Source organism: Rhinoderma darwinii, chromosome 2 (assembly GCF_050947455.1).
Source record: "Rhinoderma darwinii isolate aRhiDar2 chromosome 2, aRhiDar2.hap1, whole genome shotgun sequence".
Lineage (NCBI taxonomy): Eukaryota > Metazoa > Chordata > Amphibia > Anura > Rhinodermatidae > Rhinoderma > Rhinoderma darwinii.
In genome coordinates this window covers 213748242-213820330 of record NC_134688.1, presented here as the reverse complement: position 1 = coordinate 213820330, position 72089 = coordinate 213748242, and the positions used below count along the sequence as shown (strand labels likewise).

The window sequence follows — 72089 nt, the reverse complement described above, 5'->3', positions numbered from 1 at the left end:
TCCTTTAAGTTGTGCCATAAGGTAAATAATTAAATATACAGATTTTAGGTATATTTCTTAATTTATTCGATACATATACATAAATATTGACATCAGATAAAGGGGTTAAATACAAGACATCTTTTTGTTGGAATGACTTCAAAGGTTTTTTTTGGCAAGCAGATGAGAGCAAGGTTCTTTTTTCCTTGGGTCAGGGAGTAGTCTGCACAAACTGCAGTGAAACTTTATGTCCTGTGTTTTGCTTGGACAGGGACATGTGGAAGCTCTGAGAGTTGTATTTGTTGCTTGTTTGTTACCAGGGAACTTGCTTTGCTGACAGCCCTACCTTTTAAGTTGTACCATGTGGCGCTATTGCTGTCGCTGAGCAGTCACATGTATATGGCAGCTGCAAATGTTTTCACACGTCAACCCTGACATTTGTGATGTCATAGTCTTTTTGTCCTCACTTTCCTCCTGTAGTGCTGTTCAAATGCTTTCCAATGCCCCTATGTTTCTAATTGATGAACATGATTTCCACTTCATAAAGCTGACAATTTATATTTAACTAGACGGCCATCTGTTACGCTTCCAGGTACTTAGTTGTACTCATTGCACATGGATTTTTATTTAGAGAGCAGCTTCGAATCGCATGTGCAGCTTATAGATTAAAAATCTGTTTAACCTGCCCTAGCTCATAGACCAGTATATCTAAACTACTTATTGTAAAATGTACAATATGATTTTAGATAATCTTAAAGTGTGGAGGTACACAAGGTAGGGGAGTGGAATAATATGCAATTCCGTAATATACTTTCATTACATGAACTGCTTTAGGCAGAAACAGCACCAGATAGTAAAGGGCAGTCAAGGGGAAAAAGATTTCCCATGGTTGTCCGTGGAGCCCATCAACAGGCTATAAACATATCATTTGTCTACGGATTGCACAAGTCTGTAGCTCATTGATGGGCTAAGGGAAAGCCATAGCGAATGTGATTTTCTTGCAAGTTCCTTGCTGTAGATGAAGATCACTCCTGCCTGTAGCAGGACCAATTCAGCTAATGAAAATAAATGTCTGTTTACACATAGCAATAATCATTACGATTCGTTAGTTTCCGAGCCTACCTGCCAACTCTAAATGTAATGTAAAATGGGATCAATTATTTCTCCTCTGGAATACCTGCTGGTACAATATAGGGGATTTTAGTATCTCGGAAACTGTGAAATCCCCTAGTATTTTCATACACAATCTCTAGTGTTTAGAGAGAATGATGCTCAAGATAAAAAAAAAATTGTTAAAAATTTGTGGTCTTCAGCTTCTGTGTCAGCTAAGGACAGGAAACCGAGGCCACAATGATACCAGACTGACCAAGACTGGACAGCTGAAGATTGGAAAAACATATCCTGGTCTGACAAACTCCAATTTTTGTCATTTGATTGCCGCATGCCACCTTCTGCCTGGACTTACTGTATCTACTCAAGTTTGATAAAGGGCTTTCAGCATATTTCCCAAAACTTTGCATGTTATAACTACACGTTTGGAGTAGTGGCATACTAAAAAGTCACTCTACGCCTGAGGTACGTACAGCCTATTTAGTGCTTTCAAGACTGAGATATTTATTGTTTTCTTTTAATTTTTTCATCATTACATAACTTTTCTTTTCCCGTCGACACAGCTGTATGTGGCTTGTGTTTTCTGCATGACAAGTTGGAATTTTTATTGCACTTTTGTAATTGATTAACTTTTGTAATTTTTTTTGGGCGCGAATGAAAAAAGAAACAGCAATTCTGACATTATGGTTTTGCGATATTTTTTTTACACTGTTATGTGCAGTATAAATAACATACTGTCGTTGCAATAGCGGCGATACTAAATAAGTATCTTTTTTACATTTTAGTACTTTTACACAATAAAAGAATGTTTTATGGAAAAAAAGCTATTTTATGTCATCGCATTTCGAGAATCATAACTTGTTTATTTTTATATCAACATAGCGATATAAGGGCTTGTTTATTGAGGATGAGTTGTGGTTTTTCTTTTTGGGATACATATTCATTGATTAACTTTTATAAAAATAATTGGCGGTTGAATGGGAATAAAACAGCAAATCCGCCATTGTTTTTTGGATTTGTTTTTTTTACACCATGCTCTGTGCGGTAATAACTTTGTTCTACCGGTTGCTATGATTGTGGCAAACCCCTGTATATATAGTTTTTATGGTTTATTATTTTTAAACAATAAGATATTTTTTTCTGAGTCTCTTTTTTTAATTAACTCTTTTTAAACTTAATTAAAATTTTTCTTTTCCCCCACTATGGGATTTAAAGGGATTTCTCTTGATCAGTTACAAAATGCTTTGGAATACTTAGTATTCTAAAGCATTATTGCCTTTCATTGTAACGGTGGCAGGTACTATATTAGGCCATGCCGGATGTAAATGGACTAACAGAGTGAACCCCCTCCCTTTGTCTAGCTCCTGAGATGCCGTAGTCACTATTGACCGCATTATATAAGAGGTTAAATGGACAGGATCACAGACTTCTTTGCTCCTGGCCATTATTGTAGTAGCCGGCTGTCAATCACTGTAGGGCTCTTGCGGTGATCGCTTGGGCACAGCTTTTGTGCCTGCACGATCATCAGGACGTACTAATGCAATTAGAACATAATAGTACGTCCTATCTTATATTTAGGCCACCTCATGTAGATTGTAGGGTACGAATTTGGACTAACCAAATTAATTTATGGCCCCATCTTACCTAATGCAATAATTAAAGGTGCTGGTGGCAATGTAATGGTGTGGGGTGCCACAACTGTGCAATGTTCCCATGTAAACATGGTCTAGGTAAGGAATGTTTCCATAATTTTTCTCATAATTCTCTTTACACTTGAAATCACAGTTATTGGTTTTAGTTCTGCTTCCAGAAATGGTGAAAAAACAAGGCTCTAGTGCACACAACAGGCACTACCTCACTTTTCCAACCCTATCTCACAACCAATGACATTTGCTGAGGATTTCCTCAATCGGTTAGTTCTCGTTGACCTTCAAACCAGCTCCTGGGGGGGGTTGGGACTGGTGGAGCATGTGCCCTGGTTGCTGAGTGGCAGGGGTGGCACCACAAGCCATTCTGCCTTGGCCCTAGATATAGGGCTAGGGCAGCAAACTGATTATATGCCCCAGGTGAAGGAAATCAGAGCTCCAGCTCGCTTGAGATAGAATTTAAAAACATCTATAAAAGCAATTCATAGACAAAAGTCACAGGCAGTAATGGGACCCAACTGTAGCGCTAACACAGAATATGGGAATGACCAGACAAGACATAAAAAATGAATGGTTAATTAATCAATCAATCAACCTCTGCAATTAACAAGATCATGAAGTGCTAATATATGGCATCCAATTCTCACAGGTCAAGTATAAAGTAACCAAAGATATAAAAAAAAAATTGAAAAATACTAAAGTAACTAAATAACTACCCACAAAATGCACATGGATTATGTGACATCCAAACAACCATTATAGTGTAAAACAGGACCATAAGTCTAACCCATTTGGGTTATAGAAACATTGTCAGCCATACGAGGTGTGGATAGTCAAGGGAGAATAAAGTGTGTCTGGTCAGAACATACGCTACTGCTGAACCCCCACACGAAGCTGAACTTTGTATCAGCAATACATGTGGGGCTTCAGCTGTAGCCTATATTCTTACCAGACACACTTTCTCCTGCTTCGACTCGCGGCACCTCATGAGTAACAGAAAAATCAAAACTTCTATATATATCACAATTACTTAAAATATTCCAATGCGCATCATATTCTTGAGGTAAAAATATTTCAAACCGAAGCTACTAGAAATAGGAAAACAATATTTTATATAACACATGACTTTGGTGGGTGACTATTCGGTCTTTTTTCTTCAAAATCCCTATTAGAAAGAAATAGTGGCCACATCTGCCCCCTCAAAAAGCTGGAAAAATAATATTCGATCAAACAGTTTTAAATTCTTTCAAACAGCAAGCTTATAGTAACATAGGATAGTCTCATAGATCAGTTTACATTAAAAAAAAAAGATGATAGATAGATAGATAGATAGATAGATAGATAGATAGATAGATAGATAGATAGATAGATAGATAGATAGATAGATAGATAGATAGATAGATAGATAGATAGATGCAATTGTAAAACCCTGTGGTAGCCTATAACTTTATATAAATCAAGAATAACATTGAGATTATAGCACCACTTACTGGCAGATTGTGGTTTAGATTGTAACTAAAAATTGGAAGACATTATATTTTTCCTGTGTATTGCATTGCTTATATTTTATTTAAAAAAAAATAAAATAAAATCTAACAGCCTATAGGCTGTAGCATGTTGAATGCCAAGATATCAAGTACAACAACCATGGAACGTCAATCATTTCTGAAATGTGTTGCGACAAATTACATTGTGAAAAAAATACTGTAAAATGTATCTATCTATTTCTTAACTATTATATGTTTTGCAGTTTTGATAGGTCATTAAAGTGTAGGATTATCCTTAAAATCATCTAGCAGAGAAAAAGTTGAGTTCGTTTGTAGACTTCTTGCATTGCTAATGTTGCTGTGCTCCTCAGTTACATCTTGTTGTTAGCCCGCAATCGTCCACAGATATATTCCCAATTCTACTGGCTTCTGAGCTGAGTCTATATACCATAGGCACTGTAGCCATCCCTTGACCCAGAATACATAGCTGCAGAGAGCACTGCATTATAAGTAGTTCAGTTAAGCTATTTGGGGGGTCAAAAAGCTGTCTGGGGATTCGTTAAGCAACCTGCAGAAATCTCACTGCATCCCTGAAATACTGGTTGTAAATAAAGATCAGTCAAAACAGGTAATGTAATATATTTACAGTTACTCATTTTCTTTTATTTTTGTATATAGACAATGTCTTTATATAAATTGTAATATGGTTACACATTTGACACTGTGTTTATCTCTTTAAGGACAAGCCAATTTTGCGCATTCAGGGCCGCGTGCTTGTCACATTAAAGGGGTTTTCCACGATCAGACAACTGATGACCTATCCACCGGATAGGTCATCAGTATATGATCAGTGGGGGTGCAACACCCGGACCCCGCATCAATCAGCTGCTCCAGCTGCCTCCGGGCACCAGACGATATTGCCGGAAGCAGATGGCTCTGGTCACGGAATAGTGGCCAAGCTGCAGTTATGCTGCTCTGCACCTATTCAGTCCTGCAGAATGCACGCTATGCAATGGTTGGAGCCATCTACTTCCAGCTCCAACTACTGCATACCGTTCAAAACATCCGGCGCCCAAAGGCAGATAGAGCAGCTGTCGGACCCGCACCGATGATATACTGATGATCTATCAAGTGGATAGGTCATCAGTTGTCCAATTGTGGAAAACCCATTTAAGAGGGTTTGTTTTTTCTAAACTTAATCACTTAAATAATGCTTTAGAATACTTAGTATTCCAATGCATTATATTCTGTCATCACATACCTATGGAAGACCTGGGAACCTTTGTTAGGCCTTAAGCTGCTATGGTAACCCATCGGCACCCCACAACTGCGTTGCAGGTTGCCGACGGGCTAACAGAGGGGGACCCTTCCCTCTGTCAAACTCCTCAGATGTCGCAGTCGCTATTTGCCACGGCATCTAAGGGGTTAAATGGCCTGGATCAGAGGTTTCCCTGAAGTATCAGAAAAGCCACAGCAAAGTGCAAATTGTGACCTTAGCCTAACAGCAATTTACTGTCAGAAAAATACCTATTGTTTAAATGAAGTTTTTATGTTAAACATTGTTTTTTTCAAATGGTGGTCTTTTGTTTACAATTTTTATTTTTAGCTAATATATTTAGATTTAAAACCCTCTGTGTGCCTTCATATGAAATCAGGAGCATACAGAGGTGTAAGGGATAGTGTTGTTAGTCTCATTTGTACAGTGCCCTTTTGTATATGTTTTCCCCCGATGTGTACGTTCCCTATGTACCTGTCAAGTGCTCCCCTTGTTATCTGTCTGCATTTGTATGTTCCCCCATGCTTGTTTGGTCCAGGCTCTCCTTCCCTCCCTCGTGTCTGTGCTACTTGTTATAATTGGCGGAAGTAACTGCTGCTAAAGCGTCCAATAGGATGTTGTACTGGTGAATAGGGGGGGGGGAGCAGGAGGGTGAATCTGAAGGGGACGCCGGAGACAGTTGACAGTTAGTGCAGCACCATCACAGAGGAGAGTTAGAGACTATGAGAGCCATTTTGGCCATTTAATGAAGGCTGAAAGTGGCTGTTCCCAGAGCCGGGCTGAATCAAGAGTAAGAGACCGTCTGGGATCATCATAATTTTGTTCAAAGGGAATATTGCTGAAGTATGAAATCTTGCACAATGGTCATGACAGCGAGAATTACTGGGAATTGGAAGCCATTGTTGCCCTTCTGCAGCTGCTATAATCTGCATACCTAAGAAAGAATCTTCTGAAGCACACCTTATGCATTTGGTCCTTATGCAAAGTCCTAGGCTATATACTTCTATCTGTTGCTTAACCCCTGCTTAAGTGTAGAATTTTTTGGTGAGCACGTCTTAAAGGGCCGGTGGTGTACAAACATAAGGCCTAAGTGGACTTCCAAAGAACCTATGTAAAGAACTGTTGTGCTCCAGGTACCGTGCCAAATTGTGAATGTAGCCCTTTTACATCGGCCAATTATCGGGCAATTATCCCGATATCGTTCCCGATATTTGCCCTGTGCAACGATCAGCCGATTGATGAGCAAACACTCGTTCATCGAGTATAATTGATTGTATAATTTAAATGCCGAAACTGTTATCGTTGTCGGCAGCACAGCTGTTAACAGGGAGATGTGTTGTCGACATAATAGAAATGTATGGGGACGACCGATCGGAGTAACAAGCGCTCGTCCCAATACTAGCTCCTTGTGAAAGGAGCAAACGAGCGCCAATCAGCGAGCTGTCTCATTGATCGGCGCTACTTTACACGGCCCACATCAGGCTGTACAATATCACCTTTAGTCGTTGTTCCTGAGCTTGCAATTTGCAAGAAGTAGGTAAAGTCTTCATTTACAAAAACCTACTGTGTCTGTTAAATTATAGCCCCATTATATTTTGGTGTTGTGTACAGGATGAGTATTTGTGAGGCAACCCCTGTATCAACCATGAGCACATCCGCTGTCCCCATGAGTTGACCAAAGATATTATAGACTTGTTGAGGGAAATTGCTACAGAGCTTGCCCAACTGAGAGGGGCTACGAAAAGCAGTAAAGGCTGTACTCATATATTCAGGGGTAAGACAACCGGGCCTCAGAGATGCAGGATGTGCGACCAGCTTGTTTCACTTAGCTTTAGTGTAAAATTTTTTGGCAAGCCTAGCACTCGCAAGATGCACACGGTACGCTTCGGAAGATTCTTTCTTAGGTCTGCAGATTATGGCAGCTGCAGGAGAGCAACACTAGCTTTCAATTCCCAGTAAAGCACCTTGTCATGACCCTTATGGAAGGCTTTATTCTCCAGATCTTTTCACTCTGAACAAGATTATCTAGAGCTTGTTTACACCCCAGTATGATGAAGCCAGACGGTCTCTTACTCTTGATTCAGCCCGGCTTTGGGCACAGCCACTTCCAGCTTTAATCCCATAGCAAAATAGCTCTAATAGTCTCTAACTTCTCTCTACTATAATGGCGCTTCACCAACTGTCAACTGTCCCTGCCCCCACCCCGTTCTCACCTTCCTGCTATCTTCTCCTTACCTACCAGTATGACATTCTATTGGGCGCTGTGGCAGCAGTTCCACCAATGATAACAAGTAGCAAGAGTGAGGGAAGGATAGCCTGAACCAAACAAACATGGGGGAACATACAGATGCAGAAAGACAAGGGGAGTATTGGACAGGTACATAGGGAACACAGACACTGGGGAAAACATATACAAAAAGGCACTGTACAAATTAAAGCAATAACACTATTTAAGGGGGCAGTTTTACCCCCTTACACTGGTACAGAAGGGCCCCATAGAAGTCTATGGGTGCCATATTATGGCTCCATATAACTCGGAGGTTGTATGGAGCCACAGTACGCTCAGGTGCATGTGCCTTAATAGGTATTGTTGGGTTTTACTTGACATGGAGGATAACACAGTTTTTACACAGTCATCATGGTTGCCAATCTCTCCATGCGACATACTTTGTGAAGGTGATTGCGGCATTCTTTAGTATGTTCTGTTACACAGCTACTGCAATGCGCCATATGTCTCAAATAAACTCTCTCAGTTTTGAATTACTTCACTAGAATTAAGCATAAGCTTCTTATGACGATTCCTAATAGAGTTGGATGATACTATCCATGTTTTCAGTTCTGACCTTGTAGATTTTTTACAGATTCCCAAAACAATTAGACATTATTAAAAAAAACAAAAACAAGTCATGTTCTCAGCAAAGAAAATAATGTATAATATTACAAGTGTATCATGGACACCCCATTGTTTTATTTTAATTGCTTAAAAAGCACTGGCAGACGATTGCATAAAATCTTGTTAATCTCTAGGTCGTTGTTTATCAGAGACGCACAGTGCAGCGTGTATAGATCTGCATGCATTAAGCGATTGGAAGATAGCCAAGAAGCTAGAGCGGCTTTCAAATGACTCAACAGAAAGGCAATGTTTTTATTTAGAAAGACCTTTCTCTGATGCCCTTCTGCCTTATAAAATAGGACGGTGATGCAGTGAGCAGCTTCTAACTGGTGAAGTGTTGACAGAATGAGACTGGGTGGTCGAAGACAAATTTGCATTTTCAGGTGACAGATGTACACAGTACTGTATGTGCGCCCACTGAATGAGCGGCACGCTGATTTTATATGTGGATTTGTCTGCTTCATCTCTCATTTTCGGCTCTCTTGTTTTTGCACTATTGTTCTCCAAATAAAATGTTATATTTCTTGTGAAAAGTGCACTTTTTTTTTTTTTTTTTTACAGCATTGTGTAGTATTATCCTATTGTCCTGCAATCATTTTCATCATGGATTCTAATTGCCCCACGTTTAAAGGAAAAAGTCAGGTAATATATCTTAGTATTGAAATCCAGTATATTTTTTGTATTTGTTTCCACTGCTTGAATATCATCAACATATTCCGCAGTACTGAACAGTGATACTGGTTTAACATTTCCAAACTAATAAACATAAAACCTTTGTCAAAAATTTAATAATCGGCTTCTGACTGAAGTGTGGCCAATAACTTCAACCCCAAAATTCTTAGTTGCTCTGAGTCCCCCACTATTTAGTAAAGACTTGGAAAAAAGCATAAGAACTTCCTATTCAGCGTCCATGCGACAAAGTATAGGTGCATGTTGTAAAGTTCTTTGGCAGCAGTGTGAGCCGCAAACACATGGGTGTGGGGAGACACAGTCAAAAACGAATGTTTTAGATATTTGGCTGGAGTCATTCTATTTTAATCTGGCCTTTATGATTTTGACCATAACAAAATGATTCTGTTTCATGTGACCACAGTTACACTTATTCCCTTTTTCATAAAGAGCACTGAGAGGTTGTCACAGCTCCCACTCTGTTAGTTAATCACTGAATGGTAGCCAGCGACTTATAGGGGATAGATAGTCCAACCCAAACATTCATATACTAGTCCTTCCCAATGAATTAGAATATCATCAAAAAGTTAATTTATTTCAGTAATTCAATTCAAAAAGTGAAACTCATATTATATAGATTCATTACACGCAGAGTGATCTATTTCCAGCATTTTTTTCTTTTAATGTTGATGATTATGGCTAACAGTTAATGAAAACCCAAGATTTTTTCTCTCAGAAAATTAGAATATTGAGTAAAAGTTGAAGATTGTAGACTCATGGTGTCACACTCTAATCAGCGAATCAACACAAAATACCTGCAAAGGTTTACTAAGCCTTTAAATGGACTGGTCTGTTGCTCAGTGGTCCACAGTCCTGTTTTCAGATGGAAGTAAATTTTGCTTGTGAAGTTTCCACAGTCAGTGATGGTTTGGGGAGCCATGTCATCTGCTTGTGTTGGTCCACTGTGTTATATCAAGTCCAGAGTCAACGCAGCCGTCTACCAGGAAATTTTAGAGCACTTCATGCTTCCCTCTGCTGACAAGCTTTATGGAGGTGCGGATTTTATTTTCCAGCAGGACTTGGCACCTGCCCACACTGCCAAAAGTACCAATACCTGGTTTAATAACCACAGTATCATTGTATTTGATTGGCCTGCAAACTTGCCTGACCTAAACCCCATAGAGAATCTATGGGGTATTGTCAAGAGGAAGATGAGACACCAAACTCAACAATGCAGACGAGCTGAAGGCCGCTATCAAAGCAACCTGGGCTTCCATAATACCACAGCAGTACCACAGGCTGATCTCCTCCATGCCACGCTGCATTGATGCAGTAATTCATGCAAAAGGAGCCCCGATCATGTATTGAGTGCATGTACTGGACATACTTTTCAGTAGGCCAACATTTCGGTATTAAAAAACATTTTTGAAATTGGGCTTATTTAATATTCTAATTTTCTTAGATACTAAATTTTTGGTTTTCATTAACTGTTTTCATACACTGTGTGTAATGAATCTCCACCCCCTTCTTGTATGTCAATACAATGACAAGTCTAGTGATGATTATCTTCACATCCTATTGTCAATATTTTATATTTTACAACTATAATATATGAGTTTCACTTTTTGAATTGAATTACTGAAATAAATTAAATTTTTGATGATATTCTAATTCATTGAGAAGGACTAGTATATTCAGAACCTTATCAATTTACACAGGATCCAGGAGATCGTGGGAACAGCAAGAATTATTGTATTACTTTCAAACTATCCCCCGCAAACCATGCTTTAGTGCCTATTTCCAAAGCCTATAAGAATATAATTTATTTGTACACTTTTGAAACAATCCATTCAACATAATACCGAAACATACAAAGTCGATATGGTGTAGATCAAATTATAATCTGGGCGCACAGTTGGAAAATATAAAGTATTGACAATAGGATGTGAAGATAATCATCACTAGACTTGTCATTGTATTGACATACAAGAAGGGGATGGAAATTGCTGGCTTATATAGTACAGAGGCGTGAAGTGAAAACCATCTAATGATGTCAGTCTCTCTTGAAATGTGAAATGTCCTTTGATCTACTGTTTGTTAGAGAGATGATCGCCAAGCTACAAGGTTCAGTAATGGAGCTTTACTCAGTCAGTTATTTCAGATTAGATGTTTGTCTATAGTAGTAGCATTATTTCTGGGAAGATTTCTATTATTTAATCTTTATATAGCAAACACAGGAGAAAACATATGTGCTTATAAGACTTGATGTTCCCTATACAACTAATCCTGGTTATGTAGGGTTATTACATAACGAAATTGTTCAGGAGGTTATGTGTTTGATAAAGACCAAAAACATGTTTGCATCAACTACTTTGATCAAAGCTATGATGGGATGTAAGGTGGCAGCCCGCAATGCTATCAGGATGTTTAAATTATAGGCAGGTTGGGATACATTCAGGGGCAGGACAGGGGGTAGGCTGAGTAGGCAGTCGCATAGGGTACCATTGAGTGTAGTGGGGTGCAATTTACGGTTTTATCAAGTTAGCGGACTTATTTCTGTGGGGATGCAATATAATACAAATTGATATTTTGTATGACATTAGCGTATCAGATTCATAGGTTTTAGTGCAGTATTGTTTGGGTTTCATTCGCATTGTTTTGGGTGCTGTACTATATAGGAGACCGCAAGCATTGATTTTTATACTTTTTGTTGACCCAAGTACAAATATACAGGTGTTTACACATTTGCTGCTGCCGATATAAAAGCTGATTTTGGATGTGATTAGCGCTAGTGTAATTTCTTATGTTTTGGTTAGATATTTGCATTATCTGCAGATGTGCCTGATCAAGTATCCACTGAGTATATGTTATGATGAGGACTAAGCAAAAACCAGACTGGTCCATTGGCTTGACTAGTTATGGACAGTTTACATCCCAAAATGGTCATACTGTAGTACCAAGTTGTTAGCGGGGTTAGGGAAAGATTTTTTTTTACTTGCCTCACTAAACTGGCTAAATTGAACTTTTGGATTTGTAGGGTTGTAGATATAAATGACAAAATACATTGCAGTAGACACAGGTCGTTATTGTGTTCTGTTATACTGCGTACTGTATCATTCCAATACAAAGAATTCTTAACTTCAGTTGAAATAAAAAGCAAAAAATCTAATTAAACAGAACAACAAAATGAAAACAAAAAATAATATAAAGTAATTTAATATAAATATAATATGCTGTATATTGCCATGGGAGGGCCTTACACGTAAAGGCCCTATAAGGGGGCGATACCTCTAGGGTGTTTTTAAACTACTCTTTCATAATACTTCTAGGGCTTCCAGATTTGGTTCAATTTCTGATTGGAATACAGTTCCCTATGTAACACCTCCAGAAAAATGTACATGTGGTCCACTTAATTCAGACGATTTATAACAGAAGGGGTCTCATGTAAATGTCATCTTATAAGCCTAGCAGCTTCTATTAGTATCAGAAATGTTGGCAGGGTTGATAGAGAGTGGGAGAAACTCTCTGTTGTATGGTACCTTCACCTAACAAGTCAGACATTGCTTGGACAGTGGAACTCCAAAAGGGTTTTTAAAAAAAAAAAAGGAGTTCCACCATAGATCGAAATCACTCAATTCTGTGTGGCAGCACGAGCTGGAAGTGTAAGCGCCAGGAACATAAATTTAATACACGTGGGTATTTTTTAGCCATATTTTTTAATGAAGTTGTTCACAAACAAACACTTTCACTTTTTAACCTAACAGTATGGATTGAAAACATTGCATTTTTATTGTTTGGATGAACTAGGACTAGGGCTATGTAATTGTCGTCGGATTATACTATTTACATAAGAACTTCCAAAAGTTATGTATAAAGTCACTTTAATAAGGGTGGTAAACGTGACTTTTTGCTTTTATTGTCTGGCTGTATTATTCCTGAAATGTACAGTGCTCAGATACGAATGGACAGAAAAATAAAACCTGTCTTATTTATACTTCCCCTGATATAAGGTGAGGGTCTGGAGGTCCAGATAGATTTTAGTCTATAGACACTGCTTCAATTGAAAGGTATCTAATGTCTATGGGCACATTTGGTCTATAGGTGAGTATGATCTATGATAAAGTGAGTAATATTGCATGGAACTATCATTTAGCAGAAATTCATCGCTTTTAATCCTCCATTAACATACACATTCCTTATATTAGAATCTTTATCCAAACACATTTATAAACCGTCGTTCATCAACATGTTGTTTACTAACAAGTTTGATCTGAGTAATACATTCTATTAGCAATGCTAACGATAAGGGCAAATGAAGCATATGTTCAATTATCTCCATAACCATACATCGTCATTTTCCAATCCTTGTGTTTAAAAACTATTAACAGAGATTTAAATTACGCTGTAAAAAATCCAGTGACCAAATATTGGAATTACATTGAGACCTGAACTGCAAGACTTTCACTTCACCTCTAATCATTAAAATGGTCCTTTAAAAAAAAGTTGTGATTGCTGTTGAGACTAGAATGAATGGCTTCGGTACCCTGCTGGGCGCCGTGACTATTCAGCTCCTGTCAGCTTTACACTGCTCTCTTAAGGCCCCTTTACACGGCCAATTAATGGGAAAACGAGCATTCACAGAACGCATGTTCCCTATCATTGCCCTGTGTAAACAGGGCAACGATCAGCCAATGAACGAGCAATGCTCGTTCATCAGATGATCGTATTGTTTTAAATGCCGAAAATATTATCATGTCGACAGTACATCTCCCTGTGATAGAAATGTATGGGGATGAGCGATCGGAGTAACGAGCGCTCATCCCCATACTAGTTTCTTGTGAAGGGAGCAAACGAGTGCCGATCAATGAGTTGCCTCATTGAACGGCACTCATTTACATGGACCACGTCAGGCTGTGTAAGACCACCCTTAGTTCTAGAGATTGATGGAGGTCTTAATGACTGGATAGAATGTCATGTTTCACTAAAAAGAACAGGGCTTCTTTCTTCTAGGGCCTCACCAGCCAAACCATAGAGACATCTGGACCTCACCAGCGGTTGCCATATATGCCAGAAGAGGGGGCATTTAGATGTGGCTTGGATAATGGACTGCAGCAAATTTCTTAGGTCCCATGGGGCCTCTATAACAAATCCAATCACAGTGCTAGCCACAGTAGCCCTATAAAGTTACAGTGCCCCAGTTTGCTAGTCAGAACAACATATACCTATCCATAAGTTCTTATTCCTGTGCTGATTTCCACCTAAGAATGTCTTCTCACTGTGATATAGAACTTATGCCCAGACAGGTGCATCATATCCTGGGGAAGCAGCACTGTCCTGCAGAATAAGGGGCATCTGGGTGGCATGCAATGTCTCATCAAGAACTATGGGGCGTCTCACCAGTGAGTGCAGACTAACACTTTGAGAAGCAATGCTCAAAAATAAAATCATCACCTTGATATGTTCTTGAGCTGTTTCATAGAGTCCTAAAAGATCAATCTGCATAGTTACAGTATTGGTTACATTCTGTTTTAGCATCCTGTTAAAAACACTCTGTTTGTTTTTTGATCATGTAAAAACACCGAATGTCAAACAGGATGGTGCAACAGGATGACTATCTTTTAACCACAACGGACGCCCCATTGTAATCCTATGAATCCGTTAATGGAACTATTTCAAAAAGGTATAAAAAAAAACCACACAAACTGAGGTATGAACAGGACAGTTAAACATGATGTGAAAGGGCCCTAATAATATATGAGCAGGGAAAGTATCACATCTTGACAAAAGAGGAGAATGTCAAAACCTATATTTACTGGTCACTTATTTGTCACAGGAAACATTTGCTTTGCATCACAGTATAAGGCTAGATTCACACGAACGTTACAAACCTCGGACGTGAAAAACTGCATCCGCGCTGTACCCCTGCGGGAATGCGTAGACATTATAAAGAACTATGTGCAGTCTTTTGCTCTGTGAATGGACCGATGAGTGTTTCTTGATGGCTTCCTCCGGGAGATGTATGAAGAAATGGAAAATCCATCTTTAAAAACAATATTCGGAATTTAAAAATGGGGCTATTCCATGTTGTCTCCTAGACATCAAAGGCAGAGGGATCTTTATTCTTTTTCGTTTATATAGTGTGTACTTAACAGTAAACATGTAAAAATTATTTTCTATACACCTCCCATTTTTTTTTTAAGTAACAAAATAAAAGAAGAAAAATGCTATGCTTATTTTAAAATATGCTCCTTTCAATAACCCTAACTATTTTTGTATTCAGCCTATCAGTAGGTTCATTGTCCTAAAGATATTAGCCAGGTTTATATAGTGCAACCTTTCAGCCAGTCTCTGAGTCTATTTTGTTGCTTTGTATACAGTGCATTAATAGCCTGTACATATATATGTGTTGCTACAGAGCAAGAGGAAACATATTTGCTCTCTCCCAAGGGGGCATCCCTCTTTCCCCAGCTAAGATACGCAGGTAAATGACCTGGAATTAAACATACTGTGGTATGTGCACAACCCATGTCCAGAGACCCAGAGGAAGTCAAGTTTATAACGCTCTACTTTATAATAGGCAACTTCATGTCTTAAAGTGCTGCGCTGGAGTGATGCACCACAGGTGACTATGGGTGACTTTTTATTATTATTATTATTATTATTGTATTGTATTATATTATATGTACTGTATATGAAGCAAAAAAAAAGCATGTCAGTGATCTGGTTACAGGTAAAGTTTCATTACTGACAATAATAAGTGTACGGATATAAATGTATGTGTATTTATACACATTTTAAGAGATTTTAAAAAGTTTTATTATCAGAATTTATGGTTCTAAATAAAGATTGTTTTCTACAAACACCAGCATTTCTACTCGATATTGCGGCAAGCCTCACCCCACTTTGCCCTTGATACCATTGTAAACAATGATAAAACAAAATGAAATCATTTCTATTTGATCAAATTATTTTTTTATCTATAAACCTGTAAATAATCATTTATTTGCATAGTTATAAAAAGCAGCAAGAGCATAAGAATTAATGACCCTTATAAGTGATCACAACATTCACAGAATGTGAAGCAGGATTAGATATTTGTATCTAGAAATAGCCCTTGTAAAATAGACTTCACATTGACCTGAATGTCTCAAACAAGCTGAATTAGTTTGCGTCATCATTTTTTCTGTACATTAACACAAAGGTTGCGGAAATTTACACTCAGCAGAAATCAGAACTATGTTTAACACCTCTCACTGCTGCACGGGTTTGCAATGCATCATAATGTGTCCTTATCCCCTCCAGCAGCGATCGAGCAATAGCACAAAAACAAGTAAAATGTCCCTGTATTGTCCGAAAAGTGGCAGGAATTCTGGCCACTTTGGAGCGGTTTTACATTTAGGCAGCAGGTGCTCTCCAAGATGTGGTTATGGCAACAAAATAAATGATGGATAATTGCTTTTGTGACAACTTGCCAATTAAATTAAACTCAGCAGAATAACATAATGACAATTTGTTATGCTCTGGTGGGCACTAACATACCAATCATAATTAAATGCTATGACTGAAATAGAATGCTCTTCGACGCAGGAATATATAACCCCAATTCCCTCTCAGTGAAACATTATAGGCTCAGACTTGATTTTAATTTCTGTGGGATAATAACATTAGTACACATCAGAATTTGTTTTCATGTGCATGCATGTGCTTACAAGAGACTGAAGTTCGAGGCGTATTCCTGTACTGCATGTCACTTCTCGTCACGTATAGTGGGCAGATATGTTTGGGCTGCAGTTTATTACTTGCTGCAAAAAGATGACTCAGTGCCGCTCACCACCACTTGTCATTCATGGATCATGGGACACTACTTTGTAACTCGTTAATATTCATTAAAACAATGTGAACAGTTAAGTGAGAACATTGCTCTTTAAAAAATGACTGTAATAGAGATATATGAAATGCATGGGAAATATGGAAAGATACAATTACGACAATAGGATGAGTCCAAAATTTACCTGATTAATATCCTTAAAACTGACCTGTATACGAAAGAAAGTCTTACTAGGAAAGGGATCCCTTTGGTTAGAGATGATCAATTTACTACTATTTGTAATGCTGCCAATGAGAAATTACACAATTTGATATTAACAAAACATCATAAACATACAGTATACCCTATGTGATCTTCATTAGTCTGAAAAAAAGAAGATACAAGTGTATAGGATTATTTTTAAAAACTAGTTACATGTACTGAGTAATTGTACAAGGTGCAGTTTCTTGCAGCACTGCATCAAAAAGCATAAATACTATTATGGGTTTAAGATTCTATTTGGCAAAAGTTTGTGGTCTGAGAGGGTCTTTAGCCTGGCCAGGTGCTGACCACCTATGGGTGCCATAAAATAAATTTCTTCTACAAAAGGGGTAGGCAACCTTTTTAGTATGGCATGTCGATAAAAAAAAAATCTCAGATGAAGCACCCAGTGTGCCACGCAACTGAACACCAGCTTAGGGGATGAGGGGTGCACATAGGAGAGACCGCGGCTATTGAACACCAGCTTAGGGAAGGAGGTTGCACATGGGAGAGACCACGGCTACTAAACACAAGCTATGGGGAGGGGGGTGCACATTGGAGAGACCACAGCTACTGAACACCAGCTTCTAAGTGTTGCACATAGGAGAGACTGTGGCTACAGAACACCAACTTCGGGAAGGTGCACATAGGGGAGAATGCGGCTACTGATCATCAGCTTAGATGAGGGGGGGGTGAACATAGGAGAGTCCGTGGCTATTGAACATCAGATTAGGGGAGGGGATGTGCACATAGGAGAGAGAACAGCCAGAGATTTCCTTGGGGGGGGGGTTGGACATAAGAGAAAAAACTGCCAGAGATTTCCTTGGGGCGGGGTGGGGGGAAAGGGACAAAGAAGCCTAAAATCTTTGCCACTGTGGCATTGATTTTTAGACTGACTTTAACTTACTTTTACAGAGAACAGTGATGGCACCAGCAGAGATCACCAGGACAGAGAGCGGTGCTTCATTATACGCTTGTCAGAGCTGAACACCAGGAGAAAGAGTGGTGCTGCATTTTGTGATTGCCAAGTACACAACACAGCGCTGCCCAGTGTTCAGCGCCAAGGAACACAGAATGAAGCGCCGCTCTGCTCTCTTGTTTATTAGTGATCGATAAGGAAGTTGAAAATGAAGTACCACTCTGCTCTCCTAAGAAGAGGCGCTCCGCTCTCTCGCCCTATGTTCAGTGCTGCTACATACAATGACCCTGGGAACCGGGAGAGGGGCACGTGTCAGAGATCATGGCGCATCATGCCAGCTGTGGCACGGGTGCCACAGGTTGCCGAACACTGTTCTACATACATATTATTCAGATGTTTCTCTAGACTTTATAATTCGCAATATATACTGTGAGTTACATTCAGACAGCAATTAGAAATAAAGAAAGGAATAAACAATAGTAGTATGGGCTAAACAGTGCAAAACATAGAACATGCTTACTGTTTAAACCTTAGTTTTGTGTTTCTAGTTGTTTCTCACCCATTGGGGCTTGTACCATCACATTGTACAAAAATATATGGACCTGGGGTCAGGTGACCGGACTGGTCCACTCTCGGGCCGGCACGCACCAACTTCACTCAGACCGCCGCCGCCATACTTGGCTCAGTCCACCCTCCTCCTGCTCCTAAATGTGAGTGAGTAGGGTGGACAGAGCCAGGCTGCGAATGATGCGGCGGCAGCGCGGCCTGGGTGAGGTCGGGCCAGACCAAAAGATCTTGCAGGCCTTATACGGCCCGCGGGCTGGATGTTTCCCACCCCTGATCTAAAGACATCGTGTGACTGTGTTCACCATTGGCGCCGGTCTAAAAATACAGATGTAGCACAGTTTATCTTGACTCTTATAACTTGCTGCATTGTTACACACAACAATAGCCTATTTAAAGCCATTGAAAAAGTCAAGTAAGGCCTCATGCACACGAACATATTTTTTTCCTCCCGTAAATACTGGCGTAAATACGGGTCCTTGGTCACACGTATTCGACCTGTATTGCACCAGTATCTACGGACCCGTGCCCGTAAATATGGAATCCGGTGTCACCAGTATTCTACTCGTATTTACGGGTAATTTTTCGCTGCAAAATTGCACTGCACTAATCGGCAGCCCTTCTCTCTAAATAGTGCAGGATAGAGAGACGGGACAGCCCTTTCCGCAGTAAAAGTAAAAGAAATTCATACTTACCTGGCCGTTGTCTTGGTGATGCGTCCTTCTTTCAACATTCAGCCCTACCTCCCTGGATGATGTGTCAGTCTATGAGACTGTTGCAGCCTGTGATTGGCTGCAGCGGTCACATGGGCTGTAACGTCATCCCAGGAGGACGGACTGGAGGAAGAAGCAGGGAGTTCTGGGTAAGTATAAACGTCTTTTTTTTTTTACAGGTTGATCTATATTGTGATCGGTAGTCACTGTCCCGGGTGCTGAAAGAGTTACTGCCGATCGTTTAACTCTTTCAGCACCCTGGACAGTGACTATCCCCTGACATCGCCTAGCAACGCACCCGTAATTACGGGTGCACACACGTAGCCACCCGTAATTACTTAGACTTCGATGGGCCTGCCCGTGCCGTTATTACGGCCTGAAATAGGACATGTTCTATATTTTTCAATGGCACGGGCACCTTCCCGTAAGCACAAAGCTCTCCACAGTGCTGCACCTCCTTACATCTCCTCCCTCATCTCTGTCTACCACCCTACTCGGGCTCTACGTTCTGCCAACGACCTTAGATTAAAATCCTCCATAATCCGAACCTCCCACTACCGTCTCCAGGATTTCTCTCGTGCTGCACCCGTCCTCTGGAATGTGCTACCCCAGACAATCAGATTAATTCCCAATATCCACAGTTTTAAACGTGCCCTGAAAACACATCTATTTAGACAGGCCTATAAAATTCCCTAATCTGACTCCTTTTCATGGCCCTCCATTTAGATTAGTCATCAGAATAAGATTCCCTCACACTCCTTCTCTTCATGTCCGTCATATACGGATACTGGCTGGTGACCGGCTCATGCAGCTTTATGTTACCACCGCATGTGTATAAAAATGGCCGGACCATTGTACAGAACAAACACTATTACACTTTGTGTCTCCCTTATGTCCTCATAGATTGTAAGCTCTTGCGAGCAGGGTCCTCACTCCCCAGGTTTAAATTGTAAATGAACTTTGTCACTATGTAATGTCTGATATTGTTTTCATGTTCCCTCTACATTGTAAAGTGCTGCGTAATATGTTGGCGCTATATAAATAAAGATTATTATTATTATTATTATTACCCGTGGCCAGTAGAAGTCTATGGGCCCGTAATTACGGGCCGTAATTACGGGCATTTTTACGTTCGTGTGCATGAGGCCTTAGAGTTTCTTGCCACTGTGTATTTAATGCGCTAGGAGTCAAGAAAAATAGTGCTACATATGTAAAGCTGGCAAAACAATCCTCTGCTTCGTTTAATCTTTGTCACAACATCCCTGATGGGCCATATCCCATCTAAGTCTCACGTTAGAATCCTGTAACCATCTTTGTATGCCATTACCCTTCGTGTTTCCATTGTCATCAGGGGTCACTTAAACAAATCATTTGCCTGGTGTGCAGTTTAGCGTGCATGGCAACAGCCACCTATTTTGATTAATTAGGCAGGAAGCCACTCCCCCTTCTAAGCCTAACCTAAAAAAAATGTGCCCAATTAACAAGCATCATGTCACAGTGCTGTATCATAGTCCCATTGGGTAGCTACTCTTCATGCGGGTGGAGGTTAAGACCATGGGAACCAGACACATGTTCTCGATATATGGCTCATAACAATAGCGGACTATTTTTTAGCATAGTTAAATATCTCTGAGAAGAATCATCACAACATCGCTGATAATGCAATAGCCATGCAGTCCAATCGCACCACGTAGATGCTATTGTTACAAAGGGGCCTCTTATTATCTCAGAATATGGGAATCTTGTCCCGGTAATCAAGCAGCGGGCGCCAATGGCGTGATTGAAATGACTGCCGTGAATATATTCTCACAGCATAATGCTGAGAGCAGTCCATATATCTGTAGAAAGATCGCAACTGTTTATAATCGCCACAATTTCAACATGATATAACAGAGGTGACATATTATTATATGATATATAATCATTCAGACAACTTGCTTGGCTCTAAAGTGTGATTGTCTATTGTCATTCCTTTCTTAAAATGAAATCATCACAGTTTCCACCTCTTTTTTTAAGTTTTACTAGTTTAATTGCTTGGAAATAGATATTACGCATATTCCCCTGATACTTGTCCCAGAAATGGGATGCCACTGTTTTGTCGCAATGAGCGGATGGTTTTGCCAACATTATTAGCCGGGCATGAACATGTAATGAGATAGATGACACCTCTCGAAGAGCAATTTAAAAAATGTCTTATACTGCAATGCTTTTTAGTTACTGTACTAGAAAAAGTATTATCTGTGTAGATAAATACCCAGGCTGAAAAATTACTGCAACTGGATATACCTAAGGGCTGTCTATCCAGCAAAGGGCAGTACAAGTGGTACTACTATCAGGACCAAGGAAAAAAAGGGGTCCAATCTCACCTCTAGGCAGCCACCTACCCACTACTGCATTGGAGCTATAAAGCTTCACTTAAAATGAAAGGGCCTGATTTAATAGATATTGATGTCCAAACCTGGTTTCCATCATGGTGCCCTTCATTTTGCATAATTAATTAAAAAATGCACAGTCCCCAGGGACCTACTAAATATATGATATGGATCAGAGGGGCTGCATAAAGATCATATTAATTCTCTATGGGTCAGTGTGCTTGAGATGAAGTTTAATAGCCTTCCTCAGGTCCCAATTGTGTGCTATAGGGTACAAAATGGAGGCTGATATACATATACATAATAGGGAGTTTGGGGCCCTGACCATTTGCCGGTATGGGGCTCAGATTCCCTGATGAAGAATAGTAATGTAACAATACAGAGAAAATAAACAGTTATATCTCGGCACAGGGATGATAATACTAAAGATAGTAATGTTACAGTACATGAGTAATGACCAAAGTGAAGTAATAGGAATAATAGTTACAGTGATGTCATAGTGTTGGGATGATGAACACGTTGATCATAGTTCACAGTGTATCACTATACATGGATAATGCACAAAGTTGTGTCAGAAATAACAGATGCAGTGCTGTCACATTTCATAGATAATAAACACTGTAAGGTCATAGGAAAGGGTTATTGCACACAATGATGCCACAGTATTGGACTAATGCACATAGTCACAGAACAGGGATAATAAGAATAGTGCTGTTGCAGTAGTGATGTCACAGCATATGGATGATAAACATCATAATACAAGAATAAAGCAGCCAGTGATGTCACAAAACAGGGATAGTAAGCAAAGTGATGTCACAGCTAATAGCTATGGAACACAGCACTGTCACTGTCTAAGCATAATAAACAGCACTAACCCCTTACCGTACCACACATTTACAGCGGGAGGTAGTTCCCGCACTGAGCTGTAAATGTAGCCAGCGCCATCAGCAGCAGGGGTTGGCTGAAACATACAACTGAAGCCCTGCTGCAAAAGTGACCTTGACACTGAAGTCGTTTTACAGAAAGAAGAAGCTCCCCTTGTAAGCCAATCGGCAAGATCACGGGTGGGCGATGGGTTGCCATGGCAGTGGAGGCCTAAAACAGGTCTGCCCTGGACATGAGCCTATTAGGCCCTGGGCCACAGGGCACAATAGACCGCCAGTCAGTATAGCACTGACATTTGTAAATAAACGGGGCTGCACTCTCATTAATTGTAGGTGCTGTCCGGAAGGATTCTTCAATCCAAGTAGCTAAGAAAAGTAATCTATGTTTTGATGAAAGATTTTTTTTACTCTTTTTTGTGATGTATGCAGATAAGCAGTATGCATGCATTCCATTCAATGAATAATTAATACAGATCAACGTATCCAGATATTACGATGTTTCAGTCTATCCCAGGCCTTTATCAAGTCGAATTTGAAAGTGAAATTCTAGAATCAGAGGTAATTTATGGCGTTCGGTGTCCAGTTGTAGAACAGAAGTATTGCAGTCTAGTATTGAAGAAATCAACAATTTCATGTTCAATTCCTATAGTGGGACTAAAAAAAACAAAAAATGAAAATCAATAAAGTTTATAGAAAAAAAAAATCCCAAGTTTTCCCTCAAAATAAAAAAAATACACATAATTGGTATTGCCACATCTGTAACGTCACAAACTATAAACCAAACACATTATTTATCCCGCATGATGAACGCTGTAAGAAAAAAAAAAGACAAAATTGCTAATACAAATTGGAATAAAAAGTGATCAAAAAGTCATATTAAAATTACAATTTGAACTAAAAAATAAGACCTCAATTCTACATTGACGGAAAAATAAATATGTTTTGGTCTTGAAAAACGGAGAGACCAAACATTTTTAAAGAAAAACTTTATAAATTTGGTATTAATGTAATCAACTTAGAGAAAAAAGTTATCATGTCATTTATACTGCGCGGTGAACGCTATAGAAACAAAAGGCAAAAAAGCAGACTCAGAATTGCAGAGTCTAAGGGTATGTTCACATGACCTATTTACGGACGTAATTTGGGCTTTTTACGCCTCGAATTACGGCCGAAAATATGTCTCCAAACCGGCTGCAAACATCTGCCCATTGAATTCAATGGGTCTTACGAAGTTCTGGGCTTTTTTTTTACGCGCCGCGTCAAAGAAGTGCATGTCACTTCTTGGGACGTAATTGGACCCGTTTTTCATTTACTCCATTGAAAAACAGCTCCAATTATTTCCGTAATGGACGCCGGGAAAAACGCCGGCACTTGCAAAAACGTCTGAAATTCAGGAACTGTTTTCGCCTGAAAACAGCTCCGTAATTTCAGACGTATTTTACATTTGCGTGTGAACATACCCTAAGAGATAACTATGTTTTCACCGTTCGTACGGAGATGTGGACTTGGCTGCTGGTATCCGCAGGTTGCTACTCCCAGAGTAGCCTCCCTTAGCAACGTCCAACATGCACAGGCATGGCACAGAAATAGTAGACAGTATGCAGGGTCAGCTATGGCCTAGGTCAGGCCAGGCGGCAAATGGACACTAGCAAATCCAAGTGGTCAGGGCAGACAGCAATCAGTAATGGTCTAAGTTCAGGCAAGAGGACAGTAACAGGAAATCCAAATATAACATGATGCAGGGTGCAACTAGCAAGCTGGTGTAGAACCTATTTGCTCAGGCATTGGAGTGGAGTAAGCGAAACTCTTTTATAGCTTGTGAAAGATGGATGGAATATTGGCTCACCCTAGCAGCAGCAGTGGACAAAGCAGGAGGTGAGCGTCGGTGGCGTGGAAGGGCAGGCAGCAGAGACCCGAGGAGAAGAGCGGCTTCCACGAGGCAGAAGACGCGGGGAAGAGGTAAGAATATGGCGGCAGCCATCACACAGTATAGGGTAAAGAATACAATTATTTCAACAGAAATAGTTAACCCCTTAATACTGCACATATGTTTTTACTTAATGATCAGACACTAATTAGCAATTTTGCACTCGTGCCGGTTAAACGGTTATAACTAATTTATTTGTTATGCTATACAAGTGATTTTTGTCTCTATTTTGTGACAGTTAGGTTTTTGGTTTACAGTTTTCACCCGGCTGCCTCAGAGTCGGACATCGGACCTGCGGCTGCTTCATTCTCTGTGCAGCCGGTGCTCTTCACTGGTGGTCATGCATGTGCTGTCCACTGGTGACAGCATCCAAAGTAATGGCGGAGGGATCTATGCTGGTGTGCAGGCTATCCAATCAACGGCAATTCCTTCTCTACATGTAGAGAAGAAGTCAAACATGTTCTGTGGCATCCACAGCTTTTCCGATAAGCAATTGATTTGTGGGATAATCCTTTTAACTTAGATGCAATTGTCACTTCGATTAGAAAGTCCTGTGATACAATGAGTTTACTGTAGGACTCACAATATTGTCTCTTCTAAAAGAAACGATACAGGTAGATGTTTGTTAGTGCTACGGTAGTTTTCCATTACACAGTTTACATTTGAAAATACCACGAGAATAAATCTAATGTTAATGAGCCCTTTCAAAATAACACAAGCAGCCGAGAGATGCCACCCGTGTCAGAAAGCAACTGGGGGGGGTTGGTGGGTTTGAATCCAATGAAAAGGTCTATTCCTTTTTACTTACATTTACTCTTAGTGATCAAGAGAATTGCATGCTGTGGATAACCTTTATGCATTTTTTAGTAGTAATATCAGGTCGCACAAAAATACTAAATGCCAAGTAACATAAACTAGCATCTATTTATTTATTTAAAATAAGTCATTACTCTGTATTCATTTTATTTAGTTTATTGTAATGGACAATTTAAAGGGGTATAAACAAATATAAAATTAGGTTTTATGGAGCATACAGTTTCACACTATGTGAATTTGATGAAAGAGGTTATCCGGAGAGCTAAAACTGCCCACTGTTATTCCTAGAATAGGAAACCAAGTGACTTACCAATATATTTGTATTTTCAACTCTGTGCAGAAACGCCACCCAAAAGCCCGGTCATGTGATGCAGGAAGCTCTGTAGTTTCCTTCTACATGATTACGCGCCGACACAGCCTCACATGACTTTTGCCTTCTCTTCTCCTATTGTTGGTGTCGGTGCATCATCAATCAGGTGACCTAGAGGGGCTGCCAATGTGACTGCTGCTCTCTTAAGCCAGCCCCCTCCTTAGTCCCGGCTGCATGCACAGCCTATCAGAGGCAAGGAATAGGCTGCAGCCAGGTAAGAAAAGCATGATGGGATATGTCGTTTATCAGCGCAAGCTGTATCACTAAGTGCCAGAAGTAGAGGAGCGTTTGTGCCGCGATATCGCGGGTAAGTTAATGGCACTAAATTATTATTTTCTTTTAGGAAATTATGTGGTGCCATAACAGAAAATATATAAATGCGTTGGGGGAGTTTTTATATTCTCTTTGGACCGTCGGACAACCCCTTTAGGTAAAAGCTGGGTATAAGTGTTGTGTGATAGATAGATAGATAGATAGATAGATAGATAGATAGATAGATAGATAGATAGATAGATAGATAGATAGATAGATAGATAGATAGATAGATAGATAGATAGATAGATAGATAGATAGATAGATAGATTTTAACGTCAGTTTAACATATTTTGCTGTTTGTACATAGCATTTAGTGTTTGAATAAAGGTCTGTAATAGAAGCTACAAATCACGAAATGCTCAAGGACACCGTTGTACACGGTAAAATAAAATGTCTTTAAACTTCAGTGCGGTATATAAAATATAGCTTTACATAAAGAATACAGAGATATTTTCACTTTGTCACATGCAACACATGTTTCTGGCTTAGAATTAATAAAATGTCATGGGTGAAGGGTTCAGACATAGATTCTTTTAGTTCTAGGATATGTGACATTACTTTGTGAATAATGCCACCTCATGTCCTCAACTCTTAACTAGCATTGATCGATTATTTAAGAGCCAAAGGGGTGACTTGATATATTAGTATTTCATAAACCTTGGTGTGACTGAAGCAATTACGTAGTATTCAGTAAGTTATATTGTTTTGCTCAAGAGCTTAGTGGCACATTCACAGCAACATTTCATACTATGAATCATACCACATATTTCATAGCACAGTACCAGAGAGCCCTATGGCCCAAAGGGTAAGTTATCAGACCACCTGACGTCATAAAAATGCAAATAAAAGTGATGCTCTCTTTGTCACATAGAAAATAAATCTAACACTTTACTTATCAATAGACATGAGGCCAAATTCACTGGATTACATTAATTAGATCCTTCTGATTTATTAAGGGTGATGGACTGGACTCATTCTACACACTGTTAATGGTCATTGGTCATCCAAGTTTAGCATTAAAGGGGTTTAAAATAATATTAGAGAAGTAAAAGAGGGGGTTCCCTAGTTTAAGACTCTTATCTATGAGCCAGAGTGGAGCGCAGCTGCAAAGAGTGTCTTTTACATTCATTACATGGAGAGCCTATTGTTTTCAATGGAAACAGTGTAATGCTTTAATTTCCCACATAGTGGCGCTGCAGAGAAATTCAACAATTGCTGCCAAATTTCCCCAATAGATTACAGCTGATCGCTAGGGGTCCTAGTAGCGAGGGATCCTAGACAAAACCTAAAAAAAGATATTATGGCTTCAGTATATAAAGGTTATTCTTTTTATAATGTATCAGGCCTGTGGGGTATGTGGACCCACTAGGCCACTCCGCCGTAGCGGAGTAGCAGCTGGCCAACTACATTCAATAACAGTCTCTAGGGTAAGAGTACCCAAGAGGATGTTCAGGCAGATGCTCGGAGTAACAGACACGTGGCACAGGTGATGCTTGGCGTGGCGGATGACACCAGACGTGGCGGATGACACCAGATGTGGCGGATGACACCAGACATGGCGGATGACACGGAATGTAGCAGATGACAACATGACTCCAACACTAGATGCAACTCAGGAACAAGCATAGTTACGGGATACAGGATATAGGTAGTAGGATGCGGGAACACTGGGAGCAGAATAACAACTAAGGGAACATTTGCAAGACTAAAAAGGGAATACAACAACAAAGCTCAGGCTAGGAGTGGAAGGGAAGAGCCCTTTATATAGTCCAGGAAATAAGAGCATTGTTTAGGGAACATTATGGTTGGCACCCTAGAAGCAGGGGGAAGCAGCCGCGAGAGTCGGCGTCTCCTAGGAGGGGGACGCCGAGTAGCTCCTAGTGTCACATGGTCGCGGCTGCCGGTAAGTACCTTGGACACAACATAATGAAACATTCTACAATTTTCCAATATACTTTCTGTATCAACCAGGGATACCAATGGTACATAAATTCCTGTACAGTCTAAAAAAGGACTGGGGCAACCTGCATTTTCTCCTGAATTTCAGACACTGTTTAATTACTCAAATGGACATCCACTTTATTTCATTGCTGAAATCTCCAATTGAAAATACCTTTATATGTATACAGGAATATAGTGAGACGCACTGCTATATCAATCTACTGTATGTTCTATAAGGTTTTGGAGAAGCGTGAACTATTTGGAGACAACCTATGAACTGTTAAGTAATACAATAAACAAGTATTAAAACAAAAATCTCAAAGTGACACGTTTTTATAAATGAAGTTATACGTCCTATTCTAGATCAGGTTGTGCTCAAGTCACAAACATTACACTTTACAAAATTCAACGGGTCGTCTAATCACATTTATAATAATTAATTCCCAATAGAACATTGTCTAATCCATGCTAGCGTGATTGAGATAATAGATGCAGATTTGCCATAGCTGAAATGAATTTGCATTATTTGCTAGCTTTGTCATTGATTTTCTACCTGGTTGGATACTTAGCTGCATAGTAAAATGTACATTTATTTCTATTCACCCTGAAAACACGTTTCTTGTTTGATATACTAGGAGATTCTAAAATTGTCACTTGTCCTATTTTAATATCAAAATAGGACACAATAGGGCAGATTTATCAATGCTGTCACCTGGAATGGGTTCAGTGCTATGTTAAAACTGTCATCAATTTGAGCAATGGCTACAACATAGTTTTTTTAAATGTCACAATGCTCATGATAAATACTAATGTCTCTTCCAAAACAGGTACAAACTCTTGTACACAGACTGTACAGTGCACAAGGGAGCAGTGGTGTACACAAAAGACACAGGGCCCCATGGCAAAGATGGGCACTCCATTATGGTTCAGGTGTTTCGACCTTCACCTACTTCTTTGCCAATAGTGCAGTTCCTCTGGAGATCAGAATCTTGCATAGGTCCTCGCCACCTAATAGCAAAGGTGATATAACCAGCCAGGACTGCGTCCTTCCTTTCCAAGGGCCCCACAACAGCCGCATGTTCTCCCTCCAATACTAAGTACTTGGGAGACTCCACAGCTCCATACTACTCCATAAATAATGTTGTTTTGCATCCATAGGAAGTTGGCATCTGTAATTTTAAATAATTGTTTTTTCGACCAAAAATATATCGGTTGCAAGTTTGCAACATAACCAGAAATCTTATCTGAAATTTTCATACACGTGTTATTTCAAATATGGCCCCAGGTATTTGTTCATCCATATTTATAGTCTGTCATAGGGAGATGAAGCCCCATGCATCAGAGGAATGTAGATTCATAATCAAGATAAGCAACTAATTCAGTTAATTAAAACTATAGAGCGAGCTTTGCTGCTATCTCCTGCATGATTTACATATCTCCAAAATATCATCTCAGTAAATAGCAATTGATGTATTTAAAAGTGATAATAAAATAAAGTATATGAGCTGAAATAAATCAGATTTGTTAGCTTTTTAAATGAAACTTTGTTGCTTGTGTTTTCTCATCTTCTAGCGAAAGATTCAACAGCACCTATTATGTGTATTGACTTTCTTCCTGATCGTAAACTGTGCTGTTTATTTCTGGCAGAACTGCAAAAGAAAAACTTTCAGTCACAAACACAAATTGAGGAAACACTCTTGTCTGGATTGTTGTGTCCCACTACCTCAGTATTACTACACCGAGGTACCACATTTCTGTTGTGAGTTTCACATCGTCTCTCTATTTAGCACTAATTTGGGAACAATTTCAGTATGTCACATGCCCCCGCCCCCCCCCCCTCCCTTTACCATGTACACCAAAAATAGTTCTTATGCGGTGCACGGCATATTTGTTATACATAATAATAAGAGGTGTTCCTACACCCTTGGAAAGGCTGATTAGTCAACTTTATTTAAAGGCTATGTAAACCTTTGAAAGTGATTTTTTTTAATAAAAAATGTCTGTGTTTGGTGCAACTTTGAAATTAGTTTTTATTAAAAATTATTGTTACTTTTTGAGATACAGCTGCTCTGTATCCTGTACACAGAGCAGCTGTATAGTTCGCTGAATCATGCACATGTCAGGTCCGCAGGACTGACGGGTTCAGTGAAAGCGAATCCTGCATATCTCTGACATGCAGGATCCACCTGTTATCCATCACATCTAAGTTCATAACTTAGATGTGATATATTACAGGTGGATCCTGTGTGTCAGAGACATACAGGACCCGCTGATACTGAACCCGTCAGGTCCGCTGGACTGACGGATGCAGGTCTTAGTGAAAGATACAGGATACAGAGCAGCTGTTTCTCAAAAAGCAAAAATAATTTTTAATAAAAACTCATTTGAAAGTTGCACCAAACACACTGATACACATTTTTATTTAAAACAAAAATCACTTACAAAGGCCTTTAAAGAGGCTCTGTCACCAGATTAAAAATGCCCTATCTCCTACATCATTTTATCGGCGCCGGAATGTAGTTAACAGCAGTGTTTTTTTATTTTGAGAAACTATCTTTTTTCAGCAAGTTATGACCTTTATTACATTTATGCAAATTCATTTCTTAATGCCCAAGTGGGCGTTTTTTAACTTTTAACCAAGTGGGCGTATTACAAAGAAGTGTATGACGCTGACCAATCCGCATCATACATTTCTCTCCATTACACCCAAGCTTGTTTCACTGAACAGCGTGATCTCGCGAGACCACGCTGTGACGTCACTTCCACCCACAGGTCCTTCATCCCTGCGTCTGAAGACTGAACATAGATAGTCTCCAGGCGTATGAGAAGTTACAGTCGTCGGATCTGCAGCAGCAGCGGCGGAAGCAGCATCACACAGTGCAGGTAAGCATATAGAACTCCCTAGAGACGAAGGACCTGTGGGCGGAAGTGACGTCACACGAGATCACGCTGTTCAGTGAAACAAGCTTGGGTGTAATGGAGAGAAGTGTATGATGCGGATTGGTCAGCGTCATACACTTCTTTGTAATACGCCCACTTGGTTAAAAGTTAAAAACGCCCACTTGGGCATTAAGAAACTAATTTGCATAAATGTAATAAAGGTCATAACTTGCTGAAAAAAGATCGTTTTTCAAAATGAAAAAACACTGCTGTTAACTACATTCCAGCGCCAATAAAGTGATGCAGGAGATAGGGCATTTTTAATCTGGTGACAGAGCCTCTTTAAAATGTTTCTTGAACCTTCTTAAAAACATCTTGTTTGTTACTTTGTAGACTGCAAGGGAGTTTTAGCTGGTCACATACTTGATCGGGTTACAATGCTCTGAATCCTTTATAGAGATGACTGTAATATGCAGAATTGGCGCAATAAATAAAACAGACGGTAATGGCAGTTAATTCTTTCTTTACTTAAACTAATGCTGCGGACCAATTAAAACAGTATCACAACTTTGGCAAACATATGATGTAACTTCAAATCAATATTCAAATATTGTCCTTATTTTACTAGCGGTAATGACTAGCAGATGTTGGTACAATTTATGGTAATAGTTCAACTGTGCAGCCCTTGCCTAGAATGGCTCTGGTAGAAGAAGTGGTCTGGTTTATTATTTGTAACATACAATAGGTTCCCTTTCCCTCTTGCCTCTTCGCTGCAGGCTAGTTCAGATTTTTGCCTCTGTTTTCATTAGGTACTCACACTGAGGGCAGATACAGACGGACGTTGCGTTTTTGCGCGCGCAAACAACGCTGCGTTTTGCGCGCGCAAAAACCATTTGACAGCTGCGTGTGTCATCCGTGTCTGATGCGCGGCTGCGTGATTTTCGCGCAGCCGCCATCATAGAGATGAGGCTAGTCGACGGCCGTCACTGTCCAAGGTGCTGAAAGAGCTAACTCTTTCAGCACCCTCGACAGTGAATGCCGAACACATCCTATCGAAAAACCTGTTGAAAAAAAAGAAAAAGTTCGTACTTACCGAGAACTTCCCGGCCGTTGCCTTGGTGACGCGTCCTTGGTGACGCGTCCTTGGTGACGCGCCTCTCGACATCGGGCCCCACCTCCCTGGATGACGCGCCAGTCCATGTGACCGCTGCAGCCTGTGCTTGGCCTGTGATTGGCTGGAGCTGTCACTTGGACTGAATTGTCATCCCGGGAGGTCAGACTGGAGGAAGAAGCCGGGAGTTAGCAGTAAGTCAGAACTTCGTTTTTTTTTCTACAGGTTCATGTATATTGGGATCGGAAGTCACTGTCCATGGTGCTGAAACAGTTTAACTCTTTCAGCACCATGGACAGTGACTATCTCCTGACGTCGCGTACCGATAATTTTTTTGCCGGGTTCGGCCAAAACGAGTTCGGCCGAACCCGGTGAAGTTCGGTTCGCTTGTCCGGCTTCGCTCATCGCAAAGACACTCCGTTTGGATGGTCGGAAACAGAAAAGCACGTGGTGCTTTTCTGTTTACATTCATCCTTTTGACAGCTGGTGCGATGTTTCAGTCGGTTCGCACGGAAGTGCTTCCATGCAACCTGCGTGGTTTTCACGCACCCATTGACTTCAGTGGGTGCGTGATGCGCGAAATACGTAGAGTTATTGAACCTGTCACGCTTTTTGCGCAGCAGACAAACGCTGCGCAAAAAGCACGGACTGTCTGTACTGCCCCATAGACTTGTATTGGTTCATGCGTGCCGCGTGAAAACCACGCGGCCCGCACGGACCGAATACACGCTCGTGTGAATCCCCCCTGACTGTGATTTCTTCTGAGACCTTCTGGTCTTGGCCAGTTTCCACTTTTTGACGCAGCTCTGGTGACAATATCGTTATTTGCTGGTTCCTCACTGCAAACTGCACCTTCTCTTGCGGGTCGGTATTCCCCGATTCCACACACTTTCTATCGGTACGTCTCACCTCCGGACACACAGCACTCCTCCTCTTCCGGTCCAGGTTGAATCTCTTTACCAAGTCATCCTGCACAGCGCTCTGGCACGCTCTGCTGTACAAAGCTGGTTCATAGAAGTCAGTTATTACAGCAGCGTCTTTGTGTGTTGGGCTATGTTCACACGGGGTCTTTTGCCGAGTTTTTTGACGCGGAAACCGCGTCGCAAAACTCGGCAGAAACGGCCCGAGAACGCCTCCCATTGATTTCAATGGGAGGCGTCGGCGTCTTTTTCCCGCGAGCAGTAAAACTGCCTCGCGGGAAAAAGAAGCGACATGCCCTATCTTCGGGCGCTTCCGCCTCCGACCTCCCATTGACTTCAATGGGAGGCAGGAGAAAGCGTGTTTTCTGCCCGCGGCGCTCAATGGCCGCGGGCGAAAAACGGCGCGATCATTGCTATTCACACGGAGTATTTTGGGGGAGGAATATCTGCCTCAAAATTCCGTTTGGAGCTTTGAGGCAGATATTCCTCCCCCAAAATACTCCGTGTGAACATAGCCTTATACAGTACCACACTGCAAGATCTTCTCACATGGGAAATGTACATTTCTGTATTAAGTTCAATTGAAATTAGACAGCGCTTTAATACTTATTCCATTTTGTCATTTTAGAACATGCAAAGTTACAAGATTTAACAGAAAATAAGTGTGTAATTCGAGCAAGAAATACCATTTGAGTGTAAACGGGAAGGCAGAAATACAGCGCATTAAAAAACGTTCACTAAATCTAATGAAAAGTAAATTTTCTGCTTGACTGATCTATGGATGAGTCAGTTATAGGCAGAATCAGACTTGGAAAATATCTACAGAAAGCCATTCGATCAGATGCAAGTGTATAGCTGAACATTGCGGCTTTAACTCTCTGGCAGCAACATTAAAGGATGGTGTTAATTTTAACCTAAGTCCAACTTAATTAAGAGTCTTTAAAGAGGCTTTGAAACCTGGAGCCTTAGGATTTAACCTTGGTGTGCGAATGTCACACATGTGCTTTAGAAGAGCTTGTATTTTTATACTGTACACTTGTTTCAATGCTAAGGCCATGAGTTCAAGCAAATTAGGAAAGCTCAGTTTTATCTAGCGGCCAGAATCTGTTTTTCTTATCTCTGGCACAGACTGCAACGTGCACAAAGCAATAGGTGTTATACCACATCTATAAAAATGATAAATAAATCTTGTCAGCATATTATTCCGCTCGCTTTGCTATGATGTCTTCTCCACTGGGGTTAATTTTAAAAAATGCCGTTTTCATGTTTCCTATCCATCTAATTCACCTACAGATGTTCTTCTGAGAATAAAATATTTAAAGGGGTTTTCCAGCCAATAAAAATTGATGGCCTATCCTCAGGATAGGCCACTAATAGCTAATGGGTCAGGGTCCGACTCACAAGACCTCCGTTGATCAGCTGATTTGAAGGGGCCGCAGCGCTCGTACGAGTGCTGCTTCCCCTTTATTTATTTTTGCTCAATGTGAATCGTCGATAAGCATTTAGTGGGGATTCACAGGTATTGCAGCCGTTTCTCCCAGTGAAGTGAATGAGAGAAAAGGCTTCAATACCTGTTAATCGCTGCAAAATGATTGAGGATAGGTGATCAATTTTTATCGTCTGGAAACCCCCTTTAAGTAAAGGTTCACTCTTAGACATATCATTTAGACATGTCAAAACAAAAGATGTCATCTGTGGGGGTCATTGAACTGGAACTACTACCGATTGCTGGAATGAAGGGGTCTGTGCCTGTAATGACACGTCAAAATGTCTTAAAGTGGAGCTTTATTTTAAATTTAAAGAGACTCTGTCACCACATTATAAGTGCCCTATCTCCTACATAAGGAGATGGGCGCTATAATGTAGGTGACAGCAATGCTTTTTATTTAGAAAACCTTTCTATTTTTACCAAGTTATAAGCGATTTTAGATTTATGCTAATTCCTTTCTTAATGCCCGACTGGGCGTTTTTTTACTTTAGACCAAGTGGGCGTTGTACAGAGGAGTGTATGACGCTGACCAATCAGCGTCATACACTTCTCTACATTCATTTACTCAGCGCATAGTGACACTGCGTTGTTCGCTATGTGCTGTCTTATACTGACATATTAACGTTACTGAAGTGTTTAGACAGTGAATAGACATTCCTTCCAGCCAGGACGGAATGTCTATTCACAATCCCGACACTTTGTTATCGTTTCTGTGGTACTTACAGCAGAGCAAGCGTAATCTTGCGAGATAACGCTGTAAATGACAGGTTACAGCGAGATTACGCTTTGCTCTGTTGTACGTACCACAAAAACGTTAGTGAAGTGCCAGGATTGTGAATAGACATCCTGTCCTGGCTGGAAGGAATGTCTATTTACTGTCTAAACACTTCAGTAACGTTAATGTGTTAGTATAAGACAGCACGTAGCGAACAACTCAATGTCACTATGCACGGAGTAAATGAATATGACGCTGATTGGTCAGCGTTATACACTCCTCTGTACAACGCCCACTTGGTCTAAAGTAAAAACACGCCCACTTGGGCATTAAGAAAGTAATTAGCATAAATCTAAAATCGCTCCTAACGTGGTAAAAATAGAACGTTTTTCTAAATAAAAAGCACTGCTGTCACCTACATTATAGCGCCCATCTCCTTCTGTAGGAAATAGGGCACTTATAATGTGGTGACAGAGCCTCTTTAATGATATAATACAGTATGACTTCATGTCAAAAAGACATAAATTAATCCCAACAATGCTTGTTAGCGGCTCTCCGGTCTGACTAATAGAGGGGGTCCTGAGCAGTGTATCCCCCTCTGTAATGTCCATATGCCCTAATAGAACATAAGAAAAGGTGTGTCTTAATGAGACAACCCCTTTAAATTTGGACCATATGAATATTTTTTAAATAGACACAGTAGATATAGGTATAGATATATATAGTCAGTGGCGGATCATCATTAGGGCGGTTCGGGCGGCCGCCCGGGGACCAAGGCCCATGGCCACCCAAACCGCACATGACCGCACGGACCCCCTCATGCCCGGTGGTGTCGCTAGCACCAGGGGGGGCCCCGGTGCTAGCGGCAGCCACATTCATTTGTATCTGAGAACTCAGGACTCAGATACAAATGAATATTATAGGCTGCAGGCCACGTTAGGCCTGCAGCCTATAAGGCGCTGGGAAGCCTCCCTGCGCAGGCCGGCGTGATGAGGTACTGCATCACGCCGGTCTGCGCATGCGTCTAGAACGGAGGATTCACATGCGTCCAGCTGGAGCGGCCGCCATGGGGCAAGGTAAGTAATATATTTTTTTTTTAGGTGGGGGTAGTGCTGTGTATATATTCAAGGAGGGGGGGAGTGCTCCATTACACTACATACAAGGGGGGGTGCTGGGTGGCCCTATATACAAGGGGAAGTGTAGCGCTGTGAGGGCCTATATACAAGGGGGAGGGGAGCGCTGTGTGACACTATATACAAAGGGGGGAGTGCTCTGTGACACTATATACAAGGGGGAGAGCTGTGTGCACTATATACAAAAGGGGAGCGCTGTGTGCACTATATACAAAGGGGGAGCCCTGTGTGCACTATATACAAGGGGGAGCGCTATGTGGCCCTATATACAAGGGGGGAAGTGCTGTGTAGCTCTATATACAAGGGGGTAGTGCTGTGTGACCCTATATACAAGGGGGAGAGCTGTGTGCACTATATACAAAAGGGGGAGCGCTATGTGGCACTATATACAAAGGGGGAGCGCTGTGTGCCCAATATACAAGGGCGGAGCGCTAAGTAGCCCTATATGCAAGGCGGAGTGCTGTGTGGCCCTATATACAAAGGGGGAGCGCTGTGTGACACTATATACAAGGGGGGAGCGCTGTGTGACACTATATACAAAGGGGGGAGTGCTCTGTGACACTATATACAAGGGGGAGAGCTGTGTGCACTATATACAAAAGGGGAGGGCTATGTAGCACTATATACAAAGGGGGGCTGTGTGGCGCTATCCACAGTGGTATGTGTGTTGCGCTCTTTACAGGGGGACTCTGTGGCGCTATTTACAAGAGGGGGAGGGCTGCATGGCGCTATCTATAGGGGGCTGTGTGTAGTGCTCTCTACGGGGGGATGTGCGTGGTGCTAGCTATCGGGGGGATGTGTGATATATACAGGGGCTGTGTGTGGCACTATGTACAGGGGGCTGTGTGTGGCGCTATTTATGGGGGGGTGTAATATCTACAGGGGCTGTGTGTGGCACTATGTACAGGGGGCTGTGTGTATGTGGTGTTTTACAGTGTGTGGTATTATTATATTCAGGTGCGCAGTGTTTGGTGCTATTATATTTAGGGGCACAGAATGTGGCACCATGATCATTTTATTTTTGTTTATAGGTGTGGAAATGTTGGAAAAGTGAGGAGCCGAAGACATTGGACATTCTGCAAATTCTACAGAAATGGGTCATGGCCGGGAGAAGTCGTCATGAGCTCTTGACCGGATGGAGAAGAAAAGAGGAAAAAACTACTAGAATCTGAGACGTCGTCACCTGTGAGTCACTAGATTTATAGAGAATCTGTCACCTCTCCTGACATGTTTATTATAGGAAATCCTTGTATTTCACAAAAATTCTTTGTGCAGTCTAGGACTGATAGACAATTCCCCTTGTCAGGAGGATGTGTCCCTGCACAGTGTGATCCTGTCAGTGTGTAGGGACACAGCCCTGTGACAAGGGGAATCGTAACACCCATTTGTTAATGCTTGCCCAAAAAGGTATTGTTAACAATAGTTACGACGCGGCAGGGCGTTGGTGTGGAAGGGGTAGCCCAAGTGTGGGTAACAGCCCAGAGCCTATAGTCTACTTAATCCGCCACTGTATATAGTGTATATATACATATTTCACAAAACTGTAAAAAAAAAAAAGACATGGTCCGTACATCCACTTGTTAAACATGGATCTATTGCGACTAAGCAAAATTTATAAACATGAATATGAGGTTCTTAGTAATCATTCTGATCATTCTGATAAACCCACATGCCACTTCACAGCGACCTCTTTCAAGGGGGTCCCTAGTCTATTAGGTGCATTATTGCATGGCAACCAATGCCGCAGCAACACAGAAACTGCAAGGGAAGCAAACCAGTGGCCCACCAGCACCCCTGCTGCCAGTATAAGCCACGTCGACTCTGGGCCACATCCTCCACAGGCGCAGCACCACAGTAACAATGACAGCAACACAACACCACAACCAGGTTAACAGATCGAAGAAAATTCACCTTTCCATGTGGTCTCAGTGGACAAACTGAAAGCAAATAAGTAGAAACCCTAAGGAAGATTTCACAGGGAGTTTTGATTGCTTTTTTACCGCATTTTTGTACCGATTTTCACGTGCTTCTTAATTGCTGTGAAAACTGTATAGTAAAAAATGCATGTGTCGCCACGGTATTGCCATGCGTGTTTTGGCCGTGCTGTTATTACAGGAAAAACCCCCAAAAATAGGGGACAGAATATGCAAATACGAAAAGGCTATGCCAACTTGCCTCCAGGTCATGTCCCCTCGCAGGCACAGCAACAAACACCACCACACACACACATATATTGTATATATTTCAGGTGCAACTGGAGTTGCAGTTTTTCAGTTTTGTGTTCAATCACATGGATTAAGTTGGCTGAATAAATATTCTCTTTGATGTGTACCTATGTAAACATCACACTTCTCTAATATATCCTGCAATCTCATCAACATCTCGAAGACCCTAACCCATTGAATACAGAATAGAATTTAGCACCACCCTAAATATAGAATTTTCCTATATTTGTTACGTTATACTTGATTTATTTGTGCGGCTGTTTTACATTTTGATTACGCATTAGAGAAATTCACCATGAAATACAGCAATTTCACCTACTGTCACAACCACTTTTGTTTCCATTAAAATACTGAGAGGTTGTCACATATGGGGTAGTGTTTGTAAGCACAGACTTTTATAGCATAAATGCATTTTGAATTAATCATATAATTTAATCTGTAATAATGTACGGGGTCCTGCTTATACAGAATAAAGAACGGTATGTCATCTTCAAAACAAGAACCAAGTAGGTTAAAAACTGAATTTGTATACTGTGAACCCAGTCCTTTGCACTGCCTTCCATCAATAACACAGTGCTGAGTTATTTCCCATTAATTATATAGCGCCAACACATTCTGCAGCTTTGTACAGAGTTTGTCATTATTCACATCAGTCTCTGTCCCAATGGGACTTACAATCTAATTAATATAATTCCGATCAAAATATATTCTGAGACAAAAAGCATTTTCTGAGCACATGCTGAACTTGGGGATGAACAATGGTTTACTATGTTTACCAGTATTTTATGGTTGTATGATGGATATGATAACTATAAAATAATTGTAATTCAAAAAAGACATTTAAGTGAATAATATATTTTTATTTTAATAAACCCCCTGCAATATCAGTCAAAAAGATCTATTCTGCTTGGAAGTAGACTAAAAGCCACAGCAGAATATTTTAAGTATGTTTCTTTATTTCCTTGGCAATTGCATGCCGGTGTTAAAAGTATAAATTACGACATACTTTTGTATCCTGCTTTTGTGTCACCACAGAAACTGTGGTATATGGGACATAGCTTAATTTCAGGACTAATGTAGGCCCCATGAAAAGAGAAATGCTCTGAAAAGAGATCAATTTCGTGTCTATAAGCAGTATATATAGTGTTCCATTTGCTAATGCTTTCACGCTTTCCGTTCATTCCACTTTGCTCAGTACATTAAATAGCAATGACAAAGGGGCTACAAGCATAAAATTCTTAGGTGAAAACAGCAGTAAAGGGTTAGGTCTTTTTAAACTATTTTTATCCTGTATTTAATACTATTTTCACAACCACAGTAGTAAAATACAAGCAAACAATTACTGGTGCAGTCACTACATATATAAAATAGTACTAGCATTATTACTATTATTATTTATTTTCTAATACTCTTAACATAATATGAAGTAAGGCGTCATTTACATCTGCGTCGGGGATCCGTTCATGGGTTCCGTCGGAGCTTCCCATCAGGGGAACCCATGAACAGAAACCAAACTGATTTGAACGGTGATGGATGCATTGCAAATGGTTTCTGTTTGTCACCGTTGTGTAAGGGTTACGTTGTTTTTACGGAATCAATAGCGTAGTCGACTACGGTGTCTCAAAAGTAAGGGCACATCCATATACGATTTGGCAGAGGTGATCCAATTCTAGACACAAGCTGTGGGGGAAGGGGGAAACCTGTTAGGCCATGTTACCAATATGGCGGGCAACTTGAATGCCAACATCTTGGATTTAACTTTCGTTTTTCAAATAAGAAGGTAGGCATGTGATACATCAGACTGGTAGATAATTTCACTAGAAACACAATGCTCTGCTTCATGTTAGTGTAACTTTATTTGTTTTCATATTAAAACAGTGATTATTATTCTTCACAGGTGATGTGAAATATCTTGTTATCCCAAGCAGAACGTGTTAAGATCATCCTCATTTCCGGTGAATGGAATACACATGTTATCGCAGAAGATTTCAACCAACACCACCCAAGCAGGCCTCCCATTAACAAAAACTGTTCCAAATTCTAAAAAACAGGTTTTGTAGCCAATAAACTGATAGCTGGATGTCCAGAAATTGCTTTGGTTGTAGCAACAGCAACTGCTATTCTGGTCTCATTCAACCAGAGCTCGCAACATAGCATTGATCCTTAGTCTCTGGAATGGGGGGTTAGCTGTGCTTCAATTCAGCGCACTTTGTCTACCTATAAATGGCACCCTTACAAAATTCAGGAGCTTCAACACCTGACTGAGAACGATTTAGACCATTAGATAGAATTTTCAGAATTGGTGACACAGAAACTTCAGATCAACCCTCGTTTTCCCTAACAGGTGCTGTTCAGTGATGAAACCAATTTTGTCTGTAAATGGTGAGGTCCACAAACAGAAACACTGATATTAGTCGGACATAAACCCTCTCAGGACTGATCCATTTAACTTGGTTGCCTCACCTAAAGACATGGTTATTCAAAAAACTGAAGTTGAATTCAACATGGCGGAATTCAATGTCACTGCTATTCTGGTGACATGGCCTACAGGTTTCCCCCTTCTCCCACAACTTGTATCTAAAATTGGATCTGCCAAACTGTTTTCATTTTACATGGGTGATTCCTTACTTTTTATACACCCTCTATAAACTGTATATACACGCGCGTGCGCGCACACACACACATACTTTAAAATAGTGTTGAAAAATGAACATACACTATAAATCTTGGGTCTTGTAGTAGCATACTTCAAATAATCTGGATTGCATTTCACTGGCATAAGTAACTACATATAGTATTTCCCTACCTCTGTCCATTTTCCCAGATTGTACATCTAAGATTATAATATTTTTCTTTACTGTGCTACCAAAGAAAATATTTCGTTATACTTTAATATAATATCCACAGTAGTACCACCATAAACCTATTAAAGTGTGTCTACATATCTCTGTCAATGTCAAAATATAGTCACATATGCATATGCTTATCTTTACATTTAGGTTTATATGTTAATTTCAATATATTCCTCTTTGAATCCTTTTTTATCCAATATTTTTTCTTTAACCTCCAACCCTTCCTTTTTACCTCTATAATTGTGGGAATATGCACATCTTCATTGCAGGATTGAGTCTAATGACGGAGATCACACATTTTGGTTACATTGAGCCTCCTACTGGACTTGTATTTTTCAGGTAAAACTTGAACAGGATCACAAAAATCATAAGGAATCTATGAGCTCTCTTCAAAATTTCCTCTACAGAAAGGAAATGCAATGTGAAGGTGCAACCCAACCTCAGATTGAGTGCTCTTCTGTACTAAAGAAGGACGAGTGGCATAGCTATAAAAAAAAACGCAGAGGTTACAATTGCACCTGGGCCTTGGTCCTGATAGGGCCTAAGGGTCACTCTTCCACATAAGTAAATACAAGTGTTGATAGTCTGTACTGAAGGTATTTTATTTTTTTGCTTTTTTACAGTTTTTATTACCTTTGTGCTGTGACATTATAGTGTTCATTATCTCTGTACAGTAACACCACTGTGTGCATTATCCTTGTATTCTGAATCTGTATTCATTATCCCCGTGCTATGACATCACTGTGGTCCTTAGCCATTAGCTGTGACACTAATACTGCAACATCACTATGTTTATAATCCCTGTTTTGTGGCATCACTATGCACAGTATTCCATTTCAATATTGAGACATCACTGTGTGCAACAACCCGTTTCCTATGACTTCACTCTGTTCATTATTATCCCACTGTAACATAACTGTGTTTATTGTTCCTATTTTAAGGCATCACTTTGTGTGTAATCCCTACATTGTGACACATCTATTGTCACATTGTCACTATTATCCTTATGGTGTTACTTCACTTTGGTCATTACCCATGTGCTGTGACATAATTTTTATTATTATACCTGTGCAGAGATATTGCTGTATATCTTCACGGTGTATTTTGACATCACTGTGTTTATTATGTCTGTGTTGTCACATCAGTTTGTTTATTATCCCTGTACTGTGACTTCACTGTGTTTATAATCCTTATGCAGAGATATTACTGTTTATTACCATTGAACTGTGACATCACTGTATTTATTATACCTGTAGTGTGTCATCCCTCATTGTTGGAACATCATTGTGTGCATTATCCAAGATTTGAGACAAATGTAAGAATTAAATCTGACATCCCAGTGTGCATTTTCAGGGGTGCCTGAGGTGGCCCAATGGTTCTTTTGCCAGAGGATACCAGTACTATAAATTAAATATAAATATTTTCAATATGGATTAGAAACTTCAAATTAGGCCTCTGAGAAGGACTAAGTACTGTCTAAAATATGTAACTTTCTACATTATGTTACAGTTTGTCACATTGTATAAATTCATCTTCATACTTAGAACTGTTAGCTGCTATGCTGCTGGTGAACATTTCTGGTTGGCACAGTGCAGGTAACGTAAGGGTGCCTGGCGTGTGGGTAAACAAGCTAATATATTAGAGAATCACATTATCTGCAATTTACTCTCACTTTACTCTCATTTGTAGCTTGCAGCAGAAATGATTGTGATGGATTTCCTCTGGTTGCTCCTGGAACCTGTCAGTAAAGTACAGACCGTAGGCTATATCAGACTATGGAGCATAGGCTACAAACTTTTTCAAAATATCTGTAGTCAGTTGACTAGCTGTAGGGAAGCAGCATGTAGCTTCAATGTGCAAAGTCAATAGGCTGCAGAGATACAACAGTCAATTGGCTAATGAGAGTATATTAGGGCATTGAGGCAATGACCCTTCCAAATATATAAGCATGTCTACAGATGTGTCCTTCTTTACCTTTTCTCTTATCTCAACTTATGCTGAAATGTGTGAGGTGAGATGACCAGCTTCGAAAAAGAACCAAAAACCATAATTTGGTAATAGTCAAGCTATGTGTCTATGTGTGGCCACCCAGTGGTTTTAATGTGTATTGCAACCTGTCAAGAGTTTTGTTACCATGTCCTGATATTGTTTCATGATAAATTAAATTTTTTAACCAATTTCAAGCATAGGTGAGGGTAAACACATCTGTACCAGCCACACTTTAACATACAGAGCTTCTCAAGAATGAAGGAGTAATGATGACAGAAAACTCAGAGACATCTTAGCTTGCTGGAGCCCAGATGAACAGTTCAGACAGTAACATTAGAAGACTTCTTATTTGTTGAGCTGCAGGACAGTAAAAGCAGTAAACATAACTGACAGGTAATAGCCAGGAACAGAAATTGCCTTGGACAATCTGGTGACATTTCAATTAATATTTGGTCAGACTTTTTCTATTGAAAATAATCTGTTAATCAGCACTAATCATGACAGATCAATAATTTAACCTTCTTTTACTTTAAGTGAACCAAATGCTACACTCTATTATCATGGGTGATGTTATCTCAAATGTGAAAATTAATTTTAGTGACTTTAGATGAAGTAAAGATAAAGTGGAAGGGATCCTAGTTATGAATCTCAATTAAGGTAGGGAAGAACTGTTAATACTGGTCCAGTGGCTACATCAGTCATTTGTTATATTTAGTTCACTGTACTGTCATTGATTCCATTGCAAGCATTGCATCAAAAATCTTGCAGCACCATCATGTGGCAGAAAGATGCACTGCAACAGCTGAAAACTGATACATGAAATGACCTTAGTGGAAAGCCTCAATAACTTGGGCTGTGATTTTTTTACATTAAGGGCTCATTCAGACGAGCGTGTTACTCGTCCGTGTGCTGTCCGTTTAAATACCTCACAACACATGGATCCATGCATTTCAATGGGGCTATTCAGACATGCGTGAGTTTTCACGCAGCGAGTCTCCATACGACTCATTGCATGTTGTCGCCCATTGAAGTCTATGGGTGCGTGAAAACCACGGACAGCACACGGATATGAAATACAGGAAATACGGTCTGTTTTTTTGTGCAAGCAAATCAGACCCGCTCATGTGAATGTAGCCTTAAGGTGATATCAGGGTTCAGTCTATGGAAAAGTTTACTGTAGTCTCAATATAAATGATCAAATGAAAAAGTAATAAGTAACAGAAAGGCCATATTCACATCGCGTTTTGGCCTTCTATCAGAAGGATGCAACGTATCCAACTATATAGCACTACTGTCCATGGTGATGTCAGGAGCTACTCCAGGGCTGCAGACCCTGGGCAGAGCACAGTGAAGGAAGCTCCACCAACATAACTGTCTATATATGGACAGTCATATCTCTAGAGATTCCCAAGGTATTTGTTTAATCCAGGGGCGTAGCTAAAGGCTCATGAGAACCGATGCAAAGATCATTTTTGGGCGCCCCCCCCCCCCCCCAAACTTCTAATGGCCATCGGCCTGCAGCTTTCATCTGCATCGCTGGGTCTCCTAAGGGACCCAACAATGCAGCACTAGTAGCCACGGGCGTCACTAAGGACTTAAAACATCAGGGGAAATAGCCCCAACACATATATCCCCCCCCCCCCCCCAAAAAATAATGTGTGCGTGTATTTATATGTATATATAGGAGACAGCATATCTATAGCATTACAACCCTATAGATATGGATAGGATTAGATACAGGGGCTCAGCAGACAGTATCACACATGATAAGATTAGATATAAGGCCCAGCAGACAGTATCACACATGATAGGATTAGATATAAGGCCCAGCAGACAGTATCACACATGATGGGATTAGATAGCAGACAGTATCACACATGATAGGATTAGATACTTTGGCCCAGCAGACAGTATCACAAATTATAGGATTAGATACAGTGGCTCAGCAGAAGAGTATCACACATGATAGGATTAGATACAGGGCCCAGCTCGCTGACATTGCCGCGCCAGCGCTAGACCCAGGAAAGGTAAGAATAATAATTTTTATTTTTTTTATGTGTTACTAATAATTTTTGTGTGTTTGTGTTTTTTTTACAAGTTCAGTTGTTGGACTACTTCAGATTCGAGGACTACTTCAATAACGGCGTTATTTTATTCTCAATGAAATGGATAACGAGGGTTGTGTGGGATTTTTATTAAAATAAAATATTTTTCCTATGTACTGTATTTTTCGGACTTTAAGACGCACCTGACTATAAGACGCCCCCAGGTTTTAGACAACAGAAAACAGGAACAAATTTAATATTTTACTTCTTTTACAAAGAAAAAACTATTGGTTAAAAATAATTATTTGTTCAGTTTCACCACATTCTGAGAGCCATAACTTATATTTTTCCAGTGTTTGAGTGGTGTGAAGGCTTAGTTTTTGCAGGACGAGCTGTAGTTTTTATTAGCACCATTTTTTTGATACATACGATTTTTTTATCACTTTTTATTTCATTCTTTTTAGCGCTATGGTGAGCAAAAGACAACGATTCTGGGGTTTTAAATTATTTTTTTTTTACGCTGTTCACTGTGTGAGTCAAATAATGCTATTGTTATGGCAGGAAGGAGGTGAAGTGAACAAGTGAGCCCTAATCTACCCACCGCCCTGTCCCTGCCTACTTGCAACGACCCGCCCTAGGCGACGGGGTACAACTTGGCGGCGGTCCCTACGCTGACTAAGTGCAAGGGGATACAAACAGGGAACAAGCAAGGGAAGGGGCAGTAGCCCACGGAACACCGTGAGGAAACGGAGTGGTGAACGAGCCAGTCAGGATCAGGATGTAGTGGAGCATACAAACGCAGAGCACGGAGCAGGAAGCAAGCCAGGGGCAGAGCGAAGCAGGATAAGCGGGAACTGAAGCAAGACAGAAGCACGGCAGAAGCAGGCTGGAGCAAGGCAGCAGTGGGGCCAGGAATCCAAGAAGAATCACAAGCAATGAGGAAGAGAAAACGGCAGGTATAAATGGACAGGGGGCGGAGCTAACTCCGACTGACCAGGCCGCGATAGGCTCTCCCACTCCTGAGCCTGCCACCCTGATTGGTGGGAGCCGGTGTCAGTCTAAGAGGTCTGGCCTCAGGTGTCGACTGATTAATCCTGGGAGTATCCACAGACGTAGTGCCTGGCAGATCCTTTACAGCTATATTGTAATCGTTTCGGACTTTTACTTACGCAGCGATACCAATGTTTTATTATTTTTTTTATTCTTACACTGTGCTTGGGGAAAAATGGGAAAAGTTTTTTTTTTTAACTTTTAACTTTTTTTTTTAACACATTTTATTAGTTCCCCTAGGGGACTTGAACCATTAGATCGCTGGTACAATACACTGCAATACATGGATGAGTTACGGAAACAGCGTAACTCGCTAAGCTACGCTGTTTCCGTAACTCCCATAGTAGAGAATAGCAGTTACAGAAGCAGCAGTCGGGAATGGGTAAGGAGTGGCCGGGTCCCTTTACTGATGACTATAAGACGCAGGGACTTTTTAGCAAGATTTATTCTTGCTAAAAACTGCGTTTTATAGTCCGAAAACTACGGTATTTGTATTTATCTAAACTTTATTACTACCACCTTAGTAATGGCCGCTGGCTGATTGACAACGTCCATTACTAAGGCGCGGCCTAATGTTAGACATGAAGAGGCTAACACTAACCCCCATTATTACCCCGGTACCCACCGCCAACAGGGGTACCGGGAAGAGCCGCGTACGATCCAGTACCCGACCATCTATAGTGATGGTTGGGCTCTATCGCGGATGCAGGCTGGTATTATTAGGCTGGGAAAGCCCAAAAACAGTGGCCCTTCCCACCCTGGTAATGCTAGACTGCTGCTGCTATGTTGTATCTGGCAGGTTGTAAAAATGGGGGAAACCCAGATTGTTCTTTCCAATTATTTATTTTTTTATTTTTTTAAGTCGACTGCGCTATTGGTTGCGTCAAGAATAACGGAACCCTGTCACAACGGTGACAAACTGAAACCACCATGGAGATCAATGGTGAGGGAAAGGGAAGCTGAGATTTTAGTTTGCCATTCCGTTGAAGGGTTACCCAACAGAAACCTCAGACGGAACCCCTCAATGGAAGGGTAACGCTTATGTGAACACAGCCTAACACATATGGTATGCTTAGATACAGGGCCCAAGTGTATGTGTGATACTGTTTGTTGGACCCTGTATTGAAGCCTAAGGTAGGCTTAGATACAGGGTCCAGCAGACAATAATCTTATACATTATAAGATTACTGTCTGCTGGGGCCCTGTATCTAAGCCTTTAAAACCACAGAAAAGGCCATACTCACAGATTAGGTGGTGGGTAAAATACCCGTTCCAAACAGGACGCAACCAGGTCAGAGAATGCTGTTGATGGGAAGTGCCCAGGTGTGTTTAAATAATGATAGCCACTGGGAGTGGGAGTGGCTATCATTATTTAAACACACCTGGGCACTTCCCATCAACAGCATTCTCTGACCTGGTTGCGTCCTGTTTGGAACGGGTATTTTACCCACCACCTAATCTGTGAGTATGGCCTTTTCTGTGGTTTTAATTACATTCTATGTCCCTTTTTTTTGTATATCTTAGATTTTGGAACGAAAAGTTCTAGGTAGGGACTCGCAAGTGTGGGGATCCGTGACGTGGATTGCGAGCTTGCGTTTTTTTGGCCAAAACAACAACTAATACCCCATGTTTTTTCATGGTTACTTACATTGTACATACTTTTTTTCAGGACGCGCCCGGGTCTTATGATGCTGGGATAGCCTGGTGTGCGGATGTTTGGCACTGCATGCAGGGCAGCCCGCTCTCTTACAGTATGGGCGTTATAAATAGGCTACTATTCGGCGATATATGCTGTGCCTCACTATCCAAACACTATGCCTCCATGTTTTACACTCTACACTCACTTTTTTTGTATCACTCACAGCCCTGATTTCTACACACTACACTTAGTCATGTCCCCTATACCTCACATGTGCACTATACACAGTACTTTATTATTTATTTATTATTATTACACATTTACTTCCATGCCCAACACACCACTCCCCTCAAGGTTAGTGGGAGTGGCTATCATTATTTAAACACACCTGGGCACTTCCCATCAACAGCATTCTCTAACCTGGTTGCGTCCTGTTTGGAACGGGTATTTTACCCACCACCTAATCTGTGAGTATGGCCTTTTCTGTGGTTTTAATTACATTCTATGTCCCATTTTTTTTGTTTTTCTGTATCTAAGCCTAACACACGTTAAAGGGGTTGTCCAGTCCCTAAACATTGATGGCCTATCCTCAGGATAGATCATCAATAGCTGATGGGTCGGGGTCCGACTCCCGGGACCCCCGCCAATAAGCAGTTTTGAAAGGGGTGCAGCGCTCGTACAAGCGCTCCTTCCCCTTCATTTCCCTTACTTGCTCACACTGTGAATCGTTGACATGTCCATGTCGGCGATTCAGTGTGACAAAAAGTGATCGGAATGAAGGCGAAGTAGTGCTCGTACGAGGGGCTGCAACCCCTTCAAAACAGCTGATTGGCGGGGGTCCCACAGACAGTGGTATTAAACTTACCATCCTCTTCGGCAGCAGTGGAGGTCCTGACTCCATCCAGGGTCGGGATGTTGTGCGCAGCGCATAGCGTTGTGATGTCATGCGCTGCGCACAGCGCTGTGACGTCAGGACCGCCGCTGCGCTCCGGAAGGCCGCTGTATCTAATTCAATCATGTGTGATAAAGTCTGCTGAGACAATGCATCCAATTCTAGTACTGTCAGTTACTATAGTAACGGGGCCTCTGATCCTACGTTATCTAAATCTTAGACAGCATTAGTAAATCTGCCCTATTTAGTATATGCCATATGCCATGTTTGAGCTGTCATGTAGCAATATGGACTCATACATTTCCTCTTTAGTTGAAGGCAAATATATACAGATTTAGCAGAATATCCTATTAGTTGTATGTAATTTACTTAAAATACAATTGGCTTTATTGATAAGAAAAAATACAGAGAAAAGTGGCGCAACCAATCAGATCCCAGCTTTAACCCTTTCATGACCAGACTAATTGTTCGTTTTTATGCTTTTGTTTTTTCCTCCCCGCCTTCAAAAAAGTATAAAAAGCATAACTTTTTTATTTTTTTGTTGACACAGCCATATGAGGGCTTAATTTTTATGAGACAATTTGTACTTTCTAATGGTACTATTTAATACTATGTTGGATGTACTGGAAAGCTAGAAAAAAATTCAGAATGGGGTGTAATTGGAAAAAAACAGCAGTTCTGCCATATTCTTATAGGTTTTATTTTTACGGCGTTCACTGTATATTAAAAATGACATGTTACCTTTATTCTGGGGGTCAGTACGATCACGGTAATACCAAATCTATTACGTTTTTGTTTTGTTTTAGTACCTTTAAAAAAATAATACAATTTTGCAACACCATATTGTGATGCCCGTCACTTTTTTTGATATTTCTGTCTATAAAGCAGTGTAAGGTGACTTTTTGTATGGGGAAATATGTCGTTTTTATTGATACTATTTTGGGAAATTTCTGGCATTTCGATCACTTTTTATTCCGTTTTTTGGGGGGGGGGGGGGTTGAAGTGACAAAAAAAGGGCAATTTGGACATTTTTTCCCGCTGCAGCGCTTACCATATTGGATAAATATTTAAATAGTTTGGCCATTTTTAGATGTGGGGATACATAACGTGTTTATGTTAATTTTTTTATTTTTATATGTGATCTAGGTGATTAAAATTTTTATATATATTTTGTTTTGAAACTTTTTTTAAATATTTTTTTTATAACTTTTTTTTAGCCCCCCTAGGGAGCTGGAACCTGAGATCATTAGATCGCTTATGCCATAGACTGCAATATCACAGTATTACAGTCTATGGCAAAATCAGTGCATTGCTATTGAGACCTGCCACAGGCAGACGTCAATAGCTATATTCCTATAGTAGGACTGGGAGCGTTCAGAAGGCTCACGGCTGCCATAGGAACACACCGGCACCCTCGATCTTACCACGCGGGAGCCGGTCACTTGCCCCAAAGTGAAAATAAAAGTGAAAACCCCTCAGATGCTGTTGGTCTCATTTGACCAAGGCATCTGAGGGGTTAAATGCTTGCGATCAGAGATGTCTCTGATCGCAAGCATTGCCGCTGGGTCCCTTCCGTGTAACACAAAAGAGACCCAGGGAATATGGCGCCCACTTGGCTTCTAAGCGGGGCCATTTTGAAATAACCCTCTCCCGATGTAAATAGCCAGTCTAGTGGTGGGAGAGGGTTACGTTTTCCAAAAAATGAAAGCAGTGATCACACTTAGTTGCAACGGGCAACGACCCCTATTTCTCAGCACTTCTCATAAATGAGGTCCTTCGATGTTGTATTCCAACCAGTGCATATGAGGGTTTTATGAATAGAAGCTATGATGAGACTGTAAGAAGAGGATAAGTCAATGGAGTAAAAAAAGAGAGCTGAGTGTAGCGTCCACGGCCGCAGACCGTTGGGATTACTCACCTCCGACGACCGCAGCCATGGATCTGTTAGCGCTGGCCCGCAACTCCTCCCCAGGAGACTCCAGTGCTCACTTCCGCTACGTTCTGCTCTGTCCCGTAGGGTGCGCGCGTGCGCTCGTGCCCGGCCTTAAAAGGCCAGCACGCGCTTTGCCCTTTTCTGTTTACCCATGTTAATCTTGCAAATGGTCCCTTAGTGTTTTCCAGTTCACAGTGTTCCAGTACCTGCTACCTGTATCCTGTATCCCACTCTACCGTTGTTCCTGTGCCTTAGAAAGTTGGAGTCGTGTTGTGCCATCAGTCACGCCTGCTGTGTTACACCACGCCTGGTGTCTGCTGCCAAGGTCCCATCTGAGCCTAGCCGTTACTACTGTCTGAACTGCTACAGGTACCCTTGTGCTTGGACTATATAGACATATGGTACACTGCTTGGCCAGCTGCTATCCCGCTACGGCGGCATGGCCCAGTGGGTCCACATACCGACAGATTGTGACACTGAGCTTGCGCCCATAAACGTCAGCGCTAGTCCATCCAAGGTCAGTGGAGGGGGTGGGGACATGTCTCAGACTTGCAGACAACGCTCTTGATATGCATGGCCATCTTGGATAACGGACAACGGGCACTGGAACACGGGAACAGACCCAGGAGCAAGCAGGAGAAGGCCACCAGGTAGGTTAACCATAATTTTGCAGTTTATAGTTACATTTTTGTGTGGTCTTATTCTATTGCCTAGCGTGTTCAGGCAACTATTCACTGAACACAAAATTGCAAACAGGAATTATAAAAAAAAATAATTACAAATTTCAACATGAGGTAACATCAATAATGCACATTTCTCTTATGTAAATGTCATTTATACATTTTCATTTTATCCACAACATTTGTTATGCAGGATCACGTGCATTAAATGTATTACCCAAATAAAAGTACTCTACATGTGACAACTGCCTTTTTAAGTTTAAGACCTAGGAAGTCTGACTTATTTTCCTTTCTTTCTTTTAAAATGTATTAATCAGATGTGCTATCTCACTGAATCCACCAACTATTCCTGTGGCAGGTCTTTGCCCAGGTCCTGAGCCGCACAGCTGGAGTCCGCTTCACTGGATGAGCAGTTTTAGATTAGAAATCATTTTTTCTATAATGAGCACAACAAATTGATTTCTCCTCTTGCCCCCTATAGTGTATGCATCCTGTCTCATCAGCAGCATGCCCTGTCCCCTGCCACCTCATTTAGCACTCACTGATGTGGCTGCTATATCACTTAATTATGGCAGATTTTAGACAATGCATAAATGAGTGGAAATGAGTGTTTAAAAAGTTCTCTCCATACACCAGAATATAAAAGAAGACATCTCTAAAATTCTAAAATATGGATAAAACTCCAATGATTGCTACCATTTGTTGTTCTTTGAGAAAATTGCTGACCGCAATGTCACCCTCTAGTAAATACTACTAATACTAATGAAACATCATAGTAGTTTTTATGCATTAGCGCAAGGACACTAGTAGGGATGACTTTGTCAAACAATTTACATTTACTGCAGATGATTGCCAACAAAGGTCTACAATTATCTGTCATCTGTCATTTGACATACAGAATGACTACTTACATTGTACTTTAATAGGTTTTTAAGACACAGAATGTTATATAAAAATATAATTACAAGACTTAAAGTAACAATCAGCGTCCTATGCAGATGTAGCTTTAGAATATTTATCAGGAATGAAATTGTGATTGTTGAGGTTTTTTTCATGTATGAGGTGAACACAGGGTGTCTGCCACATTAAAAATCATTTATGTGCAAAAATTTATAGCAGTAATTGCTTTTATCTATGTAAGTATACCCTTTGTCCACTCCCCACAGCTACATTTACAGGTCATTGTCTTTGGACACACACTACAAAAAACATTCTTGGCAGGGTTCCAATGTAAAGCCGACTTTCATTTAAATTTAAAAAGTCATATCAGGAGCGTTGCTATGGTCTTAAAAGATCAGGGGCATAAGCCCTGAGACATATGTTTACCTCCCCAAAAAAAAATATTTTTACATACATATCGGAGATAGCATATCTATGAGACTAAAGGCCCTGTAACGTCCATGGTCGCTGACCACATACTCCTTACATCCAGTCGACGCCCTTCTCTCAAGAGATGTTTGCACAAACGGCCATCCTGCTCCACAGTGACCACCAGGTTGCGCTCACGAGCTCAGTCCAGACTTGAGAAGCCAGAGCGCAAGCATGTTTGTGATTGAGCTAATTGGTCCAGTGTACCCTGGGCTATAAGAAGGTCCCAGCCCCATCCTCCCACGCCTGAGCTTTGTTGTTGTATTCCTAGTCTGTCTTGCAAATGGTCCCCTAGTGTTTCCTGCTCCCAGTGTTTCCTGTTCCTGTATCCTGATCTAGTGCCGTGCTTAGCTGTAGCCATGCTGTGCTGTATACAACGCCTGTCCTGCTTCTCCACGCCTGATGTCTACCTGCTGCCTAGTTCCTGCCAAGCCTGCCTTGCTACTGTCCGAGCCGCCACATGTACCCAATATAAACTATAGACTCTGACCTGCGCCCTGTTGGCCAGCTGCCATACCGCCAAGGCGGTATGGCCCAGTGGGTCAACGAACCCTACGTGACAGGCCCTATTACACCGGTCAATCAAACGAGACAGCTCCTGTCACAAGGAGCTATGTATGGGGACAAATGGTCGTTACTCCAATCGCTCGTTCTCATACATTATTATCATGTCGACAGTGCGTCTCCCTTTTTACACAGGGAGATGTGCTGCTGACAATGATAATATTTCAGTTTTTTTAAAACAATACGATTAGCAGATGATCGAGCGTTTAATCGTTCATCTGATCGCTGCCCTGTTTACACAGGGCAATTATCGGCAATGAGCGTTCTATGAACACTTGTCTGCCCAATAATTGCCCAGTGTAAAAGGGCCTTAAGGCCCCTATAGCTACGCAAGAAGGTAGAAATAACTGCAGCACACTCGTTATCCAGGTATCAAAAAAGAGGTGTCTTTATTTCACCTTAAAAAGCGACGTTTCGACCCCAATGAGGGTCTTTTTCAAAACCCCTGTAGCTAAGCCACTGGATAGAATTGGATGCATTGTCTCAGCAGTCTTTACCACACATGATTGAATTAGATACAGTGGCTCAACAGACAGTATCACACATGATAGGCTTAGATATAGGGCCCAGCTCGCTGACATTGTGGCTCTAGCGCTGGACCCAGGAAAGGTAAGTATAAGAATTGCTTTGCTTTTTTTATCTTACTAAGTTTTTTTTGTGTGTTTGTGCTTTTTTTTTACAGGTTTGGTTGTTGGACTACTTCGGATTCAACGACTACTTTATGCCGGTGTTTTTTTTTATTCTCAATAAAATGGTTAATGACGATTGTGTGGGGGTTTTTTATTTCAATAAAATATATATCGACTACGCTATTGATTCCGGCAAAACAACGGAATCCCTGCACAACTGAGACAAACGGAAACCATTGGCACTGGATCCGTCACCATTGAAATCAATAGTGATGGAACCTTTGGTTTCCGTTTGTGTGAGTCAGGGTCCTGTTGAGAAAGGCTCTAGAGGAAAGAGCTGAAATGTTGCACATGGGGCAATAAAGTACCCACTTTTTTTCACCTAACTACGGAGTGCTGCCTGTTTTTTGCATTACATTGAAATCAATAGTGATGGAACCTTTGGTTTCCGTTTGTGTCAGTCAGGGTCCTGTTCCGACGGAAAGCTCAGACGGAACGGGACCCTAGCGCAGATGTGAATGAAGCCTTAACTGTACGTAAGTCTTGCAGCACTGACATGGAAAGGGGGGTGTGGAATAAGTGATTTTCACATACTGTATCCTATTAGGGAATTCTGACTAATTTGAGAGGGGTCCTCTGTTTAGCATCCTCATCTCTTGGAAAGAGTGGAGAGTGATTACAAAGAGCGTCTCTGTTTCTGGAGAACCTGTCCTCTCCTGGAGGACCTGTCCTGTCCTGAATTACACAGACAACCCAGTGATTTGAATGGTCACTGTGTAATGCTTAATTTGCCCTGTGGTGGAGCAGCAGGGAAACTGAACAGTTACTGACAGTTTTCCTCACAGATTACATTTGATCGTTGGGGGTCCCAGCAGAGGGACAACTTTTGATCTGTTTACTGTTATGGAACCTTTCTAATAAGTAGGAATTTCCCATAGTGGACAACACATTGAAACCCCCAGTGCTCCTCAATACAGCTGTGTACATGAGGACTTACTCAAATAATATAGTCCGTGTCATGATAACATACCAGAACAACTGTTTCTTGAAAACAGTTTTACACTTTCCTCTGGTTCAGTAGAGTGGTCGGAAAGTTCCCACAGTACCATGTGGGTTATTCAGTCACCTTAAACCATTCATCAAGATGGCATAGATACTAAGCTGATGGTAAAATATCTTTATGACTTCTAAACCAGTTCTCTTTACCTAACACTACTGTAAATCCCTTGTCCTGGATGAATGAAATTCTACATGTACAAGTGAAATACAGTCCTGGTTAATAGTTTTGAAACTGACACAAATTTTGGTTTTCACGAAGTTTGCTGCTTCAGTGTTTTTAGATATTTTAGTCAGATGTCTCTGTAAGGGTATGTTCACACGGGCTTAGCAAAATAGGTCTGAAAATATGGAGCCTGATTTTCAGACATTTTTGTAGCAACTCGCGTTTTTCGCGGCGTATTTTATGGACGTTATTGAGCTGTTTTTCAATGGAGTCAATGAAAAACGTCTCCAAAAACGTCCCAAGAAGTGACATGCACTTCTTTTTCGCGGGCGTCTTTTTTCAAGACGCATTTGACAGCGACGCCTAAAATTACACCTCGTGGGAACAGAACACGTAAAACCCATTGAAAGCAATGGGCAGATTGGCGTAATGGAGCCATTTGTTCAGGCGTAATTCGAGGCGTAAAACACCCGAATTACGTCTGAAAACACTGCATGTGAACATACCCTTATACTGCAATACAATTATAAGCATTTCATATGTTTTTAAACTTTTATTGACAAACACACCAAGTTTATGCAAAGACTCAATATTTCCAGTGTTCACCCTTCCTTTTAACCCCTTCCCTCATTGGCCACTTTTGACTTTCCTGACAGAGCCTCATTTTTCAAATCTGACATGTTTCACTTTATGTGGTAATAACTTCGGAATGCTTTTACTTATCCAAGCGATTCTGAGAGATTTTTTACTCGTGACACATTGGACTTTATGTTACTGGAAAAATTTGCTCGATAAGTTCAGTATTTAATTGTGGAAAAACACCACAATTTTGCAAAAAATTGCAAAAATGTGTATTTTTCTCAATTTAAATGTATCTGCTTGTAAGACAGGCAGTTATACCACACATAATAGTCGCTAATTAACATCCCCCATATGTCTACTTTAGATTGGCGTTGTTTTTTGAACATCCTTTTATTTTTCTAGGACGTTACAAGGCTTTGAACATTAGCAGCAATTTCTAACATTTTCAAGAAAATTTCAAAAGGCTATTTTTACAGGGGCCAGTTCAGTTGTAAAGTGGCTTTGAGGGCCTTATATATAAAAAAAAAAAAAAAACAATAAGTCACCCCATTTTAAATCTTCACCCCTCAAAGTATTCAAAACAGCATTTAGAAAGTTTCTTAACCCTTTAGACTTTTCACAGGAATCAAAGCAAAGTAGAGGTGAAATTGACATATTTCATATTTTTTTGCAGATATTAAATTTGAATCCATTTTTTTTGTAACACAGAAAGTTTTACCAGGGAAATGCAACTGAATATTTATTGCCCAGGTTCTGCAGTATTAGGAAATATCCCACATGTGGCCCTAGCGTGCTACTGCACTGAAGCACTGGCCTCATAAACAAAGGAGTACCTAGTGGATTTTGGGGCCCTATTTTTATTAGACTATATTAGAGGCACCATGTCAGGTTTGAAGGGCTCTTGCGGTGCCAAAACAGTGGAAATCCCCCAAAAGTTACCCCATTTGGGAAACTACACACCTCAAGGAAATTATCTAGTGGCATAGTGAGCATTTTGACCACACAGGTTTTTTGCAGAAATTATTGGAAGTAGGCCGTGAAAATTAAAACTTAAATTTTTTCAAAGAAAATGTAGGTTTAGCGATTTTTTTCTCATTTCCACAAGGACTAAACGAGAAAAAGCACCACATAATTTGTAAAGCAATACCCCACGTGTGGTCATGAACGGCTGTTTGGACACACGGCAGGGCTTAGAAGGGAAAGAGCGCCATTTGGCTTTTGGAGCTCAAATATAGCAGGAATGGTTTGCGGAGGCCATGTTACATTTGCAAAGCCCCTAAGGGGATAAAACAGTGGAGACCCCCCACAAGTGACCCAATTTTGGAAACTGCACCCATTGAGAAAATTATCTAGGGGTATAGTGAGCATATTGACACCACAGGTCTTTTGCAGAAATTATTGGAATTAGGCCGTGAAAATGAAAATCTAAATTTTTTTCAAAGAAAATGTAGGTTTAGCTAATTTTTTCTCATTACTACAAAACTAAGGCCTTATTCACACGAGTTTAGTTCACGTCCGTGATACGCGCGTGAAAAGCACGCGTGTCGCATGGACCTATGTAACTCAATGGGGCCATTCAGACAGTCCGTGATTTTCACGCAGCGTGTGTCCTATACTTGAGCGGTTTTCGCGCGTCACGCACCCATTGAAGTCAATGGGTGCATGAAAATCACGCGCGGCACACGGACGCACTTCCATGTGCTGCGCGTGATTCGCGCAACAGTTGTTTAAGAAATGAAGGCAAAAATAAAAGCACCTCCTTAATTTCTGATTTTAAACATAAAAGAGAGTGTTATAATGATGCCATATGTGCGAAAATCACGCAGACACGCACCATACATGGATGTCACACGGAACTGCAACGTGTGCAAAACGCTGAGTTTTTGCGTGCGCAAAACGCACACGTTCATGTGAATAAGCCCTTAAGGAGAAAAAGCACTGCAAAATTCGGAAAGCAATTTCTCCCGAGTAAAACAATATCCCATATGTGGTGATAAACTGCTGTTTGGACACACGGCAGGGCTTAGAATGGATAGAGCGCCATTTGGCTTTTGGAGCTCAAATTTAGCAGGAATGGTTTGTGGACGCCATGTCACATTTGCAAAGCCCCTGAGGGGACAAAACAGTGGAAACCCCCCACAAGTGACCACATTTTGCAAACTACACCCATTGAGAAAATTATCTAGGGGTATAGTGAGCATTTTGACCCCACAGGTCTTTTGCAGAAATAATTTGAATTAGGCCGTGAAAATGAAAATGTACATTTTTTTCAAAGAAAATGTAGGTTTAGCTAATTTTTTCTCATTTCTACAAGACTAAAGGTGAAAAAGCACTGCAAAATTTATAAAGCAATTTTTCCCAAGTAAAACAATATCCCATATGTGGTGATAAACTGCTGTTTGGACACACGGCAGGGCTTAGAATGGATAGAGCGCCATTTGGCTTTTGGAACTCAAATTTAGCAGGAATGGTTTGCAGACGCCATGTTACATTTGCAAAGCACCTGAGGGGACAAAACAGGGGAAACCCCCGACAAGTTACCCCATTTTGGAAACTACACCCATTGAGGAAATTATCTAGGGGTATAGTGGGCGTTTTTACCCCACAGATTTTTTTGCCTAAATTATTGGAAGTAGGCCCTTAAAATGAAAATCTAAATTTTTTCAAAGAAAATGTAGGTTTAGCTAATTTTTTCTAATTTCCACAAGGACTAAAAGAGAAAAAGCACTGCAAAATTTGTAAAGCAATTTCTCCCGAGTAAAACAATACCCCACATTGGTCATAAACGGCTGTTTGGAAACACGGCAGGGTTTAGAAGGGAAAGAGCGCTATTGGCTTTTGGAGATCACATTTAGCAGGAATGGTTTGCGGAGGCCATGTCACATTTGCAAATTACCTGAGAGGACAAAACAATGAAAACGCCTAAAAAGTGACTACATTTAGGAAACTACACCCCTTGAGGAATTCACCTAGGGGTGTAGTGAGCATTTTGACCCCACAGGTGTTTCATAGAATTTATTAGAATTGGGCAGTAAAAATAAAAACAATTCCTTTTCTTCAATAAGACATAGCTTTAGCTAAAAAATTTAATTTTCTCAACAAATAAAGGAAAAAAAGAACCCAAATTTTGTAAAGCAATTTCTCCAGAGTATGGCAATATGTGGTCATAAACTGCTGTTTGGCCACACAGTAGGGCTCAGAAGGGAAGGAGCAGCATTTGGCTTTTGGACTGCAGATTTTGCTGGATTGGTTTCTGGGCGACTGTGGGACCAACACAGTGGAAACCCCCCAGAAGTGACCACATTTTGGAAACTACAACCCTCAATGCATTCACCTAGGGGTGTAGTGAGCATGTTAACCCTGTAGGTGTTTTGTAGAAATTAGTGTGCACTCGATATTGCAGAGTGAAAATTTGATTTTTTCCATAGATATGCCAATATGTGGTGCCCAGCTTGTGTCACTATAAAAAGACAGCTCTCTCATTTCTCCCTGTTTTAGAAACACCCTACATGTGACCCTAATATTTTGCCTGGACATTTCACAGAGCTCAGGAGTGAAAGAGTACCATGTAAAATTGAGGCCTAATTTGTCGATTTACAAAGTATTGGTTCACAATTGCAGGGCTCAGATGTGAAATAATAAAAGAAACCCCTGAGAAGTAACCCGATTTTGTAAACTACACCCCTCAATGCATTTATTAAGGGGTGTGGTGAGCATTTTCACTCCACAGGTCTTTTCCATAAATGAATGCGCTGCGGATGGTGCGAATTAAAATTTCATATTTTTCGCTAGATATGCCATTTCAGTGGCAAATATGTTGTGCCCAGCTTGTGCCACTGGAGACACTGTAAGATACCGCTGACATCCGGTGATGATGGCACCGGCTCAGCTTCTGAGCCAGTGCCCAGCATTTGTCGTATGGATAAGGCAAAATGCGAGAAGCATTAGCTTTCCATGACGTATCCATACGACAAATGTCGAGAAGGGGGTTAAAGACTTCTGCAATTCTCCCTGGCATGCTGGATATCCGCTTCTGGGACAAATCCTAACTAATGGCAATTCCCCGTTCTTGCTTATCACTGCTTGAAGTTTATAAAAATTTCTGTGTTTTTGTTTGTCCATCTGCTTTTTGAGCATTGACCACAGGTTCTCAATGGGATTGAGATCTGGGGAGTTTCCTGGCCATGGACCCAAAATTTCAATGTTTTGTTCAGCGAGCCACCTAGTTATCACTTTTGACCTTGTGACATGATGCTCAATCTTGCTGGAAAAAGTATTGTTCACCACCAAATTGCTCCTGGATCGTTGGGAGAAGTTGTTCTTGGAGGATGTTTAGATACCATTCTTTATTCATGGAAGCGTTGTTAGGCAAATTGTGAGTGAGCCCACAACCTTGGATGAAAAGCAACCCCACACATGAATGGTCTCAGGATGCTTTACTGTTGGCATGACACAGGACTCATGGTAGCGCTCCCGTTTTCTTCTTTCTTCTCTGGACAATCATTCTTCCAGATGTCCCAAACAGTCTGAAGGGGGCTTCATCAGAGAAAATAACTTTACCCCAGTCCTCTGCAGTCAAATCCCTGTACTTCCTGCATAATGTCAGTCTGTTTTGGATGTTTGTCTTGGAGAGAACAGGCTGCTTTGCTGCCCTTCTTGACACCAGGTCAGCCTCCAAAATCCTTTGCCTCAATGTGTGTGCAGATGCATTGACACATGCATGCTGCCATTCCTGACCAAGCTCTGAACTGGTGTTGAACTGATCCCATAGCTGAATCCTCTTTAGGAGACAGTCCTGGTACTTGCTGGACTTTCTTGGGCGCCCTGAAGCCTTCTTCACAATTGAACCTCTATCCTTGAAGTTCTGCAACATCCGATAAATGGTTAATTCAGGGGCAATCTTACAAGCAGCAATATCCTTGCCTGTAAAGCTCTTTTGATGCAAAGCAATGATGACTGCACATGTTTCCTTGGAGGTAATCATGGTTAACAGAAGAAGACAATGATTTCACGCACCATCCCCCTTTTAAAGCAACCAGTGTGCTCTTATAATTCAATCAGCATGACAGATATCAGCTGCCATGTCCTTGTTAACCCTTTCTCCTAAAATAACGAGAAGATCACTTAAATGATGTTAGCAGGTTATTTTGTGGCAGGGCTGAAATGCAGTGGAAATGTGTTTTTTGTGATTAAATTAATTTTCATGGCAAGGAATGACTTTGCAATTAATTGCAATTCATCTGATATCACTCTTCATAACAATCTAGAGTTAATGCAAATTGCTATTATAAAAACTGAAGCCGCAAACTTTGTGGAAACCAAAATTTGTTTCAGTCTCAAAACTTTTGGCCAGGACTGTAGTGAATATGATAGTTTATTATTATTAAAAAAATTAGGATTAACAGATTTGCAATGTACATTTACATAAAAAATAAATGTATTTGGCTTTCTTACACTTGCATCAGCACTTGCTGTCATTTGACATGAACAATGAGCTCTTTTAGTGATAATGTTTTGCTGAGGGCCTGCAGTCAGAGAGTACTTACACTGACATCCCTGGTTAAAGCTTTTTTGTTTTATGACAGCATGTGTCTTGTCACGGCTGTGGGGAATGTGGACCCACTTGGCTACTCCACCGTAAGAGAGTAGCAGCTGGTCAATAAAAAATGTCAATGACAGTCACTAGGGCGAGAGCACCTGGATAGCTGGCTTGAGCTGGATAATCAGAAGCTGGCTTGTGCCGGACTATCAGAAGCTGGCTTGTGCTGGACAATTGGACATGTCTCGGATACAGGACACGGAAACTGTAGTTGACACGGACACAGGACATGGATATTGAAGTCGTCACAAACACTGGACTTGACACGAACACTGGACATGGATACTGAAGTCGTCACGGACACTGGATTTGACATGGACACCGGACACGGATACTGAAGTCGTCATGGATACTGGACTTGACACGGACACCGGACATGGATATTGGTCATCACGGACACCGGAAACGAATACTGAAGTCGTCATAGACCCTGGACTTGACACGGACACCGGCCTGTGCTGGACAATTGGGCTTGTCTTAGATACATGACACAAAAACTTTAGGCGTCACGGACACTGGAGTTGACACGGACACCTGACACGGATACTGAAGTCTTACGGATACTGGACTTGACACCGAACATTGATAAAGGACACAGGATAACGCTAGGGAACCTTTGCAGACTAACACAGGAGTAGACACAACATTGTTCAGGTAATAAGGAAGTAGGCAGAGTTCTTTAACACTAAAGTCCCGGGTGTGCTGGGATTGGTTAGGGGTGATATGCCTGGTGCGCATGTTGGCCCTTAAGACCGGGGACGAGCGCAGGCGTGCACCCTATGGGCATTGGCTGGAGGAGGGAGCAGTGTGTACTGGCGTCTCTGGGGAAGGAAACGCCGACAGAGTTTCAGAGACCTGCGGTCTCGGCTTCCGGTAAGTGGAGGATGCCGGCGGTCAGCGACCGCGGGCATCACATGTCTGCTGCTCCATTGGTAGAATACAGGCTATCATAAATGGTAGCCAGCATTTTGATGATGGCCTCACAAGGAAACAACAAGGAATATGAATTCCCTTCCAGAATCCTATGACTGGAGGGATTTCAAAAAGTTTTCTACCTTGAATACAGTGCTATACATGTGGGGCGCCTGCGGTATAGCACGCTGCCGAAAATTATTCCTACATTTATTATCAAATAAAATAATCCCAATATTGCAAATGCACCATATATTAACCCCCTCCCAACATCCATCGTATATATATATATATATATGGCGCTGTCAAGCATGGGTTCCCACAAAGCGCAGTACCATTATGTCAGGAGCTGAGCCCGCAGTATCATCACAAGGTGTCAGCTGTTTGTTACAGCTGACACTCTGCTGTAACGGCTAGGACCGGAGCTAGCCTCCGATCCGGCCGATTAACCCCTCAGATGCTGCGCTCAATAGAGAGGGGCTTTTAGCCACTGGCACCCCAGCAACGTGATCGCTGTGTTGCCGTTTGCTGCAATGGCAACCAAAAGCCTAATACTGGCCTCCCGGTCTGCCAGCTTCGAAAGCCTCCTATGCCCTGTTCGGAGGCAGGGCCTAAAAGACTTTTGGTACCGACGACAAGATAGTGCCGGCTCAGCTTCAGGCTCAGAAGCTGAGCCGACGTCATCAACGGTGGCTGTATCAACTGACACCCTCCTGTAATGGCAGGGACTGGAGCTTCGTGGTTTGTAGCAAATTGGCATGCGATCGCAGGGCTGTCAACTGCTACTGTGGCAACAGGAAGCCTAACAATGGCCTCCTGGTCTGCCATTACAAAAGCCGATTAGGCGTCCAAAAGGGTAATAGGCTTGTTTCTAGGGAGTTTGCTATGCTTACCTGCACATGGTGATGCTGCTGCAGATTTAACTGTACCCTCTGACGCCTGGAGCTGATGTGTCTTCTCTCTTCTGACGGCAAGGTTGAAGGACCTGTGGGTGACCTCATCGTTCCCACACAGCTTCTTTCACTGCAGACACACAGTGTGACGTCACCCACAGGTCCTTCAACCTTGGCGTCAGAAGAGAGAAGACACATCAGCTCCAGGTGTCAGAGGGTACAGTTGAATCTGCAGCAGCATCCCCATGTGCAGTTAAGCATAGCAAACTCCCTAGAGACGAGCATATTAACCTTTTGGACGCCTGGAGCCGATGTATCTTCTTTGTCCGATGCCATGGTTGAAGGACCTGTGGGTGACGTCACGCTGTGTGTCTGCAGTGAAAGAAGCTGCGTGGGAACGATGAGAAGTGTATGACGCTGATTTGTCAGCGTCATACACTTCTATTCACAACGCCCAGTTGGTAAAAACACAATACACGCCCAGTTGGTAAAAACACAACACACGCCCAGTTGGTAAAAACACAATACACGCCCAGTTGGTAAAACGAGAAAACACGCCCAGTTGTCCATTGAAAAGCTCACATGCATAAATATAAAATTGCTTTTTAAAAAAAACTTTGCTGTTATCTACATTGCAGCGCCGATCACATTCAATAGGAGATAGGGATTTGATAATTTGGTGACACAGCCTCTTTAAAAATAAAATAAAAGTTTCAAGTAATAAAATAAACCACAATCGCCTCATTTATTATTGAAAAAATAAATAAACCATACATATTTGTTATCGCCGCGTCCGTAACGGCCTGAACTATAAGATACTAACTTGATCGTCCAGGCAAAAGATTAGAGCCACATGTAGGGTGTTTCTAAACCCGGGAAACACAAGCTGTCTTTTCATGGTGGCATAAGCTGGGCACCACATATTGGTATACCTATGGAAAAATTGCCATATTCATTCTGCAACATCGAGTGTACACTAATTTCCGTAAAACACATGCAGGGTTAACATTCTCACTATAACCCTAGGTGAATACCTTGAGCAGTGTAGTTTTCAAAATGGGGTCACTTCTTGGGGGTTTCCACTGTTTTGGTCCCACAGGGGCTTTACAAATGCAACATAGCGCCCAATCCAGCAAAATCTGCACTCCAAAAGCCAAATGGCTCTCCTTCCCTTCTGAGCCCTACCCTGTGCCCACAACAGCAGTTTGTGACCATATATGGGGTATTGCCGTATTGGGGAGAAATTTCTTACAAAGGTTCAGGTGCTTTTTCTCCTTTTATTTGTTGAGACAATGAATAATTTTGAGCTAAAGCTACGTCTTATTGGAGAAAAAAATATTTTTATTTTTACTTCCCAATTCTAATAAAATATATGAAACACCTGTTGAGTCAAAATACTCACTACACCCCTAGATGAATTCCTCAAGGGGAGTATATTCCAAAATGGAGTCACTTTTGGGGACTTTCACTGTTTTGGTCCCACAGGGGCTTTGCAAATGCGACATGGTGCCAAGAAACCAATCCAGCAAAATTTGTTCTCCAAAAGCCAAATGGCACTCCTTCCCTTCTGAGCTCTGTCGTGTGCCCAAACAGCAGTTTATGACAACATATGAGGTATTTCCGTACTCTGGAGCAGTTGCTTTACAAATATTGGGGTTCTTTTTTCCAATTAAAAATTTTGAGCTAAAGCTACATCTTATTGAAAAAAAAAATGTTTTCTTTATTTTCTCTGCCCAATTCTAATAAAAACTATGAAACACCTGTGGGGTCTAAATGCTCACTACACCCCTAGATTAATTCCTCAAGGGGTGTTGTTTCCTAAATGGAGTCACTTTGGGGAGTTTCCATTGTACTGGTCCCTCAGGGACTTTGCAAATGTGACATGGTGTTGAGAAACCAATCCAGCAAAATCTGCGCTCCAAAAGCCTTCTAAGCCCGACTGTGTGCCCAAACAGCAGTTTATAACCACATATGGGGTATTTACATACTCTGGAGAAGTCGCTTTACAAATGTTAGGTGTTTTTTTCTTCTTTATTTCTTGTGGAAATTGTGTTTTTTTTTTAGCTAAAACGACATCTTATTATAAACATTTTTATTTTCACGTCGTAATGTTAAATACTTTTGTGTCAAAAAAGACAAAAGTATAGAAGGTATGATACCTTTATTGGCTAACCATAAAAGTTCTATATGCAAGCTTTCAGAGCACAGAGGCCCCTTCTTCAGGCCAGTTTAGAAATGAATGACTTCGAAAAAAGCACAACATTTAAGATGTTACACAAAGATAATTAGTACATGAGGTGATACATCATTAAGATAAGCCGGGGCAATAAAACTGAGGTTATAGGGGTGATGAATTAGGAGTTAAAGAGGCTCTGTCACAACATTATAAGTGTCCAATCTCCTACATGAGGAGATCGGCGCTATAATGTAGGTGACAGCAGTGCTTTTTATAAAATAAAAAAAACGATCTATTTTCACCACTTTATTAGCGATTTTAGATTTATGCTAATGAGTTTCTTAATGCCCAAGTGGGCGTGTTTTACTTTAGACCAAGTGGGCGTTGTACAGGGGAGCGTCATGCACTCCTCTCCATTCATTTCTTCAGCTTATAGGGATCCTTTTAGAATAGTATGTGCTGTCTTAGGGCGGATTTACATGAACATGTAATACGTCCGTGCAACTCGCGTGCTTTTCACGTGCGTCGCACGGACCTATGATAATCTATGGGGAAGTGCAGACTGTCAGTGATTTTTGCGCAGCGTGAGTCCGCTGCGTAAAACTCATGACAGGTCCTTTCTGCGTTTTTCGCGCATCACACACCCATTGAAGTCAATGGGTGCGTGAAAATCACTCATGACACACGGAGGCACCTCCGTGGGACGTGCGTGATTCGCGCAACAGCAGGCAAACTATGATTGCAAACAAAAGCACCACGTGCTTTTCTGTTTACAAACATACAAACAGAGTGTCATAATGATGGCGGCTGTGAGAAAAGCACGCAGCCGCGCACCATATGATCATGACACACGGAGCTGTTAAGCGCCTTTTGCGCACGCAAAATGCCGCGTTTTTTTGCGTGTGCAAAATGCACACGCTCGTGTAAATCCGCCCTTATACTAACACATTAACAATACTGAAGTGTTTAGACAGTGAATAGACATTCCACGGGATGTTTATTCACAATCCTTGCACTTCGTTAATGTTTCTGTGGTATTTACAGCAGAGCAAGCGTAATCTCGCGAGATTACGCTGTAGATGACAGGTTACAACAAGATTACGCTTGCTCTGCTGTAACTACCACAGAAACAGTAACGAAGTGCAGGGATTGTGAATAGACATCCCGTGGAATGTCTATTCACTGTCTAAACACTTCAGTATCGTTAATGTGTTAGTATAAGACAGGACAAAGTGATCTAAAAGGATCCCTATGCGCTGCCTAAATGAATGGAGAGGAGTGCATGATGCTTATTGGTCAGCGTCATACACTCCCCTGTACAACGGCCACTTGGTCTAAAGTTAAAAAAAACACGCCCACTTGGGCATTAAGAAACTCATTAGCATAAATCTGAAATCACTAATAAAGTGGTAAAAATAGATAGTTTCATTAAATAAAAAGCATTACTGTCACCTACATTATAGCCCCGATCTCCTTATGTAGGAGATATGGCACTTATAATGTGGTGACAGAGACTCTTTAAAGCATCTGGAGTCAGTCTGATGGGGGATGTGATGTGTGTCCATGTAGTGGCTCATAAATCCAGGTGTTAGATTGAGACCTTGTGTCAATGACTGGAATTTTATCATCATCTTGAACTCCCAGTTTTTTCTTTCTCTGTTGTTTTTAAAATGACCCCTCAGTATTAGGACTTTTAAATCTGCCAAACTGTGATCAGGTCCAGAGAAGTGTTTTCCCACGGGTGTATCCACCTCCTGTTTTATTGTATGTCTGTGAAGATTCATCCTGGTTTGTAGTTTTTGTATGGTTTCACCAATGTAGATTCCTTTATTGATGCACCTTGTACACAGTATCATGTACACTACATTGGAGGATGTACAATAGAACATCACTACACCTCTAGATTAGTTACTTGTGTGGTGTCGTTTTCAAAATGGGGACGTTTTGGGGGTGTTTCCTTGGTTTTGGCATCACAAGACCTCATCGAACCGAGATGGTGGGGCCCAGGGCCTGTCCCCCAGCGGTGGCGTGTCCCAGTTTCAACTGTATCTTCATCCTCAGGACGCAAAAACAGTTGAATCCAATGCTGGAGAAAGAACACATGTAAGGCTCTGTCAAGAAGGTCAAAAGTTTCCACAGCTGAAGGGGTTAATTAGTTAGTTAGGTTGTGCAACATGTAAAAGCTGGAGAGTTATGAGGTGCACATAGTGCGCCACAACAAATCTCCCAGCTTTCTGCCACACCGCCAATGCAAAAATCAGCACCACTACGTCCTGTATTGTAGTGCTTTTAGGCACCTGGACGTACTGGTGTGTCCTGTCAAAGGACAGGGTGACAGAACTGTACCATCAACTGTTTATGTCACAGCAGACTGACCAATAAATAGCTCCTTGAGAATGTGTATGTGATGGCACTGGCTCAGAAGCTGAGCCAGCGCCATCACCGCCAAGTATCGGCTGTCCGACACCCTTACATGCAGCGATCGCTGCATGTAGGTGGTTAGATCGCACCCCATGGTTGCTAATGACAACCGTAGCCTAACAATGGCTTCCTAGTACGGAAGCCTATAAGGCCCCGCCGGGAGGCAAAGCCTAATAGGCTTGCTGTCAGTGAATAGCTGACAGCTCTAATACACTGCACTATGTAGGTAGTGCAGTGTATTTAAATAGCGATCAGGGCTTTATGCCTTCATATCCCCTAGTGGAACAAAAAAAAAGTTCAATCAAGTTAATAAAAATGTTGTAAAAAAGTAAAAAAAATAAAAGTTTCACGTTAAAAAAGAACTATAACAGTCTTTTTTCCCGTAATAAGTCTTTTATTATAGGAAAAAAACGGAAAACATTAAAAAGTATATGACCCGAACTATAAAAATATCACACTATTTTACCTGCATGGTGAACACCGAAAAAAAATAAAATAAAAAACAATTCCAAAATCGCTGTTTTTTTAGTCACTACCGCTCCCAAAACAGAATAAAAAAAGCGATCTAAAAGTTGCATGTACCCCAAAATAATACCATTAAAAACTACAGTCTGACCCGCAAAAAACAAGCCCTTACACAGCTTTTTTGACGGAAAAATAAAAAAGTTATGGTTCAAAGAATATGGCGACACAAAAAATAATTTATTTTAAACAAATGTGATTTTATTGTGAAGACGCTGCAAAACATAAAAAAAAAAAAATATACACTACCGTTCAAAAGTTTGGGGTCACCCAGACAATTTTGTGTTTTCCATGAAAACTCACACTTATATTTATCAAATGAGTTGCAAAATGACTAGAAAATATAGTCAAGACATTGAGAAGGTTAGAAATAATGATTTTTATTTCAAATAATAATTTTCTCCTTCAAACTTTGCTTTCGTCAAAGAATGCTCCATTTGCAGCAATTACAGCATTGCAGACCTTTGGCATTCTAGCTGTTAATTTGCTGAGGTAATCGGGAGAAATTTCACCCCATGCTTCCAGAAGTCCCTCCCACAAGTTGGATTGGCTTGATGGGCACTTCTTGCGTACCATACGGTCAAGCTGCTCCCCCAACAGCTCTATGGGGTTGAGATCTGGTGACTGCGCTGGTCACTCCATTACAGATAGAATACCAGCTGCCTGCTTCTTCCCTAAATAGTTCTTGCATAAATTGGAGGTGTGCTTTGAGTCATTGTCCTGTTGTAGGATGAAATTGGCTCCAATTAAAGCGCTGTCCACAGGGTATGGCATGACGTTGCAAAATCGAGTGATAGCCTTCCTTATTCAAAATCCCTTTTACCTTGTACAAATCTCCCACTTTACCAGCACCAAAGCAACCCCAGACCATCACATTACCTCCACCATGCTTGACAGATGGCGTCAGGCACTCTTCCAGCATCTTTTCAGTTGTTCTGCGTCTCACAAATGTTCTTCTGCGTGATCCAAACACCTCAAACTTCGATTCGTCTGTCCATAACACTTTTTTCCAATCTTCCTCTGTCCAATGTCTGTGTGCTTTTGCCCATAATAATCTTTTCCTTTTATTAGCCAGTCTCAGATATGGCTTTTTCTTTGCCACTCTGCCCTGAAGGCCAGCATCCCGGAGTCGCCTCTTCACTGTAGACGTTGACACTGGCGTTTTGCGGGTACTATTTAATGAAGCTGCCAGTTGAGGACCTGTGAGGCGTCTATTTCTCAAACTAGAGACTCTAATGTACTTGTCTTGTTGCTCAGTTGTGCAGTGGGGCCTCCCACTTCTCTTTCTACTCTGGTTAGAGCCTGTTTGTGCTGTGCTCTGAAGGGAGTAGTACACACCATTGTAGGAAATCCTCAGTTTCTTGGCAATTTCTCGCATGGAATAGTCTTCATTTCTAAGAAAAAGAATAGACGGTCGAGTTTCACATGAAAGCTCTCTTTTTCTAGCCATTTTGAGAGTTTAATCGAACCCACAAATGTAATGCTCCAGATTCTCAACTAGCTCAAAGGAAGGTCAGTTTTATAGCTCATCTAAACAGCAAAACTGTTTACAGCGGTGCTAACATAATTGCACAAGGGTTTTCAAGTGTTTGCTAATCATACATTAGCCTTCTAACACAGTTAGCAAACACAATGTACCATTAGAACACTAGAGTGATGGTTGCTGGAAATGGGCCTCTATACACCTACGTAGATATTGCATTAAAAACCAGACGTTTGCAGCTAGAATAGTCATTTAGCACATTAACAATGTATAGAGTGTATTTCTGATTAATTTAATGTTATCTTCATTGAAAAAAACTGTGCACCGTTCACCCTATCCCTATATAGTAATTCATACTTACTACAGCCGGTCTTTTAAAAGATCTAGTGATCTAATACTTCTTGCCCACTTTCTCTCCTCCATATCCCCCTTTCCTTTATTTTCTCTTTTTTATAATGCAATATTTTTTGTATAACTTGTTGATGGTATTGACCATGGAAATGGTATCTATACACTTTTTATATTAGATAACTTACAATAAATTATAAATATCTTTGCTACTCAGTGTGTGCTGGTTATGACAGGGAATATATATATTTTTTTATATACACTACCGTTCAAAAGTTTAGTGTCACTTAGAAATTTCCTTATTTTAGAAAGAAAAGCACAGTTTTTTTCAATGAAGATAACGTTAAATTAATCAGCAATACACTCTATACATTGTTAATGTGCTAAATGACTATTCTAGCTGCAAACGTCTGGTTTTTAATGCAATATCTACATAGGTGTATAGAGGCCCATTTCCAGCAACCATCACTCTAGTGTTCTAATGGTACATTGTGTTTGCTAACTGTGTTAGAAGGCTAATGGATGATTAGAAAACACTTGAAAACCCTTGTGAAATTATGTTAGCACCGCTGTAAACAGTTTTGCTGTTTAGAGGAGCTATAAATCTGACCTTTCTTTGAGCTAGTTGAGAATCTGGAGCATTACATTTGTGGGTTCGATTAAACTCTGAAAATGGCTAGAAAAAGAGAGCTTTCATGTGAAACTTGACAGTCTATTCTTGTTCTTAGAAATTAAGGCTATTCCATGCGAGAAATTGCCAAGAAACTGAAGATTTCCTACAACGGTGTGTACTACTCCCTTCAGAGGACAGCACACACAGGCTCTAACCAGAGTATAAAGAGAAGTGGGAGGCCCCGCTGCACAACTGAGCAACAAGACATGTACATTAGAGTCTCTAGTTTGACAAATAGACGCCTCACAGGTCCTCAACTGGCAGCTTCATTAAATAGTACCCGCAAAACGCCAGTGTCAACGTCTACAGTGAAGAGGCAACTCCGGGATGCTGGCCTTCAGGGCAGAGTGGCAAAGAAAAAGCCATATCTATCTGAGACTGGCTAATAAAAGGAAAATATTAATATGGGCAAAAGCACACAGACATTGGACAGAAGAAGATTGGAAAAAAGTGTTATGGACAGACGAATCGAATGTTTGAGGTGTTTGGATCACACAGAAGAACATTTGTGAGACGCAGAACAACTGAAAAGATGCTGGAAGAGTGCCTGACGCCATCTGTCAAGCATGGTGGAGGTAATGTGATGGTCTGGGGTTGCTTTGGTGCTGGTAAAGTGGGAGATTTGTACAAGGTAATAGGGATTTTTAATAAGGAAGGCTATCACTCCATTTTGCAACGCCATGCCATACCCTGTGGACAGCGCTTGATTGGAGCCAATTTCATCCTACAACAGGACAATGACCCAAAGCACACCTCCAAATTATGCAAGAACTATTTAGGGAAGAAGCAGGCAGCTGGTATTCTATCTGTAATGGAGTGGCCAGCGCAGTCACCAGATCTCAGCCCCATAGAGCAGTTGTGGGAGCAGCTTGACCGTATGGTACGCAAGAAGTGCCCATCAAGCCAATCCAACTTGTGGGAGGGCCTTCTGGAAGCATGGGGTGAAATTTCTCCCGATTACCTCAGCAAATTAACAGCTAGAATGCCAAAGGTCTGCAATGCTGTAATTGCTGCAAATGGAGCATTCTTTGACGAAAGCAAAGTTTGAAGGAGAAAATTATTATTTGAAATAAAAATCATTATTTCTAACCTTCTCAATGTCTTGACTATATTTTCTAGTCATTTTGCAACTCATTTGATAAATATAAGTGTGAGTTTTCATGGAAAACACAAAATTGTCTGGGTGACCCCAAAC

General features: G+C 41.0%; 1 long non-coding RNA gene across 2 annotated transcripts; it reads left to right on the top strand.

The window, feature by feature from the left end:
- The first annotated feature begins 22572 nt into the window (after window positions 1-22572).
- Window positions 22573-34013, top strand: LOC142740962 (uncharacterized). Of its 2 annotated transcripts, none has more exons than XR_012880940.1 (4): window positions 22573-22736; window positions 23010-23138; window positions 29522-29692; window positions 33489-34013. It is a non-coding gene; the product is annotated as an uncharacterized LOC142740962 (long non-coding RNA). The 2 variants fall into 2 exon arrangements; XR_012880939.1 differs by having other exon boundaries at window positions 29522-29708.
- The last annotated feature ends 38076 nt before the right edge of the window (window positions 34014-72089 follow it).